A 53,182-nucleotide genomic window follows, 5' to 3' on the forward strand; every position below is an offset into this window, starting at 1 on the left:
TCCTGGGTGGCTAAAGCCATTGAGGCATGGGCCAATGCCTTGGAGGATACCTTTCCTGATGAGGCTCCGGATATCCAGAGAGCGTTAGTGGGACAGATGCGGGATGCAGCTTCCTATATTGGGGAAGCGTCTTTGGATGCCAGCCTGCTCACTTCTAGGGTGTCGGCTGCAGCGGTATCTGCTCGGCGCTCCCTGTGGCTGAGGTCCTGGAGGGCTGATGCAGATTCAAAAAAGGGTCTGGAGGCCTTGCCTTTTAATGGTGATTTACTATTTGGTCCGGATTTGGACAGAATAGTGGATACTTTGGCTAAGTCCATGTCGGCTTTTCTCCCTTCGGCCTCTGCGCCGGCTAAAGTGAGGAGCTCTGCCTTTCGGTCCTTTCGGGTTCAGGGTAAGGCCAAGGGCCAGTCCTTCCCGAGACATTCGGCGACCAAGGCCGCACCCAAGCCCAAGAAGCAAGCATGGAGTGCTCGACGCCCTTCTTCCAAGCAGGAGGATAAGCCTGCTGCCTGATGGGACGGGCCTCTCTCTGGGGGACCCCAGAGTGGGAGGCCGACTTCTCCAATTCGCCCAGTGTTGGCACAATACCACCACGGATGCCTGGGTTCGAGAAGTAGTCTCTCAGGGGTACGCCCTGTCTTTTTGGTTCAGGCCGCCCCACCAGTTTTTCTGTACGAGTCCTTCTCTGGACAAGACCAAAGCTGGTCAGATTCAGGTAGCTATAGAATCCTTGCTACAAGCAGGGGTCATTGTTCCCGTTCCGCAGTCTCAGCGCGGGATGGGGTACTATTCTACTCTGTTTCTGGTACAGAAACCCAATGGTTCTCATCGCCCTATCCTGAATTTGAAGTCTCTGAACAGATACCTCAGAGTTCCCAGGTTCAGGATGGAAACGTTACGTTCCATCATTCTGGCGATGGAACCCGGGGATTATATGGTCTCCCTTGATATCCAGGACGCCTATCTCCATGTGCCCATAGCACCGGCACATCAGCGGTATCTGAGGTTTGCTATCCTGAACCATCACTACCAATTTCGGGCGTTGCCTTTTGGCCTTTCCACGGCTCCGAGGGTGTTCACCAAGGTGATGGCGGTTATGGCTGCCCACCTTCGGGGTCAGGGTCTACGTCTGTTGCCGTACCTGGACGATCTTCTGCTGCTGGCGAGCTCCCCGGAGGTGCTTCTTCGACATCTCCACCTGACCATTGCTTGTCTTCAAGCACACGGGTGGTTGATAAACTGGAAGAAGTCCTCCCTGATTCCATCACAGCGGATGGTTCATTTGGGAGCCCTGCTGGATTCTCGTCAGCAGCGGATTTTCCTGACTCCAGAGAAGGTCTCCTCCCTGCAGCTGCGGATACACAGTTGCCTGAGCAGTTGCCGCCTGTCGGTCCATTCAGCTATGAGAGTTCTGGGGTCCATGGTGTCGACATTCGACATGGTGGAATTTGCCCAGTTCCATTCCCGGCCCCTGCAGGCACTGATTCTATCGGAATGGAACGGGTTACCTCACCGGATCCGCTCTCAGATGCTGGTGTTGTCCGCGGAGGTTCGGCAGTCTTTGGCTTGGTGGCTTCAGACGGTGCATCTGGTCGAGGGGCGCCCCTTTTGGATCCCGGACTGGGTCCTGCTCACGACGGATGCCAGTCTTCGGGGTTGGGGGGCAGTGACCGGCTCATTATCGCTTCAGGGTCGTTGGTCCGCGGAAGAAGCACTTCTCCCCATCAACATCCTGGAACTGCGGGCTGTGTACAGGGCCCTGCAGTCGTCCGGCCCCGCTCTTCACGGAAGGGCGGTTCAGGTGCAGTCCGACAACGCTACCACGGTGGCGTACATCAACCACCAAGGGGGAACTCGCAGTCGGGCAGCAATGTCGGAGGTGTCTCGCATTCTTGCTTGGGCGGAGTGTCACGTTCCGGCGATCTCGGCAGTCTTCATTCCCGGAGTCCTCAATTGGGAGGCGGACTTCCTCACCCGTCACGATGTGCATCCCGGGGAATGGTCGCTTCACCCAGAGGTGTTTCAGCTACTCGTGGACAGGTGGGGGCTGCCGGAGCTGGACTTGATGGCCTCCCGTCACAATCACAAGTTGCCCGTTTACGGGTCAAGGACAAGAGACGCAGGCGCCTGTCTGGTAGACGCTCTGTCGGTGAAATGGACGTTTCACCTGGCGTATCTGTTTCCTCCGATATCCTTACTTCCTCGGGTTCTGCGGAAATTCAAGCAGGACGGCGGCACGCTCGTGCTGGTGGCTCCGGCGTGGCCCAGACGTCCTTGGTACTCCGATCTGAGGTGCCTCTCCATCGACGCTCCGTACCTTCTTCCTCAGCGTCGGGACCTGTTGTCTCAGGGGCCCTGCCTTTACCCGGATCTGGGTCGGCTGTCTTTGACGGCGTGGCTCTTGAGACAGCCGTCTTGAGGTCTAGGGGTTTCTCCAGTTCAGTGATTGGTACCATGCTTAGGGCACGCAAGCCTGCCTCTGCGCGGATTTACCACAGGGTGTGGCGCACTTATTTTCAGTGGTGTGAATCCAGAAACTATGATCCGCAGGTGTTCCGGGTTTCCAGAATCTTGGAATTTCTTCAATCGGGTTTGGACCTCGGCTTACGCCTGGCCTCTCTGAAGGTTCATGTGTCTGCTTTGTCCGTGTGGTTTCAGCGACGGATTGCTACACTGCCAGATGTTTACACCTTTTTCCAAGGTGTTCTCAGGATCCAGCCTCCCATCGTGCCTCCGGTGGCTCCGTGGGACTTGACGGTGGTACTGAGGGTCTTGCAGGGTCCTCCTTTTGAGCCGCTTGAGTCGGTGGAGCTCAAGTGGCTGACGTTTAAGACCATTTTTCTCCTGGCAATTGCTTCGGCCAGGAGGGTTTCAGAATTGGGGGCGCTTTCCTGTCGCCCTCCTTTTCTGATTTTTCACCAGGACAGGGCAGTGCTCCGCACGCGTCCTGAGTTTTTGCCCAAAGTGGTTTCAAAGTTCCACATTAATCAGGAACTTGTTGTGCCAGCTTTTCAGTCACCTGATCTTTCTGCTGGTGAGGCTTCCTTGGATGTGGTCCGGGCACTTAGAATCTATGTGGACCGGACTGCTTCGGTTAGGAAGTCGGATTCTTTGTTTGTCCTCTTCGGTTTTCACAAGAGGGGTTGGCCTGCCAACAAGCAAACGTTAGCCCGTTGGCTTCGTTCAGTTATTTGTGAGGCTTATGCGCAGGAGGGTTTACCTGTGCCAGCCTCTGTTAAGGCTCATTCCACTCGTTCTGTGGGTCCCTCTTGGGCTGCTAGACGTGGCGCCTTCGCTGTTCAGCTGTGTAAGGCGGCTACTTGGTCTTCAATTCAGACGTTTTTGAGGTTTTATGCGTTTGACACCTTCGCCTCTCAGGATGCATCCTTTGGGCGCCGGGTACTCCTTTCAGCACAGGAGCGTCCCCGCCCTTAGTTGAACTGCTTTGGGACATCCCCAAGGTCAACCCTGTGGACCCTGAAGTAGAAAACAAGAGATATGGTAAGAACTTACCTTTGTTATCTCTGTTTCTACGAAGTCCATAGGGTCCACAGGGCGCCCGCCCTGACGCACCTGGCTTCAAATGGGCTGTGTGGCTGGTCACCGGTTTTCCGTCTCCCATTTCTGTGAGTATGGTTTCTTGTGTGTTCCAGTCTTCCTTCTCTCTGTTTAGTCTCCTCCTCCGGCCTTAGCTGCTTACCAACTGAGGTGCCTGTGGCCGGGGCGGGGTATAGAGGAGGACGGACCCAAGTGCATCCTGGGAGCAGCAAAGCTTTAACTGCGTGGTGCCCGTGGATCCAGATCCAGCTATACCCCCAAGGTCAACCCTGTGGACCCTATGGACTTCGTAGAAACAGAGATAACAAAGGTAAGTTCTTACCATATCTCTTGTTTTTTAAAGCTACTGTGATTAAACTATTTAGTATGCTACCTGCCCTATCCCTTTGTTAGTATGCTACCTGCCTTATCCCTTTGTTAGTATGCTACCTGCCTTATCCCTTTGTTAGTATGCTACCTGCCCTATCCCTTTGTTAGTATGCTACCTGCCCTATCCCTTTGTTAGTATGCTACCTGCCCTATCCCTTTGTTAGTATGCTACCTGCCCTATCCCTTTGTTAGTATGCTACCTGCCCTATCCCTTTGTTAGTATGCTACCTGCCCTATCCCTTTGTTAGTATGCTACCTGCCCTATCCCTTAGTTAGTATGCTACCTGCCCTATCCCTTAGTTAGTATGCTACCTGCCCTATCCCTTTGTTAGTATGCTACCTGCCCTATCCCTTTGTTAGTATGCTACTTGCCCTATCCCTTTGTTAGTATGCTACCTGCCCTATCCCTTTGTTAGTATGCTACCTGCCCTATCCCTTTGTTAGTATGCTACCTGCCCTATCCCTTTGTTAGTATGCTACCTGCCCTATCCCTTTGTTAGTATGCTACCTGCCCTATCCCTTTGTTAGTATGCTACCTGCCCTATCCCTTTGTTAGTATGCTACCTGCGCTATCCCTTTGTTAGTATGCTACCTGCGCTATCCCTTTGTTAGTATGCTACCTGCCCTATCCCTTTGTTAGTATGCTACCTGCCCTATCCCTTTGTTAGTATGCTACCTGCCCTATCCCTTTGTTAGTATGCTACCTGCCCTATCCCTTTGTTAGTATGCTACCTGCCCTATCCCTTTGTTAGTATGCTACCTGCCCTATCCCTTTGTTAGTATGCTACCTGCCCTATCCCTTTGTTAGTATGCTACCTGCCCTATCCCTTTGTTAGTATGCTACCTGCGCTATCCCTTTGTTAGTATGCTACCTGCGCTATCCCTTTGTTAGTATGCTACCTGCGCTATCCCTTTGTTAGTATGCTACCTGCGCTATCCCTTTGTTAGTATGCTACCTGCCCTATCCCTTTGTTAGTATGCTACCTGCCCTTGCGCTATAAACCCCCTGCAGATAATCAAATGACCAGTGCGTAGATAATAGTTTAAACCAGTGTTTCCCAAATTCATTCTTCAGGGAGCACTAAAGTGCTTGGTTTCCATTTTTCCTAGTTGGTGCACAGGTGTATTCATTACTGACTGACACTTTTTAAAAGATCTACAGGTTGATCTATTTTATTATTTATTTATTAACAGTTTCTTATATAGCGCAGCAAATTCCGTTGCGCTTTACAATTTGAATCAACATTTTATGAGTTGTAAAAGACATACATACGTAAAAGGCATACATAAGGGTAAGAGGGCCCTGCTCGCAAGCTTACAATCTAAATATTTTACTTGTGCTTCTGTGAGGAGACCAGGAAAACATGCACTGTTAGTGCTCCCTGAGGAATGAGTTTGGTAAACACTGATTTAAGCAAAAAAACACAAAACATAACAGTTCGAACAGCTCTCAGGAGATGCATCCGATATCTCCTGCTTTCCTAATTGGTACATTTAAGAGATATTAATGTTGCACCTAAAAGCATCGGGTTTAGCAGCGTAAATTGTCTCAACCAGTATAAAGTCCTGGTTAGGGCGTCCCCAACCCACGGATTTTTCGTACATGTCTGTTTGCCACCTCAGGAGGGTGCGAGCAGCAATCTGCGCCCGCGGCATTCACGCTGCGTCGGGTGCCTATTACTAAAAACCGTGGGCGAAAACAAGTGAATCCCCCCCTAAGAGTTAAACCCACGTCGAATAGATAACCACCCATATCTGCTGTAATTCTGCTATAGCCTAATGTGACTAGTAATAGTCATAGTCAAGCTTTATTAATTACTTCTATTGTTTATTTAAGAAGTTAATAAATAAGTAATTGAATTGCTTCTATTGTTTTCCAGTTCCCCTGACAGTCATGATCATTTTGAGAGACATTGCCTTGATTGCTGCTGTTTTCTATGTCCGTTATAAAACTCTCCCACCACCAGTAAGTAGCTCTTTGTCTTCTGAGGCCTTTGCTTAGGAACATTTTTAAGGTGTCCTTTTTAAGGTGGTCCTTCACATCGCTCCAGCCACCAAGTATAGTGGGGAAACTTTCGTCCGAAGAGCATGTAACACTGTTGGATGTGAGTGTTGTCTGACTGCTCGCATTCAATGACTTACTGCCCTCCTCAGTCACGTCAGGAGGAAACCCTGTATTACTTTACATGTGTACCAACGCTCATATATTACTGATTATTTTGACCAAACAATATTATTTTAGAAACATCTAATCTCAATCTGTCCTGCATTCTATCTTTCTCATTTCTTTGCAGAGATAATGCATGCTAACATTCTGGGTAATGGGTGGAGATTCTCTTCCTTCATTCCTCTGGCATGGAGAAAGAAAGTCTTCAGCTTCAGTGAGAGAACTGCTATGCTGTGACTTACTGTACTTGTAGTAGGCACAGAATGTGCACAATGAATGATGTGTATCGACCGTCGCCTCCTTTGTCAGTAACTTTCACAATTTTATCTTTCTCTAGAGAACAGTCGGTAAATATTTTAACCCTTGCTATGCAACTGCTCAGTTAGAGCCGACGTTTATCAGTAAGGTAAGAATTTATCTGCCCACTGAATGACAGTGCGCTGGTCCCAACAGATTCAACCATTACATTTAGGATTGAAGCTGATCCTATCAATGTATCTTAAGCCGAAGGTGCTAGTGGACATTCACAAGCCAGTCTTTGCATGGGATCGTTCTTTGTCATATGTCTGGTGTTTATGACATCCTCTATAAATGAGTCTATAAAAAGTCACCGCGACATTCTGTGACCATATAAAAGCACATGGCTGTAGGCTGTACTTCTCTGTGTCATAGATCTGAGGTGTCTTATATGACCGGTTGAGTCTCCCATATCCAAAATGCTTGGGACCGGAATTATGTTGGAGATCGGATCTTTCCGTATTTGGGAATATTTGCGTACCATAATGAGAAATCCTCGGGAATGGGACCCCAATATACACACAGAATGCATTTGTTTTATATACACCTTATACACACAGCCTGCAGGTACTTTTATACAATATTGTTAATAATTTTGTGCCTTTAACAAAGTTTGTTTACATTGAGCCATCAGAAAGCAAAAGTGTCACTGTAAGTCGTGCTCAGAAAATTCTGTATTTCGGGAATATTTGGATATGGGAGACTCCACCTGTATTTGTATTATTGTTTGTTTATATAGCGCTACCAGTTTATGCAACGCTGTACAGAGAATATGTCTAATTCGGCCCCTGCATCTTAGAGCTTACAGTCTAAATGTATAAATCATTTAAAGTAGCCGGTACAACATCCTAATGTGTCCTCATACTGTACACCTATCGTCTGTATGACTGACGCCCCGAGAGGTGTAGCGTACAGTCTTTTTCTTTACATTTTATATATTATTTGCATGAAAACACCACTCGCAGTGCACTAGAGGCGCTGGGCTGTAACTGCACAGGAATTAAACACGCACAAAGTCGCAGATGAAGCGCAACAGAACTTGGCGTGAGAAATAGCCGCGGCCGCTGCGTCGTAGCAGCTCATGTACAGATCAGCCTCAGTCGCACACAGATGTACCAATGTCGCACATCACATTGATCAGTGTAATCTAGCAAAGTTGGTTTGTTGCATCCAGTTGTTTTTATTTGTGAGAATAAGCAGCACATTTTAAATGAAAAAGACGCTCAGTGCGTCCAAAAGTCGCCCTGGACCTGGCGCTCCGAGAAACGCTGTTTGGTACAACTGAAGCCACAGTGTATGAGGACACATCTGTAATTCATATATTTTGTTACTTTTAAAAGATATATATATATATACAGGTACATAGTGCACATATTTTTACTGACAGAGACTGGCATGCGATTTTAATGCTGGGTACACACTTAAGCGACCTGCAATTGTGCCCGTGGACATTGCACAATTGCCGGTACGCATTACAACAGGGATGCGATCAGAATGCCGACCGCTGGGATTCCGGCGGTCAGAATGCCGATGCCGGAATCCTGATAATTGTCAGAACACCGGCGCCGGCATCCTGACCACCGGAATCCCAAAGGTAGGTAATGGGTTCAGGGGGAGGGTTATGGTATGGGGTTAGGGTTAGGCACTAGGGGGAGGGTTAGGCTGTGTGTGTGTTGGGGGGGGTTAGGTTTAAGCACTAGGGGGAGGTTAGGTTTAGGCTCCGGGGAGGGTTAGGTTAGGCTCACTTACCTGGGGGAGTCGGCATTGTAACCTGATTGGGATGCAGGCGTCGGAATTCTGGCTGCAGGGATCCCGCGCATCGGCATCCTGTACCCAACCCATTACAGCGATGTAATGAAGGATGAAACGATCACTCGTTCCATCCTTCATTAATAACCACAGTGCTGCATGCGATATCATCCGGTTGGTCGTGCAGCACGGCCGACTGGGCAATAGCGCATGCTACCGCAGGAGTGCTCAAATCGGGAATACACACTGAGCGATATGGCCGATTTGTCATTCCAATTCAGTCAAGTCGGAACAGGTTCCGGACTATAGATAGACAATAAATAGTTAGACAATGTCTAGATAGACACCAGATTTTAGACAGGTAATAGTCAGACGAGGATAAAAGTTCGACCCACTAAACTTAGACATGTAAAAAGGTCGATAGGGTCAAAAGTTCAACGTGAAAATGATCGACACAAAAATGGTCGACACTTTTTTTTTTTTTTTTTAGTATTATTTCTCTTTAGGGTTAGGCACTTACTGGAGGGTTAGGCACTTACCCCCACGGTTAGGGTTGGGCACTTACCCAGACAGTTAGGGTTGGGCACCATGGGGGAGGGTTAGGGTTGGGCACCATGGGGGAGGGTTAGGGTTGGGCACCATGGGGAGGGTTAGGGTGAAGATTAGGGCTAAAAAAAAACAAAAATCGTCGACACATTTTTTTTATTTTTTTTAAGATTAGGGTTAGGCACTTACCCAGACGGTTAGGGTTAGGCACCAGGAGGTAGGGTTAGGGTGAAGATGATTAGGGCTAAAAAAAAAAAAAAATTGTCGATCATTTTCATGTCGTCCTTTTGTACCTGTCGAACTTTTTATATGTCTAACTTTAGTGTTTGACTTTGTCTGTGTCGAACTTTTATCCTTGACTAACTATTAACTGTCTAACATCTGGTGTCTAACTAATTACTGTCTATCTCTTATACCACACCCTTTCATAACAGGTTCTTTTGTCACAGTGTGAGTTTTATTTAATTATTTTTCCAATTTTATGGCACATTTTTGTTTTCATAAGCAAGATTTAGAAATAAAGGGCTTGGTATGTATTTCTTTGCATCTCAAGAAATATACACTTTTTTTTCTATTCTCTTCCTTTAGATGAACACTGCGGTTCAATTAACATTGGTGGCAGCCTCGCTAGCTGCTCCTGTGTTTAATTATGTGGATAGTGTCTATCTTCAAGTATTATGGTGAGTTGCCAGATTAATCAATTTAAATGGGCATAAAACATAATTACATTTTTTTTTTTTAAAGAATGCTTTTAATTAATAAATACTGGCACTACGTACCCCATAGTTGCTGACTTTGATATTACAGATAGTAAATTCATAACTGTGCAATGTTTCAATTGCTAATATTTCACAGTTTAGGGCCTAATTCTATTACCCTTAAATTGAGGATTAGCCACGATGCTGTGCCTGGGGCTATTCATTTGCAGCCCACAATAAGCCCACAGGCTGCACTTAATGCAGATTTCTGTTCGAGCCTCTAGAGGAGGTGAACAGAAATCTGTGTTAAGTACTGTAGGGCATTCTGCCCTTATCACAGCTGCTGCAAACGCGTTAACCCATAGAGCTCCAGGTACTTATCCCGGAGGGTTGGGTATGAAATACAGTCTGCTTAAAAGCCGTCGGATCAAATCCGACCCTGGAAGCCCGAGATATCATAACCCTTAACGCCGGCTGGTAAGTATCTTTAACCCACTCTTGGGGCTTCCTAACCCTAAGACTTGGGGGGTGGTGCCTAACCCTAACACCCAATCCCCCCCCCCCTCCCCACACCCTAATCCTAACCCTCCTGGGAGGGTCCCTAACCATAACCTCCCCCCCGGGAGTGCCTAAACCTAACCCTTCCCCCCCTTCACCCACGGCTAAGACATCGCGATGCCCGGCTAACCTATGTTTGGTATGCGGGGCGTCGGGATTTCGATATGGGGCTAATGATAGGCGTCTGTATTTAGACGCCTATCTTTAGTCCCATGCCAGGCTTTCAGTGTCTGGATTCTGGCGGTCGGCATTTAGACCGCCGGCATCCTGACTACATTCCATCCCAGAATCTATGGGTTAATGCGCAAGGAAAAGGACTTGTAATTGAATCGCTCCGGGCGAAAAAGTCCTACAACCCTTTTCCTTGAGCGGTAAGATAACAAGGCTAATTGTTCCTGGCCCTTATAGTCTTATAAATGCACATAAATTGTAATTTCTGCTTTTTTTTTTTTATGGTTTAGATCAGTGGTGTCAAACTCGGGCCCTTCAGCTTTTGTGGGACTACATATCCCAGCATGCCCTGCCACAGTTTTAGCATGCCCTAATAGCAAAACTGTGGCAATGCATGCTGGGATGTGTAGTTCCACAGCAGCTGGAGGGCCCGAGTTTGACACCACTGGTTTAGATGATAACCCAGAGTTTACTATGTGGCTTTTCATAATTTAGCATATAAAACAAAAAAAAAATCCATCAACCTATAAAAACATAAATAAAGCCACAACAAAAAGAGGCCATGACAACAGAAATCTGTTAATTTTCTTTTTCATGTTAATTCTGTATCATAATAACTAGCCCACCTTTGAAAAAAAAACTTAATAAATAAAAGTTTTTTTTCTTAACTAAAGTACCATACATAATTAAGAAAATACAGCAGAAAAACAGGTAATGCATTTTTCTTCGTTTCTGAAAAACAAAAAAATATCTGTCAACTTAACAATATATTCTACCATTTAAATTGGGCCTGAAGTTATTTTTGCTATTGGTATATTTGACTGGGGTACTTAGTGACAAATCTGCACAACTGGTGATATTAACTTGAATTATGGACATTATAACATACTATTTATTCAACATAAACCATTAAAATACGTGTGTATATATAATATATAATTTAACATTTTTGTTTTGTTACAGGTGTATCACTGCTTTCTCAACTGTTGCCTCAGGGTATAGTTATTATCATTATGGACAAAAAACAGTTAAGGTTTTGAAGAATAAATAAAGAACGCAGGATACTCCTGGGCATCATCGCATCAGGAATGCAGTTTCTCTTCATTGCAATTTACTGGATGCTTGGTGATCTCTGAATGTTGACAAGAAGGCTCATGAACTGGATTAAAGTTAATCAAAGTTGAATTATATTTTTTATACACTTTTATTATTCAATATTCAAATTTTGGTATAATAAATGTGGCTGATTTAGAAGAATTTAATGGAATCATTGTTAAAAAAAATCATCGCCTCTAATGCTTCAAACTTTTCTCAACTTCTGATTAAGTTTTGGACGATCGTTTTTGAGTTCACATGTATAATATAGCAATGCAGCAGTTGTGTTTTTTTTTTTTTTTTTAATTATATTTTGGGATTTTTTTTTTACCTGCAAATAAATAATACCATATGGGCACATCATAATATGTAAACAAGAAGCCTAAAAATTTTAGGTTTTTAAATGTTTGCTAAAGGAAAACCTCATATTGGAACCACCACAGCTTACCCCCAAATGGTTGGCAAAGATGTACCAATGTTTTGCAAGGTTGGCAGAGATAAGCTGATTGGATATGAACTGTTGTTATCCTCATACACCAATTCTCAAAGCTGTGAAGTTTGAAAAATTATTCTATGTCGAAGTTAGCTGAGTAGCTCCCAAACATTGCGAGGAGGGGAGCTGAAAAGGTGATCAGCAGAGGTCCTGGCTACATGTGAGTGTTAAATACAATGTATGGTGGGTCTTGGAGAGCCAACAAAAATACTCTTAAAGGGAAAATGGGATTAGGGCAAAATACCATTCACAATGGATCTCTTTGACCTCTAAAAATAGGTCCGTACTGCCATATAAATGTCCACAATTTCAAGATTATGACACAGACTTTAAACTGTTGTTTTTTTATATCTATGTACTGTATGTTACACAATATTTACATTATTTATCAAGAATGTAACCTCATTGATTTTGTTTTACTAATTTTTATGGTGGAGTATCCCAATTACAATTTTGCACTTGCCCCTGCTTCCCTCCAGACTAGGATTATTATATCTCAACTATTGCCCATTTACTCTTAACTATGTATTTTAGTTGTTTTAATGAAGTACATAAAATGTGTAGGAATAATATGGTAGCCTGTCAAGGCTTGCCATTTTGAAAACCTACCGCATCAAATGGGACGCCCTGTATTTATTGATGGTGGAGATCTGGGCATTAGTAACAACTATCGGGAATAAGCCTTAGATCGGAGACTTGCTGGAGATTTATTTCTCTGATACAACCCTGTCACAGAATCACTTTAGGACAGCTAATCTAGAATTACATTTTTAATTCAAGTCTAATTATGCTCTTACCAACATGACCCTACAATAATTATTTCTGATGAAGTGGACAGCTGGCTCATGAAACGCATCAAAGCCTTGTTAAAAAAAAATGTTGGTTGATGAAACAATGGAATCATTGTCTACAAAAGAACTGTTTCCTTTCTGGGAAATTGTGAGCTAATTTACTATTTGCTCTATGTTTTGAATTGTCTGCCAATAAAGTGAATTACTGAAAACAATCATTGCTGTATTAGACTACCTCATTAGGTATAACCCTACGTTAAAGGAGAGTTGCTCCTTTAAGGACCACATCTTTCATAAGAATCTCACCTTAATGTCGGTTATCCACTTCCTGTGAACTATCAGCTATCACTATGCAGGTTTAATTTAATTTTCTGCTGCACCTGTGCCCAAGAGAACAGTCTTCTCCTTACTACTGCCTCAAGGGAATTCTGGGTTTCCCTCAATCTCGCACTGGCAGCCAAAATTACCAGAAATTTTTTTTTATGTACTTCAGTTAGTGGAATGGTACAAATTTTTAGAGACAGCCCTATCTCTGGACTACTTTAATGCTTTATGTAGTTTATAGTGTTGGGTACAAATATACTGTTTGAAAAAGTTCATTTCAAAACTAGGGTTCCTCCGAGTGTGAGTGCCAGCATCGTGGGTGATCTGAGTGCCTTCCTCATCAGTTAGCTTTGCTAGTATTTCTGCAGTGCAGGGCGATAATTGTCGTAATCACAAGTCGTCATCAGACAATATCCACTAAGGCGCCAACATCAATTCAAACAGGGAGCTCTCTTCTTTCAAATGAGCTTTATCCTGAGTTTATTGAAATCAGGATGTAGAAGGTACTCACCCATCTCTGGACTTTATAATGATCACCAGAGAATAACTAGATTTGAAAGAAGCCCTTCCTCTCTTTCACACGAGGGGACCGCTGAGTCTGTGGGAGGCAGATTGGGGAAGTTAGAGCACTTTTAATGCTTTCTCCATTTTCGGGAGTTTTAACATTTCTTTAGCGTAGGGCCTGAAGGCGGGTGGGCCTTAAAGGTGTAACCCCCGGCTTTTTTATGTCATTAAGTTCCACCCCCTTCTGACTACCAGCTACAACAACTATTATGGGGGGCTTTTTGGTAAGACCCTCAGTATGGGTCCCACTCCTCCTTAACAGTGAACGGGTTAATATTTTTGGCTTTGTTTGTCATGCCATGATGAAACCGCTATGCAGTGCGGGTTTACAGAGTTTATAGATCTGAATAGATGTAAGAAATGTACACAAATTACAGATATTTGTAATAATGTGCAGTCAATAAAGACGATCAACTGTAATATTTGCAGTATTATGCAAAATCATTTATTTAACAAATATGAAAATAATTACACAGTGAGTTACTGGTAACTCAGTGACGCAAATGTGTAGCCGGCATTCTGTCTCATGCCATTTTAAATGTTACTTTTGTTCTCCTTTGCGAACATTCATATACACTGCAAAAGCAGTAATTCATACACTGTAAGGAATTTTATTTTTTTTTAGTACAAAGGGGTAGATGTATCAAACCTTAATGGACAAGTGAGGAAGTTGACCCTAGGTACCAATCAGCTTCTAGCTACACTATCATTTACCAAATGCATTCTAAAAAACGATAGGTAGAAGCTGATGGTTAGATAGGTGAGGCCAGGAGATGCTCGGGAAAAAGAAGAGGAAGCTACAAGTGAGAATGATAATAAACAGGAAAATCGATAGGGCGAAACAGCGCCCCCTGCCCTGTGCCATGGCACTGGTCGCACTACCCTAGTTACGGCCCTGGTTTGATGCATCTACCCCAAGCTTGGTGTTACCCGGAAACTTTCACTGCTGCATTTGTTTTTTATTTTTTTAGCACATTAGTTTTTAATTTGTTGCTGTCCAATTTAAATTAATGTCACAGAAACATGTTCTCTGCTGTGTCGGCTATTAAAACGCTGCATTGCAGCATTTAGGGCGAAATAAGTATTCATAGGAGTCTGTTATGACTTCTCCCTCTGTCACAGACACTGGCGAATAAACCGCTAACGGAAAACTTCCTAAATATTACATGGAACCTTTCAAGCAGCTTTTTTCCTGCTGCCATAAAAACACCCTGACGTAGTAATAAATGTTCTGCTGCGGGAGAAGCTCTTGTGTCATGCCCCCCAGCTCCCACAGGTGCCCACTGCAACCAGCCCACTTTCTACAGGAATGTGCATGACGTCCTTACTGTTCTATTATTGTTTTACAGATTTTTAGGTGTTAACATTATATATCTGGTATTGCACAAGCAAAATAATTTTTAACAACCATTTCTGCATACACTTTGCCTGGTTCTTTGGAGCATATCACGCATTTGAACTTAGAAGTATTTTACCTATAGGGCGTGATTCAGAGTTGCGCCCAATTCCGCCTGTGCACGGATCTCATGATTTTTAGAAAATTGTGCCAACGTCGGCAACTGCAAACTCAACTTATAGCAATTACCGGCGATTCACAGTTGTACGGATCTCTCTTGTACCTCCGCTTGTAGGTGAGTGGGTGTAAATGGCACTGGGGATGGAGCTGGTGCAAATGTGCGCTGATTATAATGGCCGCTACTCAGGGGTGATCTATGAAAGGAGGGGGCCCTTGTGCACTCTGTGCGGCCATATACTCTCCTGCGGTGCAGCAGGCTCTGTGCACCGTTCCTGTTGCCTCCTCTAATGTGCATGCACAAGTCTCTGATTTCTGCAGCACTGATGCAGGACTTCAGAGAGGTGACTATAATATATGGATGCTGGGTGTGCGGTGTGGGCCCTCCTGGACCCAGGGGCCCGTGTGCACCACACACCCTACAACCATTATAGATAGCCACTGCTGCTACTATTACCAGCAGATGGATGGGGACTTGTGTGGTCGCTTTGATACGGGTGTCTCTAAATATAGACGGAAATCCGCTTTTATTTCCTAACGTGGAAAGCGGCTGCTTTTTTGCATGGTTCTGAATCAGGGCCATAATGGGCAATGACACTTTTAGGCTTGGCTACCAGCTGGTGCGTACTACTTGTTGAGAGCTTAGACAGGCATGGCCAAATCCTGGAGGTGTGGCCACGCCCCTCCCACAAACAAACGTAAGAAACTAGTATGTGTGGCTCAGCACAGGGTGGGGGCTGGGAGTGCTCCAGGGTAGGGGGGCACACCTCTCTGCTACCCTTCCCCCAATGTCCACTAAGCCAGCGGTAGTGGGCAGAGCAGTGGGGTTGATGTCCATTAACAAAAAAGTATTGGCCACAACATATACAGAAATACATCCTCATTTATTCAAGGTCTGTTTGTACTTTCCAGATCTTTTACTAAAATGTAATACTAGCGTTGATATACAATTTTATTGTTATTATTGCAGATTTGTTATGCACCACAGTCCTGCGCAGCGGCTGCCAGTAGAGCAGGGTGTCTGAAGAAATATAGTAATGTACTGTACACAGAGCTGGATTCAGTGTCATACACTATGCAGCAGCAGCTGCGACCGTTGTTGCAGCCGCTACTGTGAAACTATGCTAATGCAGCAGCGGGTGTAAATAGACGCCTCCTGCTGGCTTCTGTGGTCCGTTGCTGCATGCATGGCTGCAGTCATCGGATCACTTGTATGAACGTCGGCCATCTGAGTAACCTTCCGGGGTCAGTGAAGCTGCACTGCGGCCGTCGTTGCAGACACAGATCAGCACATGCATAGTATAGATCCTGCGCATGCGCCGATCGGCAAACATCGGAGTTGTACGCAGTGGTCGAAGTGGGAAATTTGAAGTGGAGGTATGGGGACGCACAATAAAATTGGGCGTGGCAATGCATAATGAGGGGCGTGGCTGTGTCATGAGGGGTGTGGCAACTCAAAACGAGGGCATGTCATGCATACATTTTTTCATCTCTCACCGTTTGCACCTGCACTTATAAAATATGCTAATGGCCAGCATAGAGACGCCCACTACCCCTATCTCACATCCGTAATACCTTGCAGTGCTGCCTATACATCGGGAACATCAGCCCCCTCATGCACAATTACAGCAGGTCTGACCTTACTCAGAAATTGCTAACCTCGTCACACGCAGTGAGTACACAAGCTGTGTATGCTGTCGCAGTGGCTAATCTATACAAGCCCATGCAATTGTGTTTAAAAGGACAGGCACGCCTGCGTTTCTCCAACTACCACCCCCATCACCACCCCCAAATGCTGACTACCTGTCACTCACTCTGCTATGGCTTTCCGTAGTCTGCATTATCACAAAGCTGCTGTTGTGCACTACTGTGCATGCGCAGTACGCAGCAATCGGCTGTCTGCATACGCTGTTGTGATCTGTGCTGAATCAGGCCTACTGTATACTAGTATAAAGCAATATACTAAAGTAAGTTCTTTTACAAGTTCATTGTGAAATAATTCTAGGCTGCGGCAAGTGTCACCTTACCGCTGCTTCTATCAGGAGTCAGGACTGAGAGGAAGGAGCAACGCATCACCCAGCTGAGTGGAGCTGCGTATGGGGGGAGGGGGGGCTGCGGCAGGAGTGCAAGCTATGGTGGCCCATGGGGGGTGGTGTCTGTTATCAGCCAGCAGCCACAATGCACGCTCTGGGAGTCTAGGGATGGTGGCGGCTGGCCAGTGGCGGGGGGTTGTGGCTATCGGCCACGGCTACCAAGGCCGCCATCAGAAATTGTAGGGCCTGGTAAATTGTGGTTTCCCCCCCCACACCGGACATTAATGAGGTTACTGAGTGCAGGGAAGGATGGACATGCGGGGCACAGGGCTAGGAAAGCTGGACTGGGAAGGAACAGGGCAGGCTGGACTGGGGTGGTGGCATGGAAGGCTGGACCTAAATGGGGAACAGGGAAAGTTGGCTGGACTGGGGGGGTGGCAGGGAAGTGGTAGGCTGGACTGGGGGGGGGTCAGGGCTGGGAAGGCTGGCTTGAATAGGGGGGAGGCAGAGGCAGGAAAGGCTGGATAGAAGGGGGGGCAGGGAAGGCTATCTGCAATAGGTGGAGGGGCACAGAGCAGTACCTGACTTCCTTGTTTCTTCTGAAGGCCTAGAGAGAGCCTGGGACCCGGGTGGGAGAGGTGCAGTCAGCCCTGTCTGCATGTCAAATATTGTGCCGGCCTCGAGCCAAACACGTCGCGGACTGGCAGCCAATCAGGAGTGGCCTCTTCTGATTGTCTGCCGTTCCATGAGCTGTGATTGGCTCGCGGTCAGCACCATATTTGACATCCCGATGGCGGCAAAGTTTCTTACTAACTTGCGGTGCATATCTCCACCGCTCAAACCCGTCTCCCCCCGCACTCTCTCCGTGACCTGCAGTCCAGGCGGCTACACTGCGTTGGGCTGGAAGTGGCAGCTGTTACCAGCCACGGTGCATATGAGAGACGGCCCTGGGCAAGGGACAGGCAACGGCGGGGGCACAGGTATGGCTGGGTGGGCGGCGCCACACTGCCTGGCATTTACAGTGAATGCTCACAGGCTGTCAAAGGAGCACAGCCCCTAAAGCCATCCGCAGTTATGTTTGTGCGGCTGGCCTTAGGAGCTGTCCTCCTGAGACAGCCTGTGAGCAGTGTGTGTCGCTGACTGACAGTAGTGGGCGCAGGCACTCCCTCTGTCCCTGCAAGTTAAAAAAAAAATTAAAAATTGTTCAATGCTGAAAGTGCCGGTATGCCATACCGTTGCATACCGCCACACTTCGAGCACAGGTTGTACGTAAACCATCAGGGGGTATATTTACTAAAGATCGATGTTGGATTCTGTTCAATTTGCCAATCGATTTTGGTTTGATTTTGATATTGGAGATTTACTAAAGCCAAAATCGAATGTGAAATCGAACAGAAAATGGAATTTCACTCAAAATCGAATATAGGCAAAACAATGTTTTCCCATAGTCAAATATAGGATCCCTTCATTTACTAACATTCGATTTGCAAATCAAATGTAAATCGAACTCAAAATCAAACTTCAAATCCCCAAACGAATAGAGTAATGATAGATGGTCGATTTGAGCTTTTAAACACCATTGTTTTGGCTGGAAATTGTTTGTGATGCCTTTTAAAAGTTCCCAAAAGCATGTGGGGCAGTCTGGCTGTAGGAATAATGGCTCCTCAAGGCTATGCTATGCTCTGCACCTACCTGCGGTATCAGGGGCGTAACTAGCTCTTTGGGGGCCCCATAGCAAAGGTGCGCACAGCCCTCCCCCCATTGTGGCAAAAAATAAAAAAAAAATGTAAAAAAAGATTATGAGGGGTATTCAATATGAAACGTTAACTTCACTGTCGAAGTTAACGTTTCATATCGGAGTTTTTACCTGCGTTAAAGTTTGGTGCGCGCTCCCGCTTATCCCCGTATTCAATATAAAATTAACGAAAACGGGAAACTCCGAAGTTGGATTTGCGTAAAGTTCCGAATTTTTCCTTAGAATAATTGTAAGACCCCCCTAAAGTTGTAAAAACATGGGGGATCACTATGGATACCCCCGTTTTAGCCTTTAAATGAAAGTTGGGGATTTAAATAGCCGCAGCAGGTGTTTTTTTTTCCGACATTGAAGAAGTGATGCAGAAGAGCACTTAGGTTATTTTTTTCGTTTTTTTAAGTGGTGCCATCAAATTTGGGGTACATGAAAATGGGTACTAACATATTTTTAAGTCCCTAAAGTAAGTTTTTAAAAATTCTGCATTTGTGCACCTGCCGCTAGTTGCAGAATAGCCCTGAACCTATTTCCCTATTGTTAATCATTTTTTTCCCGTTTTTTTTTTTTCACCCCAATTTTTAAATAAATTTTTTGGGTTGTCCCTATTTTTTTTTTTTTACTTTTTTTGACACAGTTCTTTGTTAAATGTCATTCCCAGGGGTGCAGGCTATTTTTTTTAAGCCTGCACCCCTAAACCCCAATTCTGCACTTTTTTTCGACACCTATTCAATGGTGAAAAGTTATCCCCGTTTTTTATCAAAGACTTTTCAAAACTGCGATAAGTCTTTGAAATTGAATATGGTGTAAAAGTAAAACCTGCAATAATGACGTCATACCTCCGATATTAACGCAAAAACGATGTTATCGCTCCGATATTGAATACCCCTGTATATGTACAGTCAGGTGCATAAATATTGGGACATTGACAGAATTTCCATATTTTTGCCTCTATTCACCACCACAATGGCTTTTAAATGAAACAAACAAGATGTGCTTTAACTGCAGACTTTCAGATTTAATTTGAGGGTAATTACATCCAAATCAGGTGAACGGTGTAGGAATTACAACGGTTTCTATATGTGCCTCCCACTTTTTAAGGGGCCAAAAGTAATGGGACAAACTAAACATTCATAAATCTAACATTCCCTTTTTAATACTTTGTTGCAAATCCTTTGCAGGCAATTACAGCCTGAAGTCTGGAACGCATAGACATCACCAGACGCTGGGTTTCATCCCTGGTGATGCTCTGCAAATGTCTACTGCAAATGTCTTCAGTTCCTGCTTGTTCTTGGGGCATTTTCCCTTCAGTTTTGTCTTCATCAAGTGAAATGCATGCTCAATCGGATTCAGGTCAGGGGATTGACTTGGCCATTGCATAACATTCCACTTTTTAGCCTTAAAAAACTCTTTGGTTGCTTTTGCAGTTTGCTTCGGGTCATTGTCCATCTGCACTGTGAAGCGCCGTCCAATGAGTTCTGAAGCATTTGACTGAATATGAGCATATAATATTGCCCGAAACATTTCAGAATTCATTCTGCTGCTTTTGTCAGCAGTCACATCATCAATAAATACAAGGGAACCAGTTCCATTGGCAGCCATACATGCCCACACCATGACACTACCACCACCATGCTTCAATGATGAGGTGGTATGTTTTGGATCATGAGCAGTTCCTTTCCTTCTCCATACTCTTCTCTTCCCATCACTCTGGTACAAGTTGATCTTTGTCTCATCTGTCCATAGGATGTTGTTCCAGAACTGTAATGGCTTTTTTAGATGTTGTTTGGCAAGCTCTAATCTGGTCTACCTGTTTTTGAGACTCACCAATGGTTTACATCTTGTGGTGAACCCTCTATATTCACTCTTGTGAAGTCTTCTCTTGATTGTTGACTTTGACACATATACACCTACCTCCTGGAGAGTGTTCTTGATTTGGCCAACTGTTGTGAAGGGGTTTTTCTTCACCAGGGAAATAATTCTTCTGTCATCCACCACAGTTGTTTTCCGTGGTCTTCCGGATCTTTTGGTGTTGCTGAGCTCTCCGGTGCGTTCTTTCTTTTTAAGAATGTTCCAAACAGTTGATTTGGCCACACCTAATGTCTTTGCTATCTCTCTGATGGTTTTGTTTAGATTTTTCAGCCTAATGATGGCTTGCTTCACTGATAGTGACAGCTCTTTGGATCTCATATTGAGAGTCGACAGCAACTGATTCCAAATGCAAATGTCACACCTAGAATCAACTCCAGACCTTTTACCTGCTTAACTGATAATGAAATAACGAGGGAATAGCCCACACCTGTCCATGAAATAGCTTTTGAGTTGATAGTCCCATTACTTTTGGCCTCTTAAAAAGTGGGAGGCACATATAGAAACGGTTGTAATTCCTACACCGTTCACCTGATTTCAATGTAATTACTCTCAAATTAAATCTGAAAGACTGCAGTTAAAGCACATCTTGTTTGTTTAATTTCAAAGCCATTGTGTTGGTGAATAGAGGCAAAAATATGAAAATTCTGTCAATGTACCAATATTTATGCACCTGACTGTATATACACATGTATAAAGTATATATATATATATATATATATATATATATATATATATATATATACTGTATATATATATTTAAGATGAGCATATTATAAATCACTTTTCTAGAGTGTGCACAAGTGTTTCCAATTCCCCCCCCTGGTAATTAGTGTGCATGTGATACATTTGGCCCAATAGGAAGTAATGAGGATGTTGAGTTTTATTTTGCATTCGATTTTGATGGAGATTTGAGCTTCGATTTTGGAAGGATTTCATAAACTGAACACAAAGGGCCTGATTCAGACCCACTCGCGAGCGGCTGTCCGCTCGCAAGTGGGTCGATGGTGTGCACTGCACATGCGCACGACGGAGGGAGCTCCGTCGTGCGCATGCGCGAGACGCGACGAGCGAAGGACTTTCCTTCGCTCGTTGTGTCTGATCAAAGGGGGCGTGCTGTCGATGTTGATTGACAGCACGCCCCCTTTGGTGGGCGTGCCAGGGGCGTGCCTCCCAGACGGGGGCGTTCCCAAGGGAACGCCTTCCGTCAGAAGCCGGCCCCACTGACATCACTAGTGATGTCAGTGGGAGTGATTTTGGCTCTGATAGAGCCAAAATCACTCCGGGCCTTGCGGTTGAGAAACTCAACCGCAGGCTTCGGCTCGCAGTGGCGATGGTCGCGATGGTCAAGACCATCGCGACCATCAACCTGCACGCTCGTATATGCTGTGGGTGGTGACCCACAGCTATACGAGCGTCCAGGAGGACGCTCCATAATTATGGAGGTGGGCCCTGAGGTGGGCCCTGATTCAGAGCGAGCGCCAGAGCGAGGGCCAAAATCCCTTCTTAAAATTGACCAAAATCTAATTCGATTTGAAAATCAAATGCAAAATCGAATATTAGTAAATGAGGGATTTGTTAAGGGATTTTGCTGTTTGATTTAAATTCAATTTCAGTCGATTGGATAGATTCATAAAATTGAATACCAAATCGAACTTTAGTAAATATATTCCCCAGGTTTGTGTACATCTCTGAATCAAGCCCATAGTCAGCCTGCTGAGTCTTTAATCCTGTGGGGCCTGCTGTGCTACCCCCGGCAAGTGGCGCCACTAGACACATGCCTCACATGCCTCATGGGAATTCCACCACTGACTGGGCTTGATTTCATGGTGTAACTTATACTAGAGAGATGGAAGCTAATTTCTGACTGGTTAGCTAAGACTCAGCGTCAATCGTGTACCTGAATGCTACGCCAATAAATGATTCACATAGGGGCATATTCAATTGGGTGCAAGGTTTAGCGAGTGAAAATCCTTGCGCACCTCGCGCCCAATTGCGGAATACCGTGGGTATGCGCGCTCCTGCTACCCGTGGTATTCAATTAAAAAAATACTGGTCGCAGGGTTTTCAGCTATGAAAACCCCACGCCGCGTAAAATCTTTTTAAAAAAAACCTCCTACCTGGCAGGGGGTCTCCACGGCTCCCAGTGGCTTCCCCTCTCTCTTCTTACTGGAGAGGGGGCTGCTGGGAGTCCCAGGGGCTGATGGGAGGAGCAAGGGCTGCTGGGAGATGTAGTTCTCAGGGGGGGGTGCCACGGGGGTGTCAGAGCAAGTCCCAGTGATTTTTCCTAAAATCATCGATTTTAGGAAAAATCACGCTTGCTCAGGAGGTGCGTGAAAAAAAACTCCTGGTGCGTGTTTTTAAAAAAACCACCTAATAGAATAGCAAAAAACCTGCACCTGCAGGAAAAACCTCGCAGGTGTGGTTTTTTTGCAATTTTTGCACACAATTGAATATGCCCCCTAGACTCTACCACAAAAATGGGAAACATTACCATATATGCTAATGTGCTGTCTCCTGTTTTAAATAATCACAATCTAAAGTAGAATTCATATTGGCTTATGCAAAATGGGTAACAAGCCCAGATATACATGTACATCAAATACCAATGCCAAATACTTCAGCTTTCAGCCAACGTATGCAATCTGATACGTATATATTTCTTAATATAATTTGTTGTTCTTCTGTTTTTGTTTTTTTATTACTGTAAATTGTCTTTATTTGTCTGGAGTTGTTTACAAGAAAAGTATATGACACCAAATGACCACGTGGTCACAAGATCATCTCAGGGGCACACAAGACCGAGGGGGATATGTATCAAACCTCCCAAAGAGGACAGATGGAGATGTTACCTGTAGCAATGAGATCCTACTTATCACTTTATAGTATGTACTATATACATTATAGCTAGAACCCGATACACAAATGTATCTTGTAATGGAGTCACATATCATCTACCCTCCATGTGTAGAATGGTGTAGTGACGTGTGGTAATGGTAAAGTGATGTGTGGTAATGGTGTAGTGACATGTGTAGAATGGTGTAGTGACATGTGTAGAATGGTGCAGTGACGTGTGGTAATGGTGTAGTGACGTGTAGAATGGTGCAGTTACGAGTGGTAATGGTGTAGTGACACGTGTAGAATGGTGTAGTGACGTGTAGAATGGTGTAGTGCTGTGTGATGAATGGTGTAGTGACATGTGTAGAATGGTGTAGTGATGTGTGTTAAATGGTGTAGTGACATGTGTAGAATGGTGTAGTGATGTGTGTTGAATGGTGTAGTGACATGTGTAGAATGGTGTAGTGACGTGTGTTAATGGTGTAGTGACGTGTAGAATGGTGTAGTGACCTATGTAGAATGGTGTAGTGACGTGTAGAATGGTGTAGTGACGTGTGTTAATGGTGTAGTGACGTGTGTAGAATGGTGTAGTGACGTGTGTTGAATGGCGTAGTGACGTGTGTTGAATAGTGTAGTGACGTGTAGAATGGTATAGCGAATTGTGTAGACTGGTGTAGTGACGTGTGTAGAATGGTGTAGTGACATATGTTAATGGTGTAGTGACGTGTGTTGAATAGTGTAGTGACGTGTGTTAATGGTGTAGTGACGTGTGTTGAATTTAGTGTAGTGACGTGCGTTAATGGTGTAGTGACGTGTGTTGAGGAGGGAGTAGTTACCGACAGACTTTAAAAAAAATAATGAAACATATTTAATGATATGATGGAATAGTCAACTGATATTCAAAAGCAGGGTTCTTATAGGAGACCAGATGTGTATCGTATTGATTAACAATGTTATTTCTACATGTCTTGTACAGGTACACCGAGAGCACAGTAATAATCACTAAAAACAACCCACCTAGGGCACTTAATATAGCAAGTATAAGAATGTTACTTGGTTTGGTTTTAAATTCTGCGCAAGGACGTCTTGAAGCAGTGTTTACCGATACACTGCGTCCTGTCTTGTTACTGCCCACTACACACACCTTATACGTTGTATACGGTTCTAAGCTATATAGAGTGTATTGTCTCATTGTAACATAAATATTATTAACAGACTCGTTTTTGCCTCCTTCGGGCTGATATACAAGCTGGTAGTGTCCCACCATGGAATTTGAGGAACACCAATGTATCTGTGCTGATGTGTCTGTTATCTCCGACACTTCCTGCAGATATGGTGGGTCTGGAAGAGTATCCTCTCCTGAGAGACCAGGGCATAAGCATGGTTCCAATTGTTGAAGCTCAATGCATGGTATTTGAAGGTGTCGGCAATGGTCATAGTCACAAGCTTTCAGCTCGGGGCTGACTGCATTATTATTTAGTTGGTTCTGTCCTTCGTCAAACTCTTCCGTGTATTCTCGAGGAACTTCAGACTGATCCTCGTTGGAGCTTTCATTCTCTGGGATGGAGTGGCCTGATCCTGCTTTTATGGTACTAATTGGACTTAGGAACCTAGAAGGTGACATCACCGTAGACATCGATGTAGATTTAGCAGCATACTTGTTTGAACCTGATGTTCCATCAACGCCATCGATGGAAAATGTACTGACTTCTGAGGAGACATCACCTTGATTTATTGGTCTAGTTGTCTGAGTAACTTGATCAATCCCTACTTTAGGAGATGAAGTTGTTGTGTTTGAGTCAATGGATGTGGACTTAAAAACTGTAACACTTTCTAGGAGAAAACCTTTTGTTCCTTTATTTGTTGTTAGTGTAGACTCCATAGACTTCACCGTTCCTGCAGTAATATTAGGACCTGTTGTGGGATTGGAGGTTGTGCGATCTTGTCGCTTGATCAATAGGCACAGCTCATGTAGCTGTAATAATGAATGGTTTGGTGAATCTCCTTTAGGGTTTCTGCAGAATGTTTCATTTGATCTGAATGATAAAACAAAAAAAATCATGTTAGGTTTAATAAAAATACAAATGAGCAAATTGTTTTACAAAAATAGTTTTCTACAGTTTCAGTTTTTAAGTTGAATAGACACTCAGGGGTATATTTACTAAAGTGAGAGTATTTAGAAGTGGAGATGTTGCCCATAGCAACCAATCAGATTCTACTTAACATTTACCTAGCACCTTCTAGAAGATAATAGCTAGAATCTGATTGGTTGCTATGGGCAACATCTCTACTTCTAAAAACTCTCACTTTAGTAAATTTACCCCTCATACTCATAGGGGGTATATGTACTAAAGTGCAGATTTTTAGACGTGGAGTTGTTGCCCATAGCAACCAATCAGATTCGAATGATCATTTATCTAGCAGCTTCTAGAACAGTGATTTTCAACCTTTTCAACTTGAAGCACACTACACAAGATTTTAAAATTGCCAAGGTACACCATCCAGCTATGCCATGTGCGTGACCAATGAAAAAACATTGGCTCCCACATAAAAATATACATACATATTGGCCTCCACAGGAATAAAACACACTACATTGGGCTCCTCAGGAATAAAACACACTACACTACAAGTGCACTGAGCTGACTGCCGCGGCACACTTGACAACCGCTCGCGGCACACTAGTGTGCCACGGCACAGTGGTTAAAAAACACTGTTCTAGAAGATAAGAGCTAGAATCCAGGGCTACCAAGAGCCGGGTGAAGGGGGCGTGACCTAATCGCGGATGGGGTGGCCATGTCCCCTTAAGAATGAAAATAAGAAAATAAATCACCTGGGGAGGGGGGCGCTGTGAGCCCCTCAGCCCAGCGCAAATCCAGGAGGGGTGCAGAAGCAAGCAGTTTCCCTTTGCAACCCAGCACACACTGCTCAGCTGACAGGGAGGATTGGGGGGGCTGCATTGATTAGACCCGGACCCCTCCAGCAAGGCCGAGCCCGGGTAATTAGTACCCGTACCCCCCCCCACCTCATGGCACCCCTGCTAAAATATGATTGGTTGCTATGGGCAACAACTCCATCTCTCTCTCTCTCTCTCTCTCTCTCTCTCTCTCTCTCCCCTCCCCTCCCCTCCCCTCCCCCCCCCCCCTGACAGGTTGGCCTGCATATCAGCGCGATGAACGATGATAACAAACGACCACGCGCGTCGTCGTCATCGTTCTTCTTTTTTGTATTAAAAATGGACGATAAAGTGGACGACTGAACGATATCGTTATCGTTCAGTCGTCCACTTTAATTGCCCAGTGTGTACGCACCATCAGTGTATATTTGAGTCAAGTGGAGATCATGCAAAGTTTACACAGAACTATCACTGCACAGCCGAGGCAGCAGGGGAGCTCATTGTTTAGCATTGTTGCCTCATAATAAAACTAGACTAGGAGTTTCATTATGATCAGTGCTCAATCTGTGTGGAGTTTGTATGTTGCCACATGTGCTCTCCGAGAGTCTAGAAACACATCGTGCAGTAGTGAATATAGACTGTAGGAGATTTTAGAGCTTTTTGTGCCTGTGCAGCAGCAAAAAAAGCTGAACTCCATGAACACTGGCAAATCCGACCCGGAAGCCATTGTGTAGCTAGAATGCATATTTATACTGTATACATGTGTCCCAGATCAGGTAAATTAAGTTTGAATAGCTGTGTGTAATGTATATACCAAAACCGGGAGCGTGGTTTGGTTCACGTTAGGCGATGAGAACAAGGGAAACTATCGATTAATGATGAGTCAGCTGCCGGTATTATTGTGAGCACCAATATAGGTGACGTAAACTTCTTCAGGGCACCTGGCCATATAAAGTGATGTAAAAGTGGTGTCATCGCCTCCAGGCAGGGGCGTATCTATAATGGGTGCAGGGTGTGTGGGGAACACGGGCCCCGCACCGCACACCCTGCACCCATAATATTACTTACCTCTCCGGAGTCCCACGTCGGCGCGGGGGTCCAGCGCTGTAAAACGACTGTAAAATGGCCACGGTGGCCATTTTACTGTTGTTTGCGCATGCACAGTACAGGTGACCTGTGCATACACTATAGTCTCTGGGCACACTCTAGTGCCCAGAGCCTATAACTCCGGTGCTGGCCGCGCACAGCTCAGTGCGCTGCCGGCCGCCGGGCGGAGAGGAGGGGGCCCGTGTCGGAGACTGCACACGGGCCCTGTCCTCTCTAGAAATGCCCCAGTCTCCAGGGCATTGGGGAAGCATCATCGCTGCCCCTCGGCACGTGCATTTGGCTTGCAGAGAACCTAGAACAGCACCCTGAAGCCTATTGCACAACTGCAGAGCTGCCCGAATCACCCTTTGGATGATCCAAGCACACCCCCTACAGCCTGTACAACCACCCGCAGCGTCCACAACGATGTACTTCCTAAAGCCAGCAGCCTCGCCCTCCCAGCATGAAATTATAATGTTCCTGCAAAATGTAAGAACTTGAAGTGAAACATTTGTTTCCGCATGATTTAAGTGACAATTCACTTGTTAAATTGACCCTATCATTATTTTTTTGCCACAAATAGCTGCGATAAGAAATGATAATTATAGGGTCTACAACCTGATAATTAATAAGTATGCCCCATAAACTGGGTGATATTCTTAAAACTTGCAAAAACTTTTTTGACTTTTTTTTTTTCACCTGCATTTATACACGTCGCTCGCTGATGGCACAGTACCTGGTCAGGGAGATGTTCACGCGGTTTGAAAACAGCCATTCTAGTTTACAAGAGCAGTACAACGGATTGCCATAGAGGTCAATGGTCAGAGAGTCTGACGTGATGTTCCAAGGCGATAATGTTGTCAGTTTGCAACTGGATATTACAAAATAAAAAAATAAAAAAAAAACACTGTGTTAGTTTTATATGAAAAATAAATACTGAAATAAAATATTGTACACAGATCACCACGGCAGAGACAACAACAGGAATCTATTATTAGTATTTTTATTATTATTAATATTATTATCCTTTTTTTATATGGTGTCACAAGGGAGGTCGTTGCTGACTTTTGTGAGGTCAGTTTCAGTGGAGTGGAGAGAACGGAAGCCAGACTGAAATGGGTCAAGCAGGGAGTGGGAGGAAAGAAAGGCTGTAAGGTGGTTGTGAACAATACGCTCAAAGAGTTTGGAGGCAAAAGGGAGGAGAGAGATGGGTCGCTAGTTGGAGAGAGTGTTAAGATCAAGGGTAGTTTTATAAGAAAGGGGGAGACAAGGCATGATGAGCAGAATGACGCATGTGCCGTGGGGGTTGCTGGGAGGGATTCCTCTCAGGGAGATGTGCGGCAAGAAGCCCGTTGACTTCTATTGAGCATCACCCACTGGGACTAAGCTCCGGAAAGTATCGCATTCCTGTCTGCACCTGATAGGAGGGGGAAGAGCGATCGCACTGATTGCGCCCCCCCCAGATCTGCCCAACAGGGGCACAACAACCATGTAACATTAGGCCACACCCCCTTAGCAGTACCCAAGCCCGGCTCTCTACAGCCCTGGGTACTACAGCCCCAGACCACCACATAAAATAGGACCATCATTATCTTCAGCATGATAACGACCAGCAAACCATTTGGTCACACGGTGGGCCATAAATCTCAAGTATTAAGATTGTATTCCTAGTTTACTCCCAATTTTATTAAGTTTTCCTACATTTACTTATTTATGGAGACATTTAGACAGTGTATGGGGTGTACACTGACCACACCCACACAGCACTGGCCACACCCACACAGTACTGGTCACACCTCCTCTACTTCTCACTATAGGCCCTTGAGCATTTCAGCCCCAGGACCAAGTGGCTCTTTATTCAGCCCTGTCAAAAGTGAATGAAACATACCTACTTTTCCTTTCTCCTCTCTGTGATAAACCCTGAGAGGAGATGCAGCTGACAGCTCTGGGGGCGGGGCTGGGCATGCATGTCATTTTGGCCCAGCCCCCTTACTACGGTACTATTAATACCGATATTATCTCCCCATCCTGCCCACTTCACTAGAAAGCGGGCGGGATGCGGGAGACCCGCCCACTCTTCTGGGTGTGCGGGTGACTTCCTGAAAAATCGGGAGTCTCCCACAAGTTTTTTGGGAGAGAGTGCAGGTATAGATTGAAATACATCCAGATTTCATTTGTCCCTAGTCAAAAATGCATTAGCCTGTGACATCCATCATTATGGGGCCTATTCATGATGTTGACTCGCCGCGGCTACTGGAGTAATTCATCATTGCTCCGGAGCGGTGACAGCTGATGCGAAATCAGCTGTCCCCGCAAGCCGCTTCACTGCTCCTTTTCGGAGCAGTGAATCTTTTCACTGCTCCTTTCGGAGCATTGATGGGACTGCACATGCGTGACCTACAGGTCACGCATGCGCACAAGTGCCCCCATGTCGCGCGAAGGATCCGGACAGGGGCGGAGGGATCCAAAAGGATGAGTTTGTGTTACCAGCGGGCACCCAGCTCCTTCTCTACCTCCCCCCCGCGGCACCCGGCTTCTTACCAACCGCCCCCCCTCCCCCCCAGCGCCAGCCTGAGGATGGAGCTCACTCCAGAGCTCCGTCTTTCGGGTCCCGCAGTGCACTATGGGGGTGCACATGACGTCACTCCCATAGTTCCGAGGAGCGGGCGCCGGGGACGAACGGCAGCCGGCACTGGTGCGGGGTTTAAGGTAAGTGTTGTGTTTTTTTTGTTATGTGTGTATGTATGTATATATATGTGTGTGTGCGCGCACGCGGGGGGCGCATTACTGGGAGCATTACAGGGGCCTCACTACTGGGGGCACTACAGGGGGCATTACTGGGGCCTCACTACTGGGGGCATTACAGGGGCTGCATTACTGGGGGCATTATAGGGGGCATTACAGGGGCCACATTACTGGGGGCACTACAGGGGGCGCACTATAGGCGGCATTACAGGGGCTGCATTACTGGGGGCACTACTGGGGCTGACTACTAAATAGCCGGATGCAGCAGCGGCACCTTACCTGTCTGACCAGGGTGTCATTACATCATAGGCTGAAGTCTATGCAGCCCTTTCCTCCCTGCCATCCTGGTGATTGATTCCACCAGAAGGCAGGACTTAAGTCCAGCAGATGTGAGGGGCGGAGCCTAAATAAGGGGGTGTGACTTAAGCCTGGAGCTACTAGCAGACAGGTTGGCTTTTAGGGGCTGCAGGAGCTGCAGCCCCTAGGAGCCAGATAGGCTGCTGTAATAACAGGGAAGTGGCTTCTATTCAGTCTGACCCAGGGCCGGATTAAAGGAGGGGCGACAGGGGCGAACGTCCCTGGGCCCCCACACCTGAAGGGCCCCCACACCCAGCCATCGGGGTTAAAGTGAACCGGAGGAGACGGAACCAGTTCCGCCTCCTCCGGACACCTAACCCCGGTGCCGCACGGACACACCAGGCGCCCGCTGAGATTGTAACCAGCGGGTGCCCGGCTCCCTCCCCGCAGCGACAGCCAGAGCCGGAGACTAGAGCTCACTCGTGAGCTCCGGCTTCCGGCTCAGGCAGTGAACTATGGGAGAGACGTCATGCGTCTCTCCCATAGTGCAGAGGAGCAGCGCCAGCCGAGCGGATCTGAAGGCAGAGGGAGCGGAGCTTAAGGTAAGTATGATTTTTTTTTTCTCTGTAGCACAAGCTGCTTTTCCGCTGCTGGGGGGGACATTACTCGGGGGGACATTACTACTGGGGACTACTACTCGGGGCATTACTACTGGGGGCATTACTTGGGGGGGGCATTACTACTATTGGCATTACTCGAGGGGGACATTACTACAGGGGACATTACTACAGGGGACATTACTCTGGGGGGGCATTACCACTGGTGCCACTACCACAGGGGGCATTACTACTGGTGCCACTACCACAGGGGGCACAACTACAGGGGTATTACTACTGGGGGTATTTATACAGGGGGCATTACTATTGGGAATACTACTACTGGGGGTATAACTACAGGGGGCATTGCATAGGGGGCACTGCATAAGGGGCAACACTCCTGGGGGAACTACTACTGGGGGCACTGCATAAAGGGCACGTAATAGGGGCCCCCACATGTTTGTTGCCCAGGGGCCCCCACAGACCTTAATCCGGCCCTGGTCTGACCGTACACATATGCAGGCAATTACTGTATGACACAAATCCAGATGTACTGTCAGGCGATTAGGTCGAATGTCCAGATCTTAACATTTTTACTAAAGGGAGGAAATAAATTTTATTTGTTTCTGAGTAATTACGGTGACAGATTTTATCTTAGGTTCAAGAAGGAATTTTTACATGGTAAATTACAGTGCACAAACTTTACAGAAGCATGCAATGCACACAAGACGCAGAAGCCTCCAATAACTGGATTACATGACCCATACAGGGTTGGACTGGCCCACAGGGGTACAGGGGAAACCCCCAGTGGGCCCCACTGCCTGAGGGCCCACCCCCTTCTCTAGGGATCAGTTCCAGATTGTGCACTTGAATTATACATTATACATATGTTACATTATACTGCACAGAACTATAGTGAATTTTCTACAATGCGTTGCAGTTATTAATCTGGTACATTATCTTGCATGCACTAGCAGTATTTACTATATATATTTTTAAAGGGCCCAGACCACGCCCTCTCTAATGGTTAGTCAAGCCTCTGTGGAGGCTGGCCACACCCCTAAACATTGGCCCCTATCACTGCAGTCCCCCGGTGGGCCCTTTATGCTCCAGTCCGACACTGGACCTGCACATTAGAGAACACTACTAATTAGTAACAGGTACAGCAAGAGAACCAGAAAACCAAGCTTCGTGTTACTCATAAACACTTACTTTGCAAAATAAAGATACTTTAATTGTGTTGCGTTTTCAAATATCTGCGTTCTGACATAGCTGAGTGCCCTGGAGCCAGCACAGTTTAGTAGTTCTAGCTGTGGGAACCAAGTCAGCAGCTCATCCTCCAGACGTTCCATGTTGATCATATCCCTGATGTGAAACTCCTTCAGATTTGGTAAATCTTTGCTCCACGCCTCAGTAACTAAAATGCATAGAAATTGTTGCTAAGCAAGAAATGTTTTTACAAAACACGATAAAAATGATTTATTAGATGTTTGGGGAGGTACGACAGGTTTCACCAACCATCTGTTTTAATTCCCTCTGCAAAGTAACAGTTATAGAGGAGAAGCTTTGTCTGGAACTCATGTACTAATATGTGAAAATAAATGATTTGGTCATTTTTATAGTTCAAATAAGAATATCTGCACAACATCTGTAATAAAAAAATACACACACACATCATAAAACATTTTAGACATTTATAATGTTGTTTTTTGCATTTGATATACAATGTCCGTGGTTGATATGTGCTGCACTCGTACGCATGCGTCTTGAAGATGTCCGGAATGCAACTGGCACAGACATTTTCCCATTCATTTCAATGGGGTTTCCAGCATGTAGAAACCCCACTGAAATGAATTGGCTATTGTAATGAATGGAAAGAGCTAAATGGTGATTTGCTCCATTTAGCCCCGCCCCTTCCCTACTATGGGTTAGATGTACTAAACCTTGGAGAGAGATAACGAGGAGAGAAATAAAGTAACAATCAGCTCCTGACAGTTTACAGGCTGTGTTTGAAAAATTACACTTAGGAGCTGATTGGTTGGTACTTTATCTCTATCCACAGCTTAGTACATGCATCCCTATGACTGAAGCCACCAACCCTGTCACCCTTAATCTCCTCCCTGCAGTGACCCAAGGACTACTATTTCTTAAACTATTCTTTGGCTTCGTGTCAGAAGAGCTCTGCCTTGTAAGGTGTATAGGCATACAGCAAAACATTGTACCTTCTGACAGACATAATTGACCTTTGCCTTTGTTTCTAATCAAGTCATGTTGCAAGGGCCATGCTGTAGATGGGACAGATTTCTACTTGGACCTTTGATTTATTTATTGATATAAAATAACAAAATGAAAACCAGGTTTAAACTGTAGTATTTAAACTCATCAGCATTTGTTATTGATTGATACCGATGATAACTATTAAGATACAGACCGTTTAGTTGATTGCGAACCTTCTAAACGCTACATTGCACATTACAGACAATCCATCTATATCCCATAGGTGAGCGCACTATCTGTATCCTCTTTCCTACTTATCAGGGAGGTTGGTGACCTTCATAGTTTAGGAGCTCCCATCCCCCTCCACTCCATGTACCCTAATTACGTGCACCATCCACCTCTGCTATTGTCCTACCTGGGTCTTGCCTATCTCACTTTAACGTCAAGATAAGGCCATAATGAAATTGCTTCCTGTCTTAATTTTGTTGTACAATCAGGACTTTTGTTAATGTCTTTGGGGAAGTTGGCAGATTGCAAGGAAAGCACTTGAACTGAAAATGTTGAATTACAAACGTCATATACTTCTGGTGGGGATGTAGTCGGCATCCTGGCACATACAATGTCGGCGGATGGAATCTCGCACCCCAAGATCCTGATGGCTGCGAATCCGATGGTGAGTATTAGGGTTAGGTTTAGAGTTAGGGGTTAGGGTTACGCACTAGGGGGAGGGATAGGGATAGGCTGTGGGGGGGGAGAGTTAGGTTCAGGCTACAGGAGGGGAGGGTTAGGATACAGGAGGGGAGGGTTAGGGTTCGCCTGAGGGAAATGTGGGTTAGGGTTAGGGGAAGGATTAGAATACTTACCTGCATGCGTCAGGATTACGCTGACGCCATTCTGACAGCTGGCATTATCAGCGTTGTGTTAGCGTACCCAACCCTTCTGGTGTGATGGGCTGATTGGAATAAGAAGCTTGGCATCCTTGCAGTGTAATGAAACAAGAGGATCCCTTACTTCCAATTTAGGATGAATCTCATTGATTTCATTTTGAAATTCCTTTTATCATATTTGTTTAGGTTCCTTAAATCCAAAATTGTGCACATCCCCCATTGTATTTCCCCAAAATAAAAATCTTTGAGTAAAAACCTCTGACAGTCAGGAACCAACAACGAGCAACTCCCACCTTTATGCCACCTAAATAATTACACTTGTCAACGTTTTTGGCAAGAAGTTTATGCTGGGTACGCACTGGCCGATATATCGGCCGCTCATTTGAACGTCCGATATATTGTGTGCGCGTCAGCTGGCGTGTACCAGCGATATGTCTGTGGATGACATAGTTTTCACAGATATATCGAGTCAGCTGTGCAGCACAGTCGATGGCAGATATTCCTGCAGATATATTGGTGCATCGTGCTGTGTGTACTGGCGGTCAGACGACCGCCCGTACACTTGCTGCAGAGGCTGCTGGTGAATGATAACTGAACTGGACGGGCACATGTAAATCATCAATCACAATGTATCGTGCCGACGATTGGTAAGTGTGTATGCACTCACCAGAGCCGTAGCTAGAATTTTTGGTGCCCTGAGCCAGAGAGAGCATTGGCGCCCCTCCCCACATTTTTTAAAATAGGGATATAAGATAGTGCACCTGAAATAGAGCCATGGCCTCATGGGGAAGGGCCAGGGAGGAGATAGGAGGCCAGGAGATGCTGGGGATAAAAAAAGAGGAAGATACAGGTAAGAATGATAATAAACAGGAAATTTACAGGCACAAACAGCGCCCCCTGCCCTGCAGTGCCCTGTGCCATGGCACAGGTAACATCACCCTTTTAGAATGTAAGCTCTTACGAGCAGGGCCCTCTACCCTCTTGTGCTTCTCACTACTTTAGTTCCATCTACTTCTTACTCACCACTAGGGCACCTAACACTTGGCTGCTTATACTCTGTTGCTTATCTGGATGTTATGGTCACTAATGTAACCATATATATTATCCATGTCCTGTCCTGTATTGTATTGTTCTGTAAGTCGCTTGTCTACAACTTGTTTATGTACTTTGTAAGGCGCTGCGGAGCATTTGTGGCGCCATACTGTATAAATAAATGATAGTAGTAGTACAGCCCAGGCACTTACCAATCATCAGACAGGACAGCAGATCGGCCAGGTGACCGATCCATCGTCCTAGAGTGTATCCAGCTTTAGAGGTACCCCATAACCTCTTTAAATGTAAACTAATATCATAGTCCCTGCTTGAAGCCGCTTGCTATAGCTTACGCTAGGTATTGTTTTGCTTCCTTTTAGACCATGGGGGCATATCCAAGCCCGCGGTTATTTACCACGCTGGTCGGGATTCAATTAGCGGGGATTCCACGCGCGGGTGTCCCCGAGACCCTACACGCAAGTCCTCGCTTTCGGACTTTACCTCGCACCTAAAATCCGCGCAAGGCTGCTTGAGGCACTATTCGGCCACGCGCAAGAGGGTATAACACACTGATTCCGCAGTTCTCGCAGAATCAGTGTGTTCTCGTAATTGGATATGGATATGCCCCCTTGTGTGGGCTATTTCACATCAGGCGTCCTGTGTAAAAACTTCTGCTGTGTCTGACTTGTGGTAGCCAGACAGACTGATCTGCCACCTGATAACTTTGAAATAATGGTATAAAGCTTCCATCCTGAGATGTACTACCAATATACTCTTTGAGTACTGGCTGCCAGGGACATATCCATAGAGCTCACCGAAATGCACCAGTTTAAGTTATTGTTCCATCCTCAATTCTAGTAGAATCTACTGATGCTTCACACAAATTAATACTTGTGTAACTTGAACTGGTCTCGGCAGCTTATTCCTTTTGATACTATCTTTTATCGAATTTACGCAAATCTCTGAATTAGGCCCTTTGTGATTTATTTAAATCATCAACAAGATCTTTATCACAATATCATTCCTACGATACTTCCCCTGATTCAGCATGAGAAAAGTCTGATACATCAGACCAGGCATGTTGAATACCCAGATTCAGTTACTTCAGTTTCAGCACTTATATTGGGATCTTTTTGGTCTTAAGAGCTGAAGCTCCTGGGACTGATTAAGAGGTAGACGCAGTCTGGGTCGGTGCCGCCCCTTCGGTTGCTGTGGAGCTGAGAACATATAAAAGTCCATACTTGCCGACAATCCGGGAGGGAGCTGATTGTCGGCTAACAGCGGGGGGCGGGGCCGGCCATTTACATCAGATTGGGGCGGAGCCGGGGGCGGGGCCACGTGATAGTGCTGCAGTCAGCTGCCATCTTCAGTAATGAGACGTCCACCACTGGCTTCTCAGATCTGCTGCATGTGCCCAGAGACGTAGCATTGGAAGCACATCGCAAACATGGCGTGGACTGTCGGACATCTAAGCAACCCTAAGCTGCTAAGGCCAATGAATCTGCGTCCGAATCAGCAGTCAGTGGCTTCAGCAAGCCTCCAAAATGCTGGGGACACGTCTGAGTCGGCTCAAGCCTAATTTTTTTGGTAAGCGTACATCATAGTTGCCTACTCTCCTAGGACTGCCGGGAGCCTCCAGAAAATTGGATGCCGGGAGTAGGCAAGACCCCCGCAATGGCAGCCTGCTCCCCGTGACCCCCCCCTGCTTCATACTGTCGGTAATATCGGCATTATAAAGCGAGAGGCAGGGCCTCGATGGCGAGATCGCGTCGGCATGCCACCGCTACGCCTACTTAAACCACCCCCACCCTCCCTGCTGCACTGACCTGGCAGCACCCTCCCGGAAGGGGGATGCCAAATTGTTGGTAAGGATGACGAACATAGATTTTGGATCCCTATGGTGTACCCCAACCAATAAACATTAACCAGTTGCAGACAAATCTAAGCTGCATCCACCTCCATATCAGGCCCACTGTTTGGTAACGTCATTTAGGGGTCTATTTACTAAGCAGTGTTAGGAGACAGAGTGAAAAGTGATAAAGGTGCCAGCCAATCAGCTCCCAACTGTCATTTTTCAAACACAGCCTGTGAGATGACAGTTGGGAGCTGATTGGCTGGCACCTTATCACTTTCTTATCACTTTTCACTCTGTCTCCTAACACTGCTTAGTAAATAGACCCCTTAATTACATAACTGTCATAGGAAGCGGCTGCTGCTCTGGTTCATTATAAATGGACCCAGCACAATCTTTGCATAAATATATCCCTGAGGAAGGCTGCTATCACAGGTTTTGTAGGGTCAGGGAGATGACAGGATCTTCAAACAGATAAAGCAGAGACTAGAATACCTATTTCAGTAAACATTCTCCCTGGGGCTTAACCCTGGAATTCTGCTATTTTGTATCCACCAGTGCAGTGCAGCAGCGCAATCCAAAATGGTGGGTATGCACAAGAAGAAAACAAGCTGTAACCGCTGCCTCACTAAATACGCCATTAATTAAGTTATGTAGCGCACAAATATTATGCAGAGCTGCACAGAGAATATTTACTCCTTCACATCAGTCCCTGCCCCAGTGGAGCTTACAATCTATATTCCCCACAAACACACATATACACTAGAAACCAAATAACCTATCAGTAGGTTTTTGGATTCTGGGGAAACTGGAATACCCGGAGGAAACCTACACAGACACAAGAAGAACATACAAACTCCACATAGATATGGCCTTGGAAGGAATGCAGTGCAGGTATAGCAAGCACAGGAGTCAGGTGAAGGATGCATCCCCCATGGGAAGCTGTTTTCCCCAAGAAACCATTTCTCCCACATTGCTGGGGGGGAAATTTCCCCAAGAGACCATTGCGGTATACCAGTGCCCCCATGGTGCACAGCACTGGGGGCTTCACTATTAGAGGAATTTCTTCTTCTTACATTGAATGTCTTATCCTTAGATAAGCTTCTATTGCTGAAATGCCAAACATCAAACTACCTGATTCCCTTGTGAAGAAAAGGAAAGAAGACACCTAAAGGAAGGATAAATGGTCTTGTATACCCACCAGGTGTGTCATCTTTCCTTATCTGACTTACTGTACGTGGATGGTTGGATCATCCCCCTTGGTATATACATGAAATAAACCAAAAAACACCATGGACTACAACAACTGGTCTAGTTGGAGACTACTGCAAAATTCAGTTATCTATTATTGATCAATCTTTGTCAACCATTCATGGTTTATGGACAATGGATTCACCATCAAAGGCTGAGGCCCGATGGTTCTTCACCCTCAATGAGTTTGTTTATTTCTTCTGTCTTTCAGGTCTCCTTTCCTTTGGACATTTGTAGGCACAAACTAAATGATGGTTTCCTGTCACCGACCACCAACTGTAACCCCTTCAATGGACAACCCTACTGTGGAATGACAGTGAACTGAATTGACTCCCCTAGGATGCTTAGCCAATCAAAAGCGGTTTCTCACATTACCATGTGATGCCTGGTATGAAGTACAGCCTTAGTAGTTAGACCAGATGATTATCTGTTGATGTGGTTAAAAGACAATAAAGAATGCTGTGTATGACCCATTAATGTCAAAGGCATATTCCTTTCAATGGAGTTATTACATGTTGGAATTGCGATGAGTGGGACTTTGACATGAATAGTAAATAATACAGAACCATACTGGATGAACTCCTCATGTTAAACCCTAGGATATAATAATGTGTGCAAAGCATGGTGAACACAAATGGTCATGTGCATACCTCCCACCTTTTAAAACTATTCAACGGGGCCATAGTGTGTGCACAAAATGGGGCATGTCTGTGTAACAATGGGATGTAACCAACAGTTCTGAAAATGTAGGCTGCCTCTAGCTCCCCCCCTCCGCACCTAAAATTTCACCTGCTACATGCCTACAACATTCCAACCAGCTGGGCAAGGCTGCTGATGGTCAGGACTTTCTCATCTAATTCAGGACTTTTGGGAGGTACAGTATTTAAATAGATTTTACATGCATTTAAATGCTTTACACTGCATTAAAAAAATGTCATGCATTTAAATGGCCTCGAGTAAGGGCCATCTCATATTGTCAACATCTCTGCTGGCGATGGAGGGAGGTGTGGTAAACTTGCCTTCTTTTAAGGGTGGCAGGGAGCTCCACCCGATTTTCGGGAGCCTCCCGACCATATTGGGAGTGTAGGCACGTATGCCCGGGAGGCCAATCTGCACATGCGCTGGAGGGATTTGATTGGATCCCTCTCACAGAAGAATGCAGAAAGAAGCCCATAGCCTTCTATAGGGCAAAACATACAAAAAGAGATATGACAGCGCTAACAGACAAGAAATATATTATATAAATTGTAACAACTCACTATAGGGTATTATAAAATTACAATATACCAAAAAAAATAATACAATAAGATCACCACTTATACACTGGCTGGTATAGCTAATTATAGGTAAATCTGAATATATATAAAAATCAAGCAATAATGCTCATAAAAGCATTCAATGGAGCAGTCTTTTATGTTATTTTGTTGTTTCCTTTTGCTTGTAATTTATTAATTAGTCCCGAGCTCCATGAGCCATCAGGCGTGAGATGTAGTAAAGAACTTTAGCTGTAGCAGGAAAAGGTATGAAGCAAGTCGTTTTGTTAGAAAGCAGAGGAGAGATGGTCCTTAGCAAGCTCTTATTGAATCAATGCAAATTGTTGTTAGTCATTGTTGCTAGGCTGTTTTGTTGGTATATGTTTAGGAAGCTGGCGGACGGAATGCCGACCGCCGGCTTCCAGACAATTTAATCCCGACGAGGGACGAATGACAGGCGTCTAAATCTAGACGCCTGTCATTTTACCGACGCTGGGAGACCAGCGCCCGGCATCCCGATCTAGATTAGGCACCCCCCGGGAGGTTAGGGTTAGGCTAGGGGGAAGGAGGGTCAGGGTTAGGCACCCCCGGGGGGAGGTTAGGGTTAGGCACCCCCTGGGGGAATTAGGTTCAGGCGGCGGGGAAGGGGGGGTTAGGTTTAGGCACTTAGAGGGGGGATTAGGGTTAAGCACAGTGGGGGAGGTTAGGGTTAGGCACCCTAAAGGACGGTTAGGGGGAAAAATAGGTTAGTTTATACTTACCTAGGGACGATTGGGATTTCCTCCTCTGTCGGCTAGCCGCTGTCGGGATTTGAACCGCCGGCCAGGAGTCCAGAGGTAATTCATACCGATTCCGTTTTGTTAGTAAGATTTCTCAAAGCATGCATGCAAAAATAAGGCAGTCGCTTTTGAACTAATATAAGTTCATTCTCTCAGTGCATCTCATAAAAAAACATAATAGTAATCCTCCGTTTTTTATACAAATCTGTACTCACAGCTTTCTCCGTAAATATAGTAATAGTGTATACCAGCTGGTAATATAGCTCACATAATCCTTTATGCATTTCTCCGCCTTTATGGGTAATCAGGGGCTTCCTCAGAAGTGTGGCGTTGCCTACGGGGTCCAAGTTCCGAAAAGTATCGCATACCGGAGCTTGGAACATATGGGAAATGCGGCCAAAACTCAGAAAACAGCCGTGTAATTGCTGCATTCTCACTGTCACAGGGAAAAGGCCCTGTCCCCCAGACAGCCATGAGTTCCCCACTCTCTGATAAGTACTGAGGGCAAGGCCGCCATCAGGGGGGGACTGCCGGGACTGGAGTCCCAGTGCCCGTCCTCTGGCAGAACGAGTGGGGGCCCGACGGGCCCGTCCGCTACTACCAGCCTGAACTGCCCCCTTGAAGAGAGGAAAGGGGGCCCACTGACCCAGTCCCCGTTACTAAATTATGGAGCTGGAGGAGGCAACCTGGCCCTCCACCAGCTTACAGTGAGACAGTGGGACAGTCAGACTCCAAAACAAGCTTTCAATAAAGCGTGTTTTGGAGTCAACGCGCGTGACATCATGATGTCACTGCGCGCCACTGGAGGGCGAGGTCTACGTCGGAGGAGCCGCGGATCAAGAGGAGCTGCAGTGGACCATGGAGGAAGTGGCCGCCACCGGATCATTCTTATCATAAACAAGGTAAGTGGGGAATTGGTGTACAATAACCGGGGGGGGGGGGGAGAGGGAGGTAATAAAAAAAAAGGCCAGGAGTCAGATGCACCGCGCACAGACTGCACTCAATAACGGGGGGGGGCATGCCTATTCTGTCAGTCCTGGGCCCCACAATTTGGTCTATGTACTAAGATAGAAAAAGCACCCAGCAATCAGCTCCTGACAGTTTTCAAACACAGCCTAAAAAGTGACTGGAGCTGATTGGTTAGTACTTTATCTCGTCCACTTTATCTCTCTCCTAGGATTAGTAAATAGACCCCTTGGTGTACAAATGCTGATGTTTCCTGTCATAATACTGATGTTTTTGTCACAAAAAAAGCATAGGAATAGCAATCAAATACTTATCAGTAATGCCGTAACAAAGTGCCTGAGCTGAAGACAGCAATAGTAGCGTCGGCATAAGATGTGAGTCGGCTGGAGATACTGGAGAGCAGGGAATATTGCCTATAAACCACTGAAAGGGTATTGTCAGGGCAGCGGCTGTGCCATCCAATTGGTTTTGTGTTTTGAATAGCGGCAACGGTCATAAGCACCTTGTTACAGTTCTATATATTTCGTCAAGTATAATGGGGCAACAACTAAAGTGTCATGGGCCTGACTGGTGGTGTCTGGAAAGGCCCAATGCAATATGCCTAGGGTGGCAGTAAACTTTATTTTCTTTTAAGGCTTACCTCTCGTAAGGTAGGTGCCACTTAGATCAAGTGACTTCAGCGACCTTGATGGCTCCATCTTGACCTCTGTTAGGTTGAGTGCAAACGCTGACTCCTCAATATCTTCAGATGAATTGCTCCCAATGAGAGTAGAAGATAAAAGAAGAGATGTCAGGTTTGGAAAGCAAGAGAAGGCAAATGCGTGGATGTGGGATATTGGATTTCCTGCAAGGGAGAGCCATTTCACCTTATTCAACATGACGCATTTCGGAACGATTGATAAATGATTATGACTAAGGTCCAATGACTCCAAATGAGGCAGCACTTGACTCCCCCAGTTAATCTCTGAGATTTGGTTGTGCGATAAAGACAACACCCGCAGATCAGAGAGGCCAAGCACATCTCCATCTGTAATTACGGTTATGTTGTTAAAGCTCAAGTCCACCTTTTCCACAGTCCTAGGCAGGCATGTTGGAAACACTTCCAGGTTTCGGTTGTGCAGAAGACACGTTTCGTTGCATTGCTTCCGACAGAGCGTTTCAGTAGCATTTTCCGGTTGTGTTAGATTTTTGGAGACAGTCACTGTGTGGTCTGTGCTGTTGAGTAGGGCAACTAACACCCCCATGTGACTCAGCAGCAGCAACAGGCGGAACATTGTCTTCTCAGATGTGCTTAATAATTGTTCAGGGTTGTCCTGCAAAAAAATAGATAAAGATATTGAGTAAGTTACAACAAATGTAGTCTTCACTTTTATTCTGTTTGTGAACCCTGCTTTTTTACTAGCGCGTTTCACCCCGTGGGCATTCTCTGATGAAGCCCCACGGGGTGAAACGCCTATGTGTATGTGTATGTGTTTATACAAAAGGAGTCCCGGAAAGATGTTCTAATGAGACTCTCTGAAGTGGACATTGTATACACCTACTTACACCATATATATACCCTATGCAGGATTTTATAAAAGTCTAGAACACCAAACTGTTTAATACAGTAAGGAATCTACATCCGAGACTATTATTGTGCAAACACAAAAGAATATTGCAGTATATACTCTTACCTTTTTGGAAATGTTTTCTTAATCAAACAATAATTAGCACCTTAAATATTTGGGCACTTTGTATTTTTTTCCACAAGGATCCTGTGGTTTACATATCTCTGTATGATTATCGTGACAAAGTTTCAGATTTTAGAAATGTTTTAACAAAATTGTTAGGCTCCATACAGCGTTTTAGAGGTTTAAATAAACATTATTTTGTACCTATATATGTTTGGTGCCCATTTTCATACATATGTCCCAATTTAAAAAAAGGGGGGGGGGGCGGGGGGCTCCCTATTTGAAATTCCATCCTTGTGTTTAAAAAATATAATAAGTTATAGGACAACGCGGTCAGAATCTCTAATAGTTTGTTTAATGGAGTTATAAAGCAATGTAAACATGTACTGTCTTTGGCTGATCACTCTTAACGGACGCCAATGGCGAGTTTTTGCATACAGCGCATTTACGCATCTTTGCATATGTCCGTCCTTTGTTGAGTTGGATGCAACTTGGCCGGATCTGTCGTTCCGTGAAAGAGGTTGTTTCGGACATGAATGGGGCGGTGACAATGTGATCGCAGGTAACAGCCCTGATTTGTGTGAGAGTATTGTAAGTGTCATCGGCGTCTATCAAAAGCTCTGTGCAATTCTAAGTCATGAGTCTGGGGATGGGTAGCCCAACGTGGGGCTGGTGCAAATGCAGATACTAATGATGATGGATGCAGCAATCGGCATAAATTCAGTGGGTGGCCCGGATTTCCGGTTGCACGCGTACCATCCCCCGCATTAGTTGAATGGATACTCGCATTAGCTTAAGGTAGCAAATCATGCTTCCGTGGCTACCCGAGACTACAGCCACTGTACGTGAGATTCAGAATCTGCCCCTAGTATTCTGTATGTGCTATTAATAAAAACCTGCCCCACACTTCCACTCCCCACCCCTACTGCGGGCGGAATGACTTTATTTGTCAAACATCCCTTTTACCGATTAGAATGGTGGGAGAAAGAGAACAGTGAGAGAAAAAGCAAGGGACTGGTCATTGCTCCCAATGTGTGATAAAAACAGGCTGGGCCTGATGCACAGAAATAAATGAGTATATTCAGCCATATGCAGCAGCAGAGTTGCTGCCTTTTACAGTGCATGGGCCCCCTGTCTGTACACTTGGTTTGATACTTCAACTTCATAATCAGTGCGCACTACTTGTTGTAAAAGCGTTGCCTAGAAACAGTGTTTCTGCTTACATCCAACTTTACATAGCCTGCAGTTATATCAGTACGCTCTCACTGAGGACCAGGGCCGAAACTAGGGGTGTGTGACCGGTGCCACCGTACAGAGCGCAAGGGCTCTGTGGGCTGCACCGTCGCTGCCCTGCAGCCCTTGCTTCTGGAACAGCACCCCGCAGCCAGGATCACTTGTGCAGTGCCGTCTGGAGCACCCGGTCAATGCTGCACTTACTGCAGGGTTGCCGACTTTCTGGCTGCCCCTTCCAGGAGGGGGCAGCCAGATTGGCAAATCAAGGGGGCGTTGCCGACATTTGTGGGCAGATCGGGGGCGTGGCCACACAGGCGCATCATTTTGGCCTCACCCCGCTACAGAATGCAGAGATTACTGGTAATGTGATGCAGGGTGCAGGGCCAAAATTACTTGATTCAGAGAGAATCGCGTCACCGCCCTCCTTCCCCCCTGCTGCGGGGGATCCTCTTATAACCGTGGGAGGGGGTGGAGGGGGCGGAAGCTGTCGGGAGGCTTTCGGGAATGGCACCCAAATTTCCTGGCCGAATCGGGAGGGTATGCAAGTATAACTTACCGGTCCTGCCGGCCCCCCCGCCACTTTTGTGTGATGTCAGGGGGCAGAGCCGGCAAAGAGCACGTTTGTGCCCTGTTATGGTCCTGCTGAGAAAGCCTCATTACAACCCAGTTGCACTCCTATAGTCAAGATGTGATTGAAATGTGTAGCACTCTGTATTGCCCATACTTCACTACATGCATTTTGGGGTTGTTGTCTATAGCATACCTCCCAACTTTCGCCAGGGTGAGTTCAGGAAAGCTTAGGTTGAACAGTGTGTGTGGATGACGTTTGCAGAGCAGCGGTGTCAAATTAAGTGCCTTAAAACTAGGACTGTTCCGTTGAAATTGGGACAGTTGGGAGGCATGCCCATAGCAACCAACCAGCTTTAAGGTGACATTTATCGAGTACATTCTATAAAATGAAGAAGCTGATTGGTTGCTATGGGCAAATTCTCCTCTGGTCCACTTCTCCACTTTTTACACTGCTTGATACAGTACATCTTCCCCATGGTCCACAATGGGCATAAATTTAGTAGCAGAGGGCAGCCCTCTGACAAAGTCACAATGGAATTAAAGAGGCATGGGCTGGCACACAGCAAAGTAGCACCTTAAGCTCTTCTCTTTGTGTACCGTATGGATGGTAACATCTTTCTGCAACCTCAGTGATGGTAGAAACAAGTTCTTTATGGCAGGAAGAAGCTGTGTATCCCCATGCTTACCTTCTTTCTAGGAATTGTTGAGAAAACTCTGCACAGTCTCCTCATATCTACCAGGGGAACTGGTATGATTTACCATCGGACGCAAGTCCGGCGGTTGGACTGGAATCCCGACAGCGGCTGCCCGACATGGGTGAAAATCCTGATCATCCATAATATAAGTATTCACTAACCTAATTCCCTCCCCTATCCCTAACCCTCCTTAGGGGTGCCTAACCCTAAGCTTCCCCCCAGTACCTAACCCTAATCCCCCCTCTAAGTGCCTAAACCTAACCCCCCCTTCCCTGCCGCCTAAACCTAAGTCCCCTGGGGGGGTGCCTAACCCTAAGTCCCCCCCGGGGGTGTCTAACCCTAACCCTCCCTCCCCCTAGCCTAACCCTAACCTCCCGGGGGGGTGCCTAACTCTATGTTCCCCCCAGGGAGCCCTAAACCTAACCCTCCCCCCCCCCTGCGGCTGTCCGCGCTCGGCACCCGGCATCCCTTCGATCAGGATGCCAGGCGCCGGTCTCCCGGCGTCGGTAAAATGACAGGCGTCTAGATTTAGACGCCTGTCATTTAACCCTCGCCGGGATAAAGCAGTCGGAAAGCCGGCTGTCGGGATTAGGTCCGCCGGCTTCCCGACTGCATACCCTATCAGGTCTCCGTAGTATCACCCACTGGTGCTAAAGTGTATGGAGCAGGCCTGGATCCCTGGTCACCTGGGGAACACTGGGGTGACAGCTTGCACATCACCAGCAGTGTAGAGTTGATGGAACGTGGAGGGGGTGACCAAGGGTGACAGAGGATGCAGGTAGAGTGTGGGGACACAGTCCGAGCAGTCAGCATGCAGGTAGATCTTTGGTGCTGGGCAGAAGCACTATGCTCCCCGCAGGGTGTGAGTGTGGGGGGGGGCAGCAGTCAGCTGTGCGGGGAGCTGGGGGGTGGGCAGCAGTCAGCTGTGCAGGAAGCCAGGAGGAGGGCAGCAATCATGTGGGGGGTGGCAGCAGTCAGCTGTGTGCGGAGCTGAGGGCACTTTGCCAGGCATTCGTCGCTCTACAGCCTCATGGATTGAGAGGCTCTGCATGGTGCCAGCCCTATCGCTGCAGTGCTGGGGACCCAACCGCACTAACTTATTTATAATATGCTGCTGTGCATTTATAAAATAGACTTTATTTTAGAAAACTATAATTTTTTCTCTAGTGTAGTTTATTTCCTAATGCTATACAAGTAGGCGGCGCATGCACAGTCAGGATTACATACAGCGTTATATAAGGGCTGCAGGAGGAAAGTCTCTCTATTCTCCGCAGAAATGACAGTTTTTCAGAAGAGATACTATATGTACTATTTAGGTAGAACTCAATGCAAGTTGTAAACTTAATTAACACTGCATAATTTTTAGTTTTGATGAATAGACACCTTAGAGAGTTACCCTGGGCCAGCACTTCATTGAGGGTTACTGGCAGGCTACAAGCGCAACAGTTCTGCTCAAAAGCACAGTGTAGTAGGGGCGAAGCTTCCTGCACATCATTGTGTATATTCTCAGCCAATCACAGGGGGTCTCAGGAGCAGGTGCTAAGCTCTTCCAAGCAGGACTCCGCACAAGGGTGGCTTTAGAGAGCCTGTGTGCAGTCTCCATGCAGGCCCTCTCCTCTCTCTCCGGCGGTGCAGGTGAGTCGATGCTGGCACCTGATGACAGGCAGAAGCGTTTGGGGGGTGGGGACAGCCTGCGTTCCCAGAATGGGGGCGTGTTGCCCCGTTTTCTGGGAGTGCTGAGGCCAGGGTCTGCATCCATGGATGCAGACTTCCTGGCCTCGCAAGCCACCAGAACCCAATCAGGCTGCGGTAAGCTTCAGCTACCACAGCCTGGCCAAAGGAACAACAATCGATGGTCGCGTTTGTTCCGATGGTGATCCCAGGCTGTGACCTCAGTTGCAGCAAGGAAGTGTTTGTTTCTTAAAGACATCTCCTGCTGCATTTGCATTTAAAAATGGACGAAATTGCACAGCCGATTGTGTGCGGCTCTGCAATTCCATCCATCTGTGAATCAGGCTCTATCTCAGGAAAATGTTGCTCTGGCAATGTGATGTTCTCCTGAAGGGTTTTAAATAGGCAGCAGTGGAAGTCCATAGGCTGCCAGGAGCATGTGACCATGGCTGCAGCACAGTGATTGGATAGGGGAGTCACACACACATAGGGAATTCCAACATGGCCGCGCCCATGCAGCTGGCTTGATTGTTTACACATGTGCTGTGGAAATCTGGGTTGCTGCTGCAACACTGGAGATGTGCGGAGTTCAATGATGTGGCAGCACCTGGTATGGTAAGTGGGGCTAAGACCCCGATTTGTGAAAATCTAAAACCGCTACTTCTATGCCGCACATGTTTACAGATCATGTATTCTTGTACTGGATAGTGAAAATTATGTGAATCTATGAGAATTGTGTCATTTAGCTCTGCCCCCTAATTAAATATGCAGCATTTGCCGTAAAATCCCGTGAGGGGTGTGGCTTAATGACGCTCCCTTTCCAGCCCCGCCCCCGACACACTTGCTTCTCCTCTCCTGGCTTCTCCTGGGAAGGGAAACTCAGAAGTCGCCAGGTGTGACTCACTGTCAATGGCATAATAGTAGGAGCAGCAACAGTCCCAGCTGTGGCAGGGTGGACTGTACACTGGCCTCTACCTGCACCAGGTCTTTTGTGTGTTAATTCGAGGGTCGTTCCATAGGGAGTTCAGTGTGGCCACCACCAGGACCCTGGACCAATCAAGACTGGCGGGACTGCCAGCAACCACAATGCCACTCACACTGTCAGTTCTAAGTTTGGGCCTCTGCAGCGCTTGGCTTTTCTGGGCAGCTCAACTGTGGCATGGGCCATGACCTACGGTGACGTGGCGACGTGATATCATAAATCTGTGTGATTTTTTTCTTTCCTGGGGAGGCCTATGTGTGTGCTTTTTTTTCCTGTAGGGAGACAATGTGTGTGTTTTTTTTCCCGTGAGAGGCAATGGGCCTCATTCAGAGGCGGTCGGAGGATGCAAGCGGTCGCTCAGAAACTGGGTGGCCGCTTGAATCCTGACCGGCCGCCTCTGTTTTGGTCGTTAAGCTGTGGGTTAACACCCACAGCTCTAACGACCGCTAGGGTGATGGTCGCGATGGTCATTGCGAATCGCGACCATCGGGGCTTACGATGAGACCCTAGGGTAGGGTCTCACTTGTCGTAAGACCCGGAGAGCTTCTGGCTCTGTCAGAGCCGGAAGCTCTCCACTGACAACCCTCCGTTTGGGCTGCCACCCCCCCGACCCGCCTTCCAAACGGGGCGAGCTGTCAATCAACATCGACAGCTCGCCCCCTTTGGAAAGAGACCCACTACAACCAGCGCTGTCGGTCGTAGCGGGTCTCATGCATGCGCACGAAGGAGCCGGCTCCCTCGTGCGCATGCGCACTAGACAAACATCGAGGCGGCCGTGCGGTCATAGACCATACGGCCGCCTCTGAATACAGCACAATATGTGACTTAATAATAATAATAATAATAATAATATTACAAATAATAATACAAGTATATGAATACAGTTGGATTGGGGGAAAGATGCTCCAAAATTTCTTGCACAGGTTACTAATAGTTCTGGGGCTGGAAATAAAAAAACCTATAAAGATGGAATGCGCTAATACGTGGATTTATGTATAAAATAATATACTGTTTTCCATATCACTTGACTCAAATTCAATTCAACAAGGCTTCTCTCAATAAAAATACATATTTAATAGACACAGACACTTAACATATCTAAAACACACATATCATATAGCAAGCATGCAAAAGTATTATAATAAAAAAAAGAATACATGAAAATAGCTTGAAATAATATAAATTTTGGCTGCAATATTCAATGTAGTAGTATTTGTAAATGGTCATCTCACTAATCAGTGAGGCTAATTGCAGTCTCCTGCGTGTTTGAGAGCTAGATACAATGTATTAAGTGCTCACCGGCAAGTTGAGATAGTTACTTAATCAGCCTGTATGCATGGGTTCAGATCACAAAGTTCTTAATGCCGTGTGTTGAGTCTTTACCACGTGATGGTAGAAGTTTGGTGGTGGCAGCAACGACACACTTGCACTGTGCAGGTGGTGAGTGAGGTCATCCGGTCAAAGAGACAGTAACCACCTCTTCCCATTTCGGAGGCCACTTGTTCCCTTAAAATTTGTTGAAATCCCTAGCCATTTTTTTGCCATCAAGTACACCAGGTCCACGCTCAGAAGGCCAAAATTACCCAACTTAATTTTATATATTGCTCAGGTTTCCTACTGGACATCCAGGTGATAATCAGAGACCCAGGGAAAGCCTGTGTCTAAGGAAAATCTACTCCACCTACATCACAGTAGGATCCTAAAACAGGCATGGAAATACAATGACATCATCACTGTATAAAAGAGATTATAAGGATTTAATGATATCCAAATAATATCGATACAGTGCCGCTAATGTCAGAACACGTGTCTATGACAGCATCCTATGATTTTGCATGGTAATATGTTTTACCAGTTTCAAACTGATTCAAAATAGTAAAGTTGCAAAAATATTTAAATAATAAAGTAAAAAAAATGGAAAAGTCTATAATTTTATCCCTGTAATTGTTAGTACATAACATAGCTTTAAAAGTGAGTACAAAAGCATATGTGGACTACAGTTTTATATTCACTTTTACAGTTTTCTTAATAATTGTTAATTGTAAGAAATATATATGCGCAAATCATTCTAGTCTTGTATTATTTATTTTTTATATATTGTGAATAGTGTATTTATTGCTTTTATATATAGCTGTGCCTAAACATTTTTTGTAAGAGCCATTATATTCAGTACAAATATTTTCCTTTATAAATGTTGGGGCTGCAAATAATGTTAATGGGCAGCTAGTGAGGACCCAGGTTACAAGAAAAAGGTTGATAACCAGTGCTTTAAACTATCAAATATTATTCACTCAAGTAACAAAACAGCAAAGTGATACAAATTTAGTCAAATAATTTTTTAAAGAGAAGGGACACCTAACTGCATTTACAGTGTGATGTGTTATTATACCCAGACTCAATTATAATTGACTAACAATTGCAAGTATAACTATATACAAGTACTACTACTACTACTACTACTACTACTACTACTACTACTACTACTGATAATAATAATGTTATTATACCCAGACTCAATTATCCTTAACTAACAATTGAAAGTATAACTATATACAACTCCAAATAATAATAATAATAATAATAATAATAATAATAATAATAATGTTAATATACCAAAACTCAATTATACTTAACTAACTATTGCAAGTATAACTATATACAAGTACAAATAATAATAATAATAATAATAATAATAATAATAATAAAATAATACAGTGTACTGATATACTGTACATGTATGACACAAAAATAAATCAAAGTTGAAAACTAAGTATTAAGCAATTAGTTTTTACATACAATCATAAAAATTGCATTTATGTAAATATGAACCTATTTAATCCCAAAGTTACAAACAAAATGTAAAAAAAAAAGTACAGTCATAGTTTACCAGGAATGAAATAGTTCCTGTTAATATGTCGATAGAATGACTGGAAGTTGGAATCTCCTTTCTTCTTCTGCACAATTCTGTAGATGATATTCCCAGGGTGTGGAAAGGAGTTCTGTAAGTAATGATTTTTCTTCCTTTCTCTTGCTCCCACCTATTCTCAGATACTAGTGCCTGTGGTATGTGGTGGGAGGTCTTAGTTTCCTTTAATCACTATGAACCGTGGACATTGGTTTCTGTAATATTGTGTCAACTAATTAGTTTTTTGCCTTTTTTTTTTTAAAAAGACCCAAACGTATAACACATGGTTTTTATTTGTATAGTTTAGAAAATTCTCCTGGAGCTTAGTCTATAATTTTTTGTGCTTATGGATCTTGGAACACAGTAATATAGAGCAAGATACTGGACTTTTATTTTCTATGAAGTACTGTAGTATGTGGGGAGCCTTTGTATTTTATACCAGTTTCATTAGACAAGAAGAACATCTGAGGATTCCACTCTTCTCTCAAGAGGAACAAAAATAATATAGGTACAGCACAAGGCTCTGTAATGATAGTGCCTGAGACTACTATTTGGATGTATAAATGATGAAGATTCTAATGCAATTCATTCAACCAGTAACCCGCTATTTATTTAATTGTCAGTATAGTATGATTTTGCTTCGGCGACAAAGGAATTGAATGTTTTGTAAAACCAAATAAAATATTTTTGGAGGCCTCGCCATGTTCTTGGGCTCTAGAGAGAAACACAGACTAGGATATGGGAGAGATTAGTGGCTTCTAAAAGCAGGTGTTAAAGTGCAGTTCAGGGTATCATCCACCCTTATCTTTATTAGTTGAATGATAAGGCTTTGTGGAATGACAAAAAACACTTCACTAATGCATACTTACTTACTTGAGAGCCTGTAACTCACCCCCTCACCATGAAAACCTTTCATTGTTCTAATCTTCAATTTTCGAAGACAATTTTAGGAGCCCCTCTCTTATCTTAAAGTCCATGCCATAAAAGTTCATAGAAGTTGCTCCCTCCCTCCTCATCAACCCAACCTGCCACCAACATCATCTTGGACTAACTGATGCTGCTATTTTCATCTGGGTGGCTGAGCTGCTGAGGACAGGAGTGATCCCCCCACACACTGCTTCTGTTCCTGGTGTATGTCAGTGGTTCTCAACTCCAACCCTCAAGATCCCCCAACAGGTCATGTTCTCAGGATTTCTCTGTGGAAACAGGTGGGATAAATAGAAACTCACTTGTACATCATCAAAGAAATTCTGAAAACATGACCTGCTGAGGGTTCTTGGGGATTGGAGCTGATAACCTCTAGATTAGGTGCAACTCTTTCTAAAGACCAACTTCTTTAGTCTCTCGCAATCAGCCATGTGGGTACTAGCTCAGCTCCCTCTCATCACTCAGGGTGTGTTGGGTGTTGTTTGGTGGATGTGAACAGGTGCCCCTTGAGGGTGGGTGTGAATAGGTGCTCCTGCTCGTGCAGGTCTGAGCAACAGGTGTAAGTGCAGACATAGATATAGCACTGCAATCTCTCAATGTAAGATTTATAGGTGCCAGACCATCTCTTATGATGGGGCAATAAAGGAAACTTTATTTAAACATATCTATTGCTCTTTCAGTGTAAAAAGGTCCAGGTTATTTATATAGCACACACATATTCCGCAGCGCTTTATAGAGAATATTTGACCATTTCCATCAGTTCCTGACCCCATCAGTCCCTACAATCTATGGACCGCATTCAGAACCGGACGCTATTTGCGCTCGCTCGTTCAGAAAAAGGGGCTGGATATTTAAATAGAGCGCTCGCTCTTTGCGGTCTGTTGACGCCTCTATGTCTGAGCGAGCGAACGAAATATGCGCTTGCTATTTTGTAAAGACGCCCCCTGGCCGTTCGCATCATACGTCATCTCCGCTATTTATTAGATTAATCGAGTACATCAAAAGGCGTCTGAACTGCTCGCAGTGCTTGTGGTTGGATTTTCCTACCGCAATCATGCGAACAGTTCAGGCTAAGAGACAACCAAGTGACGTGGCCGATGACGCTGCTTTGTTAATTATGCACACCCTTAAAACGCCCGTTTTGACCGTTTGTCACGCCTGAGTTCGGATCTCCACTCCCCGTTTTCAAGCACCTTCCCCTGTTACCACCCACAAACGCCTCATTCTGTCACTCAAATTAGCAGGCCCTCGCTATTTTGCGAACACACGATTTCCGACCGCAATGACTGGTT

At 45.4% G+C, this 53,182-nt stretch overlaps 2 protein-coding genes across 3 annotated transcripts in view; one reads left to right on the forward strand and one right to left on the reverse strand.

The window, feature by feature from the left end:
* Positions 1-13,732, forward strand: part of MCM8 (minichromosome maintenance 8 homologous recombination repair factor) — an 83,244-nt gene extending 69,512 nt beyond the window's left edge. For both annotated transcript variants that reach the window (XM_088478034.1, XM_088478033.1), the window contains 4 exons: positions 5,808-5,893; positions 6,432-6,500; positions 9,275-9,366; positions 11,077-13,732. In XM_088478034.1, coding sequence (XP_088334160.1) covers positions 5,808-5,893; positions 6,432-6,500; positions 9,275-9,366; positions 11,077-11,164 — 335 coding nt within the window. In that variant the 3' untranslated portion in view covers positions 11,165-13,732. The remainder of the gene's footprint in view (positions 1-5,807; positions 5,894-6,431; positions 6,501-9,274; positions 9,367-11,076) is intronic.
* A 9,968-nt stretch (positions 13,733-23,700) lies between these two features.
* On the reverse strand, positions 23,701-51,025 carry LRRN4 (leucine rich repeat neuronal 4). Its single transcript, XM_088478076.1, has 5 exons — positions 50,946-51,025; positions 41,878-42,550; positions 32,213-32,417; positions 28,099-28,233; positions 23,701-25,416 (listed from the first exon to the last, which is right to left on the reverse strand). Exons 2-5 carry the CDS (start codon positions 42,509-42,511, stop codon positions 24,249-24,251), a joined length of 2,142 nt encoding a protein of 713 aa, XP_088334202.1. The 5' UTR covers positions 42,512-42,550; positions 50,946-51,025; the 3' UTR covers positions 23,701-24,248.
* Between the last annotated feature and the right edge of the window lie 2,157 nt (positions 51,026-53,182).

The sequence above is a fragment of the Taudactylus pleione genome, unplaced genomic scaffold (assembly GCF_031769625.1).
Source record: "Taudactylus pleione unplaced genomic scaffold, aTauple2 ptg000206l, whole genome shotgun sequence".
NCBI classification, from domain to species: Eukaryota; Metazoa; Chordata; class Amphibia; order Anura; family Myobatrachidae; genus Taudactylus; species Taudactylus pleione.

Excerpts from the sequence above, each read along its gene's own strand:
- LRRN4 (XM_088478076.1), bottom strand. The coding sequence starts at position 42,511 with ATGTTCCGCCTGTTGCTGCTGCTGAGTCACATGGGGGTGTTAGTTGCC. Across the intron at positions 28,234-32,212 it reads AAGTATCTTTATTTTGCAAA|TTGCAAACTGACAACATTAT; the intron begins GTAAGTGTTTAT and ends TGTAATATCCAG. Across the intron at positions 25,417-28,098 it reads GTGAACATCTCCCTGACCAG|ATCAAATGAAACATTCTGCA; the intron begins GTACTGTGCCAT and ends TTTATCATTCAG.